The sequence below is a fragment of the Oncorhynchus keta genome, chromosome 22 (assembly GCF_023373465.1).
Source record: "Oncorhynchus keta strain PuntledgeMale-10-30-2019 chromosome 22, Oket_V2, whole genome shotgun sequence".
NCBI lineage: Eukaryota > Metazoa > Chordata > Actinopteri > Salmoniformes > Salmonidae > Oncorhynchus > Oncorhynchus keta.
The window spans coordinates 30,605,951-30,676,986 of record NC_068442.1 but is presented as its reverse complement, the minus strand read 5'-3'; the positions used below and the strand labels follow the sequence as shown (position 1 = coordinate 30,676,986).

The window sequence follows — 71,036 nt, the reverse complement described above, 5'->3', positions numbered from 1 at the left end:
AGCTGAACTGGTATGTGGGGTGTATCTGGAGGGACAGGGTGGAGGCCTCGGCAGGCTGAATGATACCTCTCATAGCATAGAATTAGGAATTACAATACAAATATATAATACTAATTTAATAGGATCTGTGTGTCATGGTGGGTCTATCTGACTGGTCCAGCAGACTCACCTGCAAGGACCCAGACCAAGTCCACCCGTCTGGGTCTTACTGGGACACCCTGTCACCTGGTCAACTCCATTGCCCCACTCCCACTGCTTTGAGCTGTAGAATAGAGCAGGTTTAGCACCGTCAGTGGGGGGCTGTATCCGTAAGGCAGATATACACACTCTTACACTCTCTCTCACACACACACACCCTGAAAGGAATAAAGTCTATTCTCTATTTAAGCTTCTCCTCAGATTTAGCAACCGCTTTTGCAAAAAAAAAAACAATGACTCAGCACTTTGTATAGATTAAAAGAACTTCCCCAGCAGGACCACAGGCAGGTAGTGATGTCATGTTCTCCTGAGGTGTGTTTGAGGACAGACATGTGAGGAAGTTTCTTCAGCACTGTCAGCAGCCAATAGTCAATTTTGCTTGTAGACTTGCTCTGTGCAGTACTCAGGAGGTGAGAACCATTAGTAAACCTTGTCATACGGTTAAACAACTTTACACTATAGACTGTCAGTTTATTCGCCTAGTGTCTAAATGTCAGTAGGTAAGGTAGACAGTTATTATGTCTCCTTTGTCCATCAATTAATCATCTTTACATTTCCCACCCACTCATTACAAAATGAACCTTCTCTTAATTGTGTCACTGAGTTGGGGTCAGAGTGGGGTTCAAGTAGGGGTCAGGGGAACAGCAGGTGCTGTTCAAGGTTAAAGTCATGGTTCTCTTTCTTCAGAGGAAGATCACTAAACTGACTCTATTGTCCTACTGCCCCTGTCTTGGCCACATCCTCTGCCCATGACAGATTTCTCCCAGCTCAGCAGTATTGTTGTTGGAGTGTCCTCTCCTATAGAGCCCCTCCTTCTGCGCTGAGATCAGGCTTTTCGCAGGTGGGGGGAGGATGAGGGAGTGAGGCTGGAATCACTTCACTCAAACGCATGTCCACTCCAGGCAGAATGTGTGTGTGTGTGTCTGGGCAGCCTGTGGAAGGCCTGTCTGCATGCTGCAGTGGTCAGGGCCCTAAATAAAGCTGCTGTGAGGGTTGGGGGTCTGTCAGCGAGGGCTGTGCACTGTAGACTCTGCTTCATGAATAAGCATCTCTGTCAGGCTGAGTAACAGGGATCCTTATTCAAGAGAGCCATGGCTCTCTGCTCTCTGCTACAGCCTAATCCCTCTCAGTCCATCGCAGCCTGCCGGAATGTGTGGGTGTGTCCATCCTTCCAATATGTAAATCGACCCGGTCCACTAGCGGTAACCACAGCACTGCGAACATTGGCAAGTTCACTGCTTCTGTATAGATCGGTTTCTGCCATTTCAGCCCCCATGAGTGTTTTTATCTGTGTGTGTGTGTGTGTTTTTCATCAGTTGAGCACCTGTCTGACGGCACTAATAAAGACAGGAGGAGGCAGAGGTGTGGCGAGCTGCTGAGGAGTGGCGAGCCCTGCTGCGACAAAGCCACACAGGTACATCAATACAGCAGATACAGTGGCTATACCTACACAGGTACTAGAACCAAATGGAAACACACATTTGAGCATTCACACACACACACACACACACATTTGTTGAACAGTCATAAGAAGAAAAACATTGGTATGTCCTCTTACAAAATGTAATCTAATGTAGTTGACATGTGAGTGGAGATGTGTGTCTTGGTGAACAGCACCGTGTTTACATGTGGAATACTAGAGCCAGCTGGAATGGAGAGACAAAGAAGAGTGGATCTGTAATGTCCTTCTCCCTTACTTTGAACACCAGTCTGAGAACCCCAGCATCGTTGATCCCAGAATACCTATCTCCGTGTTTCTCTCACTCACACAGCGTTTAATCCACACACCACACTTTACAGCATGTACTAGTGTACTACAGTACACCTCCCTGTATTCAACTGTTCTTATGTCATGTTCAGTTACAAATATAGAGTTACTGCCAAGACAGGATACTTTTTGTTGTATTGAAATAATGATTGACCTCAGATGTATTTCCGTGTGTGTACTGCACTCTGTGACCCTGAACTGGAGCAGGTACTGTACATCTGGTGCAGTAGTTTGCTGCAACACTCCGTAGGCGTGTCTGTTGGATGTGGTAGGTAGATAGGTATGTCACCTTGGTGCCAGAGCCACTGTGACTCACATTGGTGATTTCCTCTGCCCGACCCCACAAACTTGGTTGTTTAAAAGAGTCCGCAGCCTGCCTTTGGAGAGGCCATGCTAATACAGAACTGATGATTAATAGCCAGGGATTTTCCACATTGTGTGATGAGACTGGCCACTGTTAATAAGTTGCGTGGGAAAGTCTTCAGCTGGGGGCTTAAATTCAACGATAATTATGTCACCTCTCAATGTACCTTTCTACCCTCTGAGTTTGGCTCATGTCCAGTGCTGTATTGTAGTATTTATCTAGTAATGAATGCCAATTGCATAGTCGATTGTATTATTAGTTAAACCAGACCATTGACCCACTCTGAGGCTTTGCACAGAGGTGAAAAGACTAATGGGAAGTGACAGGCAATCCTGCTGGTCCTTTGATCCCTCATTAGCTGTTTCTCTGCAAGCCATGTGTGGATGTGAAGAGTGTTGATGTTGAGTTTTGTGGGTACTATTTAATGAAGCTGCCAGTTGAGAACTTATGATGCGTCTGTTTCTCAAACTCCAATGTACTTGTCCTCTTGCTCAGTTGTGCACCGGGGCCTCCCAATCCTCTTTCTAATCCAGTTAGAGCCAGTTTGCACTGTTCTGGGAAGGGAGTAGTACACAGCGTTGTACGAGATCTCCAGTTTCTTGGCAATTTCTCACATGGAATAGCCTTCATTTCTCAGAACAAGATTAGACTGACAAGTTTCAGAAGAAAATTATTTGTTTCCGGCCATTTTGAGCCTGTAATCGAACCCACAAATGATGATGCTCCAGGTACTCAACTAGTCTAAAGAAGGTCAGTTGTATTGCTTCTTTAATTAGGACAGCAGTTTTCAGCTGTGCTAACATAATTGCAAAAGGCTTTTCTAATGATCAATTAGCCTTTTAAAATTATAAACTTGGATTACCTTACACAACGTGCCATTGGAACACAGGAGTGATGGTTGCTGATAATGGGCCTCTGTACGCCTATGTAGATATTCCATACAAAAATCAGCTGTTTCCAGCTACAATAGTCATTTACAACATTAACTATGTCTATACTGTATTTCTGATCAATTTTATGTTATTTTAATGGACAGAAAATGTGCTTTTCTTTCCTTTTCTTTCAAAAACAAAGGACATTTCTGAGTAACCCCAAACTTTTGAACGGTAGTGTACATTAATTCTTTGTTTGATCGGGAGAGTAAACATGCATGCATAAAACTATGAAAGCATAGCCTAGCCCAAAGTCATATTCATGTTGAGTGGAGAGACAAGGGAATATAGCCTACATCTTTTAAAACCCCTAGAAACAATATAGTTAAGGAGTGTCCATCATGAAACATTTTTAAGATTTAGGCTATAAGGCCCATGCATCTTAAAGAGAGAGAAGAGAAATATTTTCGGACTGAACATTGCTGATTTGATGGAATTCTCCACTCTGTCTAGCCTACATTCCTCTCTTGCATACACTAGGCCTATATAACACAGACTATATAACACAGCCTATATAACACAGCCTATATACTGTAACACAGGCTTTGCACCACCTATTTTGACACCCACATTTTTAGGAATATATATATTTTTTTAATTGTGGGGGGTATGTTATGTATCTTATTTTGTCATTAATGCGTGTCACATATCAGTTTTCCAACAATGTAAAAATATATATTTATCATTGAGTTAATAAAGACGCATACAAACATGGTCTCTTTTATGTTTCCTTGAGTAAGGCAGCTCCAAAATGCAGATGTTTCAGCCTATCTCAGTGCTTTCTGTGGTGGTGGGGCAAGCCAGCAGAAAATAGGAGCATTGCGCCGTGATTGGCTCAGTATTCTGTCACTCATGGGACACTAGTAAGAGTAGACATCGAACATTTAAACCCTTTGGGTCCTGCCATAGAGTTACATTAGAAGTGCCCTTCCAAGAAGGCTCAAGGTCATTGGCCACAGATAAAATTACGTCAAATCATATTATATGTACAGTAGCTTTGATTGGACTGATCATGTCATCATCTTATTTTCAAAATCTTAGATAGCAGTCATCGTCATGAATCAAGTTGACAGTCTCCTGGCAAATCCTTTTTAATCCTTGTCGTATGGAAAGAAAATAATTAAGTGAAATTATAGATAAAATGTATCGGTGCACATCTTCCATTGGACATAAACATTCCACAACAAGTTGGAAATCACAAATTCAGCAATGAATGGTTTGGAAGGAATCAGTGGCTAACTGCAAGCATTGCAAAGCAATCAATAGCCTGCTATTCAGTGGAGTGGATGTGTTTTTTATCTGAGTTCCGACCAAAAATCCAGAGAATGCCAGACTTTGATGACAAAGTTTGATGACAAACTTTGCCCACAAAGGACCGCCGCGCCACCTTCCTGTTTAATTTGAGTCCAAACATGTCTTGTAACGTTATGCTGCTGCATAAATGGTGTAATATGCAAGGGAGATATGTATACTGTAGCTAAGAACGTAATACTAAGTGTATGTTGTTTAGTAAGCTGTTAGTAGCCCATGTGCCTCACCCTAATAATTTGGTTATCATTGAATATGTAAGAGCTTTCATTATCTGCTTATATGCCCCCTTTATTTATCATACGGTTCTGACTTGGTGTACAGGGAGTACACTGTAAGAACGTGCCCATGTTCTGAATTCCTTTGCTGCACATTTCAAAGTGCTGAACAAATAGCTCATTAACGTCTTAATCTAAATGACGGATTGCCTCTTATCCGCTTGTCGTCCCCTTATGCCATAGTTTGTACATCCTAATTCTCAGCAGAATCCACATTTGTTTATTAAGCAAGTCAGTCATATTAGCTATGTTTTTTTAAAAGGCAGTAAATGAGGCTGAATGAACTGTTTCGCTGCCAGACAAGACCCCACTGATAGCCTGGTGTACCAGTGGTAAGGTATTTGTATTTATTTAATTTAATTTAACCTTTATTTAACTAGGCAAGTCAGTTAAGAACACATTCTTATTTACAATGACGACTGCTGTTGGGACTCTGCTGTTGGGACAGCTTTATGTAGGCCCCGTTTGTCACCGTTATAGTGCAATTAATGTATTGTTTAGTATTGTGTAGTGTTTTTTTTGGCATGCCCCCCTATTTATTGAAATAGGAATAGGGAGATTACTTGAAGTGTCACTCATGTGCTGCCCTGCTGTGTGTTGCCAGACAGACTCCATTCTTTAGGCTACTGTGTTCAAATAGGTTAAACCATAGTCACATCACGATGTCCTTACCATCAACGATGGCTGTCAAACATCGTCGATAGACGATACTATCTTAATATCGCCCTAGTGTCAATAGACCCAAAGGCCAAAAGTTCAGAGATGCCATATAAAGAACATACAGTACATGTGTTTACACCAAATCTGGGCATCTCTGAAAACGATATAGGTTAGTAAAGGAACCCTATCTATGGAGGAAGGAGGGAATGTTCATATTGTCATCTCTGGTGCTCTACACTGGCCAGCCTACTGAAACACAAGTAGTGTGAACTGAAAACAACACTAACGGTATTCAACAATCTGTTCAGAGCCTGTTCTTTGAAACAATTGGTTCATTAATCTTGTTAGTGTCACGTTGCTCCACAGTGTGATTACAGGACTGCTAGGAGATTCTCACCAAGAACAGGAAGGAGACCTGGTAAAAACTTCCTGTTTTGGACTTGTACTTGCCCTGTAACAACCATGTTATCTGGGGAAATTCCATGTTCAACTTGGATAACATGCTCTGTCCAAACAGATAGTAAAAGAGCAGAATAGCGAACAAAGATCAGCGAACTGTTGTGGCTGTCTAGGACCTGGACTGGACACAGATGTGTTGCTAAGGGTCAACACAGTCTGGACCGAGGGCCAGTTAACTTTCACCCTCTTGATTGATAGATTGGTCATTGATTGGGATTGGATTTAGCAACCCCAGTTGGTTTCCTTCAAACAATGTCATGGTCATTCAAGAATGGGTCATGGTCCTTGCAGTGTAACCTATAGGTTACAAAAAAAAAATTATGATAAGTCCCTTTTAGTGTAAGAGCTGTTTGAAAAGACCACCTGAAAATTCTGCCTGTTTTGGTGGGATGTTTTGGTGGCCTGCCTTGTGACATCCCCAGGTGGTAAATTACTTAGGATGTGTTCATAAATTCACTCAGGAGTGCCAGAGTGCGCACAAAGTGTGCTCTGGGCGTTCGCACATTCAGAGCGTTGTCAGATTGTCCATTGGTAAAATGTTTCACTCTCGGAGAGTTCAGAGAGTACACAATGGATGCTCTGGCAGAGGAGTAGGGTTGATCTGCTAGCTACTTCCAGATACACTGGAAACTCACACTGGCAGAGGTGGTTAGGCTGTTTTCATATTATCTAGACTAGAGTGTTGGTGACTAACTGTGCTGCTGGAAATAATGGAAAAAAAATTGCCAAAGTGTATGGACACCAGTCATATTGAACGGGTGTTGCGCGTTTGTACATTTATCAATTATTCTGTGCTCTGGCACACTCAGACGAGAGTGCTCTGAAATCGGAGTAGATACCAAGACTGAATTTATGAACGCACCCTTATTAATAGACTTTTAAGAGTTTCAAACCTCTCTGCCAATAACAACTAGTTCAGTTTTCACCTCCCCACTCAGACCCCTCCCAGAGAGTCTGGCAAAATTCTTTCTTAAAAAATTGCTCTTTGCTAACAAACATTTTTTGTGTCTTTTTGACCATTTTAATTGACAACAATCACATTAAGGTACTTAATTGTTACCCAGAAATTCTTTGATTTAAAAAAAAAATGTAAACGGCTGTATTGGACCTTTTTAAGTTTCTCAGGCTTTTCTCAAGATCCTGTCATTTTGTTCATTGCTGTAGCTGTGTGCAGCTGCTGTGATGGTAATGACACACAGAGTCCATGTGAAATGTCAGGTAGGTAGACCAGACATGACCTCAAACCTGGTGTTAGAGGAGAAAAGGCTGATGACTGAAGACCTGTGTCTTCCTTCTGCTCCCAGGAGCAGTGGTCACCTACCTACACCACTCATTATGGTTCTATGAGATTACTCCTGTTCAGTTTTGCATACATCCCTCTAATATGTCTCTCTCGTGCCTTTCTCTCTCTCCTTATTTGTCTCTCTTTCCCCTATCGTTCTCCCTTGTTTCTCTTCTGTCTTTCCCAGGTCCTGAGGGATGTTCTGCTGGACCTGTACCGGGCCTTGAAGTGGGTGGTGCGGTCAGACACTGTCACAGTTCTCCATGCTCAGCTGGCTCTAGAGGAACTTGATGATGCCATGAGGAGGTTCATCTTCCCTGCGCAGAAGCTGGAAAAGAGGGTGGTTTTACAATGAGATTTCATGAACATGAACACAGCACACACACCAACCAACTAGTATTAGATCATCAAGGGGACCTTGGAAGTGTCTAGGAGTAAGGGATTGTTCAAACTGGGCACGACATTCCAGCCTTTGTTCAGCTATTATATGATATGACTGTGCGTGAAACATGACATTCTCAGCAAATTGGGCGCATCTCTTTCACCGTCTGTCTGAAGTGGTGACTGTTCACTTGGTCATTTTGTCAGTGTTTGCAGTACATGGAATTACCCCCAGCCAGCCTGTGTCATACTGTCTTTGTGACCAGAGGGGAAATTAAGAGTATTTTCAAACAATGACAGATCTAGGCCTTTGGCAGAGGCACCAAACTTTCCTTCTGGAAACAATACCTGCTTGTGCCTAGGAATCTTATAAACAGCATATTATTAGAGGTCAAAATGAGGTCAAAATGATTAGCTGATAACGTGTGTGCCTCTTAATAAAATCCCATTGCAGTGAAATAAAATGAAGGGATATGAGTTTATTTTTGGTATGAACTAATGCATGTTCTGTTGTTTTTAGCAGTGTTCTTTGCAGTGACCTCAGGCTATTGTAGTTTGTTTTCTAGGCAGATATCCAATAGAGTCCCAGCTAGAGCTGTTGCGATGACCGTATTACCTCCACACCGGGGGTCACGAGTCATATTCCATGTGACAGTTTAGTCACTGCTCTGATGCTGCTGCTGGTCTTTAGTAGCCTACCAAACTTGCTAACTGCCTGGTACTCAGCACTCTATTGTCCCTCTAATCACTCTGACATCAATGCAAATGTATTCGAAAACCTTATCAAAGACTTTATTAGAGCCCATGAGCTCATGTTGCGCAACATTTCTATAGGCTATGAATTTGCGGGAGAAAAACAAAGTGATGGCCGCTCATAAAAATATGAAGATCCCATCAGTTTCAAAAGGCCAGGCCTATGATATTTATTTATCAACTTTCCTTATATTAAGCACATTGCTTTTATTTACAACAGGAGTATAGCCTACCTGGTTGGCATGAAAATAAACCACAGGCCTTCGAGTCCTCCAATCACTATTTAAGTGCATAGATGACATGTCTTTTTTTCCTCTGCCCCTGTTTCCATACAAGTTGCTAGGTACTATATAAACAGAGTAAAAACCCACAGACCATTATAAACTCAAACCAAGTTTATTCACCCACTGGTTCACACAGCTGCATAAGACAGAATTGACCTCGGCCCAAATTGCTCACTTCTCCCCAACGCACAGCTGTTCTATTGACTTGTACCAGACTGTTGCCTTTCGCCTTTCCATAGGATACCTGATGTCTAACAATAGACAAGAGCGTTGTTCTGACAGAATGTAAATGTTCTGCATTCCATTCTCTCTCCCTCAGTGACATGAAGAAGGATATTTCATATAGGTTTTTAAGTCAGAACCCATCAAGGTGCATGATAATAGTCCATTCTAAATCAAAACAAATGTCACACACGGTATTTAGTATATGTAAAGACAATATTAAATCAAGAATAGTCTGATGGGTGACAATATTAGCCTATCACTTGTGAATGATATATTATCACTTGTGAATGATGCCCAGCGTATGAAACAATGCCTTTTTTTGCGACTTTTTCAGATCATAGTTGCACACCTCATGTAGCCTAGCCCATCAGCCTAATTTGTTTTAATAAGGTTTGTATCACAACAAAAGTGGCCAAATAACTATTCAAAAATTAAGCATATTAATCCACTTTACAAGGAGTGTAGAGCCTAACTGGCATACATACGCAGCGCGTCAGTTTCAAGTTTGGGGAGATAATTTTCACCATAAAAATGCACCTTTATAATCAAATCAAATGTATTTATTTATATAGCCCTTCGTACATCAGCTAATATCTCAAAGTGCTGTACAGAATCCCAGCCTAAAACCCCAAACAGCAAGCAATGCAGGTGTTGAAGCACGTTGGCTAGGAAAAACTCCCTAAAAAGGCCAAAGCCTAGGAAGAAACCTAGAGAGGAATCAGGCTATGGGGGGTGGCCAGTTCTCTTCTGTCTGTGCCGGGTGGAGATTATAACAGAACATGGCCAAGATGTTCAAATGTTCATAAATGACCAGCATGGTCAAATAATATTAAGGCAGAACAGTTGAAACTGGAGCAGCAGCACGGCCAGGTGGACTGGGGACAGCAAGGAGTCATCATGCCAGGTAGTCCTGAGGCATGGTGCTAGGGCTCAGGTCCTCCGAGAGAGAGAAAGAAAGAGAGAATTAGAGAGAGCATACTTACCCAGACAGGAAGATCACATCAGTGACTCAACCCACTCAAGTGACGCACCCCTCCTAGGGACGGCATGAAAGAGCACCAGTAAGCCAGTGACTCAGCCCCTGTAATAGGGTTAGAGGCAGAGAATCCCAGTGTGCTAATGCTAATAATAGCATTACATGCATAATTGCATTTGCGGTCACTTTTGATAATGGTGTTTTCCGCTAATGGAATTAATAACATGAAGAAATAGCCTAATAGTTTATCAACATTTTAAGGTAAATGTTCTGATCTGTGTCAGCCACAAGTTTTTTTGATGCTAGTGGTTGTATTAATTTGGGATCTATCGCATCCCACAACAGTCCCAGACTGTCAGTCCCAGTTCATCCAATATCTTCATTATTCACCTCGGAATTGGATAAGGACGCAAGCATTTGCGTTGTGTCGGTCTTAACTTGTACAGTCGTGGACAAAAGTTTTGAGAATGACACAAATATGAATTTTAACATAGTCTGCTGCCTCAGTTTGTATGATGGCAATTTGCATATACTCCAGAATGTTAAGAAGAGTGATCAGATGAATTGCAATTATTTGCAAAGTCCCTCTTTGCTATGCAAATGAACTTAATCCCCCAAAAACATTTCCACTGCATTTCAGCCCTGCCACAAAAGGACCAGCTGACATCATGTCAGTGATTCTCTCGTTAACCTCTCTTGGATCGTTCGGGACAGTAGTGTTCCACCTTGCCAACAGCCAGTGAAATTGCAGGGCGCCAAATTCAAAACAACAGAAATCTCATAATTACAATTCCTCAACCATACAAGTATTTTACACCATTTTAAAGATACACTTCTCGTTTTGTTCGATCAAGTTCATATTTATATCCAAAAAGTTTACATTGGCGCCATGTTCAGAAATGCCTACAAAACATCTGGAGAAATTGCAGAGAGCCACATCAAATAACATAAATACTCATCATAAACTTTGATGAAAGATACATGTTTTACATAGAATTAAAGATAATCTTGTTCTTAATGCAACCGCTGTGTCAGATTTCAAAAAAGCTTTACGGCAAATGCACAATATTCAATAATCTGAGAGCAGCGTTCAGCCACAAAAGCTAGCCATACAGTTACCCGCCAAATTGTGGAGTCAACAAAAGTCATAAATAGCATACATCTTAGCTTAGCTGATCTCTGTCAGAATGCACTCCCAGGACTCCCATTTCCACAATAAATGTTTGTTTTGTTCGATTACGTCCATATTTATATCCAAATACCTCCGTTAGTTTGTGTGTTTAGTTCACTATTCCAAAGGCACAATGCATGAGCGCAAAATCCAGACGAAAAGTCAAAAGAGTTCCCTTACAGTTTGTAGAAACATGTCAAATGATGTTTACAATCAATCCTTAGGGTCTTTTTATACTAAATCTTCAATAATATTCCAACCGGACAATAGCATATTCATTACAGAGGAAAAAGAAGGAACGACGCACCCGTGTGACCGCGCAGTAAACAACTGATTGGCTTCAGCCTATTCCACTTGTTGAAACAGCTCTTATTCGACACCCTTCCACAATATAAGCCTCAAACAACTTTCTAAAGACTATTGACATCTGCTGGAAGCCTTGGGAAGTGCAATCTGGCCCCATAGACACAGCATATTGGACAGGCAATCAACCTCTTCCCACTTCCTGGTTTGTTTTTGTCTCAGGTTTTCGCCTGCCATATGAGTTATGTTATACTCACAGACATCATTCAAACAGTTTTAGAAACTTCAGTGTGTTTTCTATCCAGTACTAATAATAATATGCATATATTAGCATTTGGGACAGAGTAGCAGGCAGTTTACTCTGGGAACCTTATTCATCCAAGCTACTCAATACTGCCCCCCTGTCAACAAGAAGTTAACACAGGTGTGAGTGTTGACGAGAACAAGGCTGGAGATCACTCTGTCATGCTGATTGAGTTCGAATAACAGACTGGAAGCTTCAAAAGGAGGGTGGTGCTTGGAATCATTGTTCTTCCTCTGTCAACCATGGTTACCTGCAAGGAAACACGTGCCGCCATCATTGCTTTGCACAAAAAGGGTTTCACAGGCAAGGATATTGCTGCCAGTAAGATTGCACCTAAATCAACCATTTATCGGATCACCAAGAACTTCAAGGAGAGCGGTTCAATTGTTGTGAAGAAGGCTTCAGGGCGCCCAAGAAAGTCCAGCAAGCTCCAGGACCTTCTCCTAAAGTTGATTCAGCTGTGGGATCGGGGCACCACCAGTACAGAGCTTGCTCAGGAATGGCAGCAGGCAGGTGTGAGTGCATATGCACACACAGTGAGGCGAATACTTTTGGAGGATGGCCATGTATCAAGAAGAGCAGCAAAGAAGCCACTTCTCTCCAGTAAAAACATCAGGGACAGACTGATATTCTGCAAAAGGTACATTTAACATTACATTTAAGTCATTTAGCAGACGCTCTTATCCAGAGCGACTTACAAATTGGTGCATTCACCTTATGACATCCAGTAGAACAGTCACTTTACAATAGTGCATCTAAATCTTAAAGGGGGGGGGGGGTGAGAAGGATTACTTATCCTATCCTAGGTATTCCTTAAAGAGGTGGGGTTTCAGGTGTCTCCGGAAGGTGGTGATTGACTCCGCTGTCCTGGCGTCGTGAGGGAGTTTGTTCCACCATTGGGGGGCCAGAGCAGCGAACAGTTTTGACTGGGCTGAGCGGGAACTGTACTTCCTCAGTGGTAGGGAGGCGAGCAGGCCAGAGGTGGATGAACGCAGTGCCCTTGTTTGGGTGTAGGGCCTGATCAGAGCCTGGAGGTACTGAGGTGCCGTTCCCCTCACAGCTCCGTAGGCAAGCACCATGGTCTTGTAGCGGATGCAAGCTTCAACTGGAAGCCAGTGGAGAGAGCGGAGGAGCGGGGTGACGTGAGAGAACTTGGGAAGGTTGAACACCAGACGGGCTGCGGCGTTCTGGATGAGTTGTAGGGGATTAATGGCACAGGCAGGGAGCCCAGCCAACAGCGAGTTGCAGTAATCCAGACGGGAGATGACAAGTGCCTGGATTAGGACCTGCGCTGCTTCCTGTGTGAGGCAGGTTCGTACTCTGCGGATGTTGTAGAGCATGAACCTACAGGAACGGGCCACCGCCTTGATGTTAGTTGAGAACGACAGGGTGTTGTCCAGGATCACGCCAAGGTTCTTAGCGCTCTGGGAGGAGGACACAATGGAGTTGTCAACCGTGATGGCGAGATCATGGAACGGGCAGTCCTTCCCCGTGAGGAAGAGCAGCTCCGTCTTGCCGAGGTTCAGCTTGAGGTGGTGATCCGTCATCCACACTGATATGTCTGCCAGACATGCAGAGATGCGATTCGCCACCTAGTCATCAGAAGGGGGAAAGTACAGGGATTGGACTGCTGAGGACTGGGGTAAAGTCCTTTTCTCTGAGGAATCCCCTTTCCGATTGTTTGGGGCATCCAGAAAAAATATTTTCCGGAGAAGACAAGGTGAGCACTACCATCAGTTCTGTGTCATGCCAATAGTAAAGCATCCTGAGACCTTTCATGTGTGGGGTTGCTTCTCAGCCAAGGGAGTGGGCTCACTCACAATTTTTCCTAAGAACACAGCCATGAATAAAGAATGGTACCAACACATCCTCCAAGAGCAACTTCTCCCAACCATCCAGGAACAGTTTGGTGACGAACAATGCCTTTTCCAGCGTGATGGAGCACCTTTCCATAAGGCAAAGGTGATAACTAATCCCATTGGGAATTTGTGGTCAATCCCCAAAAGGCGGGTGGACAAACAAAAACCCACAAATTATTATTATGCAAGAATGGGCTGCCATCAGTCAGGATGTGGCCTAGAAGTTCATTGACAGCATGCCAGGGCGGATTGCAGAGGTCAACACTGCAAATATTGACTCTTTGCATCAACTTCATGTAATTGTCAATAAAGGCCTTTGGCACTTATGAAATGCTTGTAATTATACTTCATTATTCCATATTAACATCTGACAAATATATCTAAAGACACTGAAGCAGCAGACTTTGTGAAAATGTACATTTGTGTCATTCTCAAAACTTTTGGCCATGACTGTAGCCTGTGAGAAAGACCCGATTACATGACAGAGAGTGATGTGAGTGAGAGACTCTTGTGCAGCAGACTCAGGGAGATGCAGCACAATGCAGCACTCCAGGCCGCAAAAGGCATGTATTTTTTCTGGGTGCATTATGACCACAAAGGGTTATGCCGTCATGAAATTTGAGGGATTATCAAGTGCTTGTCAAATTGTGAATGAGAGACTATTGGAGTATGTACAGCATGCTCAAAAAACAAAGCAGAGCTCATGTCTTTCAAGCGCCTTTCTTCAAATCATCATTAGAGTCTCATCATGCAGCCTTACAATGCATTAAAAAATCCAACCATATATACGGACGTTTGTAGATGTCATGCCCTGACATTAGGGAGACTTTTTATTTCTCTAATTGGTTAGGTCAGGGTGTGATTTGGGTGGGCATTCTAGTTTGTCTATTTCTTTGTTGGCCGGGTATGGTTTCCAGTCAGAGGCAGCTGTCTATCGTTGTCTCTGATTGGGGATCATACTTAGGCAGCTCTTTTTCCCACCTTCAGTTGTGGGATCTTGTTTGTGTGTAGGTGCTTTCTGCACTGCATATAGCGCTGTATTTCCACCACAGAAAGCACTGAGCTAGGCTGAAACACCTGCATTTTGGAGCTGCCAAAAACCATTGTTTGTATGAGGCTTTATTAACTCAATGATATATATTATTTTTTACATTGTTTACAAACTGATATGTGACATGTATTTATGCCAAAATAACATGCAAACCAGGCAAGCCCCCCCAAAAAAATATACATACATTTTCTTGTTATTCTTTTTTGCTAAAAATGTGGGGCTCAATGAGGGGCTCTGCCCCACCTGCCCTGAATGACAGGTCAACACTGGCCATTTGGCATAGCCATATCAGGACCTAACATAAGGACAACTCAGAGTATTTTATTATTTTCTTCTGAAATAGACGTTTTCTTCATATCATGATTCTTTAGACCTATATAAAATAAATTATGGATTTATTGTGAAGATGTAGAGGCTATATTACATGGATTTATTAGACTTTTTAAAATGGCTAGTAGGCTATGTATGGAAACCAGGTGATGCTAAATGTGTTAATGTTAAGTAATTACAGTGAAACCGACAGTTATTTGCTTGACAATCACCGGCTGACAAAATGTTGTGACCGCCGCAGCCCTAGTCCCAGCTGAAAATAGCTCTGAAGCAGGGATTCAGAGCCACAAGGGACTAACCATGAATTCACCAGCACAGCACTTTTTGCTTCCAGAAACTATCGCATAGGGAAGTAAAGTCACAATGTACTAACACATTCATGATCATACACAATGTCAGTTATTGTTGAACAATTTGCTAGTCATGCAATGCTTGCAGTTGTAAGTTCATTAAATTGAGGGCTAAACAGCAAATACTTTGGATATTGGCATGACATGGAGATTAATGTTTTTTTAATCTTTCATGTATACACTGACAGTCATATTGCCGTGAGGAATTTCATCAAAGGGCAAAATTGATCAAAATCAGATTTAGAAACCATAAAAATATACCTTATGGAACTGTGGGGATTGTGAAGAAAAAAAACACAGGCACAGACACACATGCACATAAGACATAAACTCTACACACACGTACATGTGTTGCATTGTAAATATGTGATAGTGGAGTAGTGGCCTAAGGGAACAAACTAAATGTTTTGGGTAAAGTGTAATGAAATGTATTGTCATGTAATATTTGAAATGGTACAGTTGGAAATTTACATACACCTTAATCAAATATATTTAAACTCAGTTTATCACAATTCCTGACATTTAATCCTAGTAAAAAATCCCTGTCTCAGGTCAGTTAGGATCACCACTTTATTTTAAGAATGTGAAATGTCAGAATAATAGTAGAGACAATTATTTCTTTCAGCTTTTATTTATTTCATCACATTCCCAATGGGTTAGAGGTTTACATACACTCAATTAGTATTTGGTAGCATTGCCTTTAAATTGTTTAACTTGGGTCAAACGTCAAAGCTTGTGTAGCCTTCCACAAGCTTCCCACAATAAGTTGGGTGAATTTTGGCCCATTCCTCCTGACAGAGCTGGTGTAACGGAGTCAGGTTTGAAGGCCTCCTTGCTCGCACACACTTTTTCAGTTCTGCCCAAAAATGTTCTATGGGATTGAGGTTAGGGCTTTGTGATGGCCACTCCAATACCTTGACTTTGTTGTCCTTAAGCCATTTTGCCACAACTTTGGAAGTATGCTTGGGGTCATTGTCCATTTGGAAGACCCATTTGCGACCAAGCTTTAACTTCCTGACTGATGTCTTGAGATGTTGCTTCAATATATCCACATAATTTTCCATCCTCATGATGCCATCTATTTTGTGAAGTGCACCAGTCCCTCCTGCAGCAAAGCACCCCCACAACATGATGCAGCCACCCCCGTGCTTCATGGTTGGGATGGTGTTCTTCGGCTTGCAAGCCTCCCCCATTTTCCTTCAAACATAACGATGGTCATTATGTCCAAACAGTTCTATTTTTGTTTCATCAGACCAGAGGACATTTTTCCAAAAAGTATGGTCTTTGTCCTCATGTGCAGTTGCAAACCATAGTCTGGCTTTTTTATGGCAGTTTTGGAGCAGTGGCTTCTTCCTTGCTGAGCAGCCTTTCAGGTTATGTCAATATAGGACTCGTTTTACTGTGGATATAGATACATTTGTAACTCTGTCCTCCAGCATCTTCACAAGGTCCTTTGCTGTTGTTCTGGGATTGATTTGCACTTTTCGCACCAAAGTATTTTATTCTCTAGGAGACAGAACGTGTCTCCTTCCTGAGCGGTATGGCGGCTGCGTGGTCCCAAGGTGTTTATATTTGCGTACTATTGTTTGTACAGATGAACGTGGTACCTTCAGGCATTTGGAAATTGCTCCGAAGGAGGAACCAATTTTTGGCTGATTTCTTTTGATTTTCCCATGATGTCAAGCAAAGAGGCACTGAGTTTGAAGGTAGGCCTTGAAATACATCCACAGGTACACCTCCAATTGACTCAAGTTATGTCAATTAGCCTATCAGAAGCTTCTAAAGCCATGACATCATTTTCGCGAATTTTCAAAGCTGTTTAAAGGCACAGTCAATTTACTGTCGGTAAACATCTGACCTACTGGAATTGTGATACAGTGAATTATAAATTAAATAATCTGTCTGTAAACAATTATTGGAAAAATTACTTGTGTCATGCACAAAGTAGATGTCCTAACCGACTTGCCAAAACTATAGTTTGTTAACAAGACATTTGTGGAGTGGTTGAAAAATGAGTTTTAATGACTTCAACCTAAGTGTATGTAAACTTCCGACTTCAACTGTATATAACTGCCTTAATGTTGCTGGACTGCAGGAAGCTGCCTTAGCAGCAGCTTATGGGGATCCTTAATATATACAAATTCTCGAATACTGTGATGCTATGCTCTGTTTCATCTTGGCTCACCACGTGACAGTTACCAACACTAACTGAAACCCACAGCCAGCAAAGTAGATGTCCTAACCGACTTGCCAAAACAATAGTCTGCTATCCATGAAATTGCTATCCATGAAATGGCTATTAATGTGTATGCTTGTGTGTGTATATATGTGTGTATATTCAGTGCATTCGGAAAGTATTCAGACCCCTTCCCCTTTCCCACATTTTATTACGTTACAGCCTTATTCTAAACTTGATTAAATCATTTTTCCCTCATCAATCTACACACAATACCCAGTAGTGACAAAGCGATAACAGGTTTCTAGAAAATACATGCTAATTTATACTTTCATATGTATCCAGACATTTTGCTATGATACTCAAAATTGAGCTTGGGTGCATTCTGTTTCCATTTATCATCCTTGAGATGTTTTTACAACTTGATTGGAGTCCACCTTTGATAAATTCAATTAATTGGATATGCGTTTGGAAAGGTACACATCTGTCTATATAAGGTCCCACAGTTGTCAGCGCAAATACCAAGCCATGAGGTCGAAGGAATTGTCCATAGAGCTCTGGGACAGAATTATGTTGAGGCAAATATCTGGGGAAAGGTACCAAAACATTTCTGCAGTTATTGAAGGTCCCCAAGAACACAGTGGCCTCCATCATTCTTGGAATCAATTTGGAACCATCAAGCGTAAAGGGTCTGAATAGTTACATGTATGTAAATGTGATATTAGCTAACATTTCTAAAATCTGCTTTTGCTTTGTCATGATGTAATATTGTGTGTAGATTGATGAGGGGGGAAAACGATGTAATCCATTTTAGAATAAGGCTGTAATGTAACAAAATGTGGAAAAAGTGAAGGGGTCTGAATGTTACGAATGTACTGTATGTATATATACAGTACCAGTCAAAAGTTTGGACACACCTACTCATTCTAGTTAATTTTTTATTTTTACTCTTTACTACATTGTAGAATAATAGTGCAGACATCAAAAGTAGCCACCCACAGCTTTGCACACACTTGACATTCTCTCAACCGGCTTCACTTGGAATGCTTTTCCAACTGTCTTGAAGGAGTTCCCACATATGCTGAGCAGTTGTTGGCTGCTTTTTCTTCCCTCTGCAGTCCAACTCATCCCAAACCATCTCAATTGGGTTGAGGTTGGGTGATTGTGGAGGCCAGGTCATCTGATGCAGCACTCCATCACTCTCCTTCTTGGTCAAATAGCCCTTACACAGCCCGGAGGTGTGTTGGGTCATTGTCCTGTTGAAAAACAAATTATAGTCCCACTAAGCTCAAACCAGATGGGATGGTGTATCGTTGCAGAATGCTGTGATAGCCATGCTGGTTAAGTGTTCCTTGAATTCTAAATGAATCACTGACAGTGTCACCAGCAAAGCACCACCACATCATCACACCTCATCCTCCACGCTTCAAGGTGGGAGCCACACATAGCGGAGATCATCCGTTCACCTACTCTGCGTCTTGGCCCAATCAAGTCTCTTCTTCTTATTGGTGTCCTTTAGTGGTGGTTTCTTTGCAGCAATTCAACCATAAAGGCCTGATTCACACAGTCTCCTCTGAACAGTTGATGTTGAGATGTGTCTGTTACTGTGTTATTTCATAGTTTTGATGTCTACATTATTATTCTACAATGTAGAAAATAGTAAAAATAAAGAAATGCCCTCAAATTAGTAGGTGTGTCCAAACCTTTGAGTAATACTGTTTATAAATATATAAATTATGTGTGTGTGTTATATGGTAATTGGTAACTTGTTGTTCAGGGTATGACTTGAGTAGTGTATTTGATTACAGCATGTATTGATTGTGTGTTAGAGCTTGCTGCAGTTTCTTTCTTTCACGACACTCTACCAGCCTGTGTTGGACCTGAAGACTGTCGGCAGCACCGGGAGAGGCGGGGTGGGTAAGTAAATAAGCCCATAAAGGATGCTTTGAGCCAGGCAGTGTGGAGGAGAGAAGAGGGGGTCTGTCTGAACAGTCCTGAGTCTTGTTGGAAGCTGGCTGCACTGCAGTGAGCTGGGACAGGGAGGGGGAGAGGACAGGAGAGGAGGGTGAGCTAGTGAGAGGGTAGAGGGGTCTTGAAGAGGAAAAGCAACGTCAGTCTGGGCAGCTATGTACCGAGCCAGGACAGTGTGACAGAGGAGAGGGGAGCAGGGATTTGGGCTGTGCTGCAGAGGGATGCAGAGAGGAGCTGCCACTGCAGTAGGAGAGAGAGACTGAGACAGAGAGGGGGACTGAAGGACGGGCACCAGCTAGGAGGCTACAGAGATCCATTCTTAGACATCCAACCTCTACCACATCGTGGCCTGGCTGCTTGCCCATGGGAGAGACCTGTGAGCAGGCATGGACTCCAGACCAGATGGGCAAGATTCTGCCAGGACCAGGGATGGGATCAGATCATCTGATATCCTCCTGTACATTTCTCCCTGCCTAACACCCTCAACTGCTGGCTGAGATACTGGGATCTGAGGGCCTTCATGCCCCAGGACAGTCCGGGTAGATAGAGGAGAGGGAGAGGAGGTGGGTCAGGGGAGACAGAGGATAAGGAGGAGTCGGTAGCTGTAGTTTTTTGATGAGGGACTCCTAATTTAAGTGAGTTGGAATAAAGATGTAGTGTGAGTGGGAAGCAGAACAAGGAGTGAGCTGTGCTGCAGAGTGTGGTGGAGTGGAGTGGGGCAGACCGGGAGCTGGGTGGACTGACGGACACACTGCCTGAGCTGCAAGGGTAACTCCAGAGGAGAGACGGAGCCCGAGTTGTACTCTGGGTCAGGAAGGTACGGGACAATATATACTGTGTTTTATATGTGTATGTGTGCGAGAGAACATAAAATAATTCTAAAGCATGTCTTGTGTGTAGTGTTATGTGGAGCAAATTTGTTTCCTCTCTGTGCCAATAGCCAAAACAGGATATTGGTAGTAACATTTGGCTAAAACAAACCTTCTCAGAATATATTCATGGTTATTGTATGTGAGTAGTAGAAATAGAGGGAGTATGTGGTGGGGTGAGAGTAAATCACATTCTGTTCATGGATAGATGAATGTGTCTATGTGAGTGTTGTGTGTCGGCTTGTGTCAGATTAGTACGTTAAGTGTGTGGTATAGGCTTCTGTATTTCATGGCAGAGCACAGTGGTTGGTTCCCTGAGGGTGGTGCAATGTTAGAAAGACAGACCGATAGGATCTAACGCCTCAGAATTCCATTTGAAAATGTGACCCGTGCAAGGAAAACGTTGCCTGTTTGACATTCCATGGGATCACTGGTTGACTCCAAATTTGAAGGCCCTGTTGGGTTTTGTCAGCAGACTAAAACAGGCCTTAGGGGAAGTGGTGCTACTCTAGCTGCTCATACATTCTATTTGACTAACAGTCAGCCCCAGAGTGTACAGTTACCAGCAACCTCAGTCTGCCAGAGAAGGGCTTTAGCTCTGCAACCACACACCTCTTTGTATTGGGGAATGAGAAAGATGGTCGGGGCTGTTTTTCATGATACGAGCTAGGCCACTTTGTTCCAGTGAAGATAAATTTTTTTATTTTACCCCTTTTTTCTCCCTAATTTCGTGATATCTAATTGGTAGTTACAGTCTTGTCCTATCGCTGCAACTCCCGTACGGACTCGGGAGAGGTGAAGGTCGAGACCCATGCGTCCTCTGAAACACAACCTCGCCAAGCCGCACTGCTTCTTGACACAATGCTCACTTAACCTGGAAGCTAGCCGCACCAATGTGTCAGAGGATACAACGTACAACTGGCGACCGTATCAGCGTGCATGTGCCCGGTCCGGAGGAGTCGCTAGAGCGCCATGGGAAAAGGATGACCCGGCCGGCCAAACCCTTTCCTAACCCGGATGTCGCTGGGCCAATTGTGCGCAACCTCATGGGTCTCCCAGTCGCGGCCGACTGCGACACAGCCTGTGATTGAACCAGGATTTGTTGTGACGCAGCTAGCACCGAGATGCAGTGCCTTAGACCGATACGCCACTCGGGAGGCCCATGAAGAGAAAGCTTAACGCTACAGCATACAATGACATTCTAGACGATTCTGTGCTTCCAACTTTGTGGCAACAGTTTGGGGAAGGCCCTTTCCTGTTTCAGCATGACAATGTCCCCGTGCACAAAGCCCACACAGAAGGTCCACACAGGATATTTGTTGAGATGGGTGTGAAAGAACTTGACTGGTCTATATAGAACCCTGACCTCAACCCCACCGAACACCTTTGGGTGTTCCTAATGCTCTTGTGGCTGAATGGAAGCAAGTCCCCACAGCAATGTTCCAACATCTAGTGGAAAACCTTCCCAGATGTGTGGAGGCTGTTATAACAGCAAAGGGGGGACCAACTCCGTATTAATGCCCATGATTTTGGAATGAGATTTTCTACGAGTAGGTGTCCACATACCTTTGGTCATGTATATGTTGTGAGATTGAAAGAGAGCCCTCTAGTGGGGAGTAGATGTGAATTGTTATACTGAAGATTACATAATATAATATTCTTAGTCCTGGTGACAATGTTTATATAGACATACTGTAAGCAGCTGATTATTTTTTGCATGGGAAGCAGAAAGATCTCTGGCCCACTGAGTTTATCATTGTAATTTGCAGACACTGTGCCCTGGCTCCAGAGCTTTGATTCACAGGCTTGGTGGAAAACTATGACTCTTTAAAGAAAGGCTGTGGAAGTTACAGTTAGATTGATAAATTATCAAGTTTAAACCCAGCCAGCAGGAGATTCCACACACTTGCCCCATCGCTCTCTCCCTTCACACGGTCATCCACTCCCCCTCCTTTCCTCTTTGGTTTCTCACCCCTCCCTTCCTCCCTCCTTCCCTTCTTCTGTAGTCACTGTAAAAGTGCCTGTCCCACAGCCAAAATGCTCATTCAGTCTGCACCAGCCTGCCATTACACCTGAGAATACAGTCCATTCAGTCTGCTGGAGGGAGGCATTACACCTGAGAATACCTGCCTGGGACCCACCTGGGAATAGCTACCTGTGCCTGAGCTTGGATCTCGCCTGAAAATACCTGCCAGCCTTTCCTCTGTGAATGCTGACCTGCAGCTCGCCCGAGAGCCGCTGAATTGCAAAGCAGATTCTTAATGTGAATGGGAAATCCAAGCCAGAGGAGATACATGTACTACACCAGGATATGTATGTTTAAGTCGCAGGGACAAAGCCTTGATCATGAGATGATACCCTAATCCTCCAGGTGTGAGCCAGCTATCACCTCTACCACCACAGTGAGTACTGGGCTTTGACCATTCACTACCATGGAGACTGACTACAGTATTGTTCAGATATAGCCTTAAGTGGTGATGAAGGGTTACAGTCTGTGTTGGTTAGTGCATTGTATAGTAGTGGAATGGTCTCTCTCTCTCTCTTTCTTTTTGGGGAGATGTTAATTAGAGGGTTTAGTGCAGAAAGTTATGGTGGTTATAGAATTGATTTTGTGATTGTTTTGGCGATGTGACATTTCAGAGGCTGGAATTCTATGGGTTTCTGCATCAGTGATCTATGACACTGTTCATCTTCATGATTCCTTAAAAACAGCAACAACTAACGTTACTCTTCATTTGATTTATTTATTGTTTATTCATTGGCTGTGCAGTTCAACTTGGAAGTCCTAGTTTCTACCTGAAACATGATATTTAGTCCATAGTGTTTCACATGGAGCCCCCTCTCTATTCTTTTCTTATCCTGGCTGCTAACAGCCCCCCAATGAATGTGGCTCTCTAATTAGGGTCAAACAGAGCCTGTCCCTGTCTGTCTACTTGCCTGTCATCTTCTCTATGCCCAGGGGGCATTTAGAGCATGCTGGCTGCCTCGCCCCTCATATTGCCCCCCATGGTCCATGGATCATAGACTGGCCTTCAGAGGGGAATAGTTATGTGTTGTCAGTTGACACTGAATTAATCTGCACTCACTTTCCAAAAACAATTCTAGATACAATACCATGCATGGTGGAATACATTTGGAATAATGTGATATCCTGGAAATTGAGTTTGGGTAGTGTACTACTTATTCTGGTGGAGTACCATATTTACCCTAATTACAAGTTGCTTAAATAAAATAAAATCTACATGTTATTCGTCACATACACAGTTTACAGTAGGTATAAAAGGTGCAGTGAAATGCTTATGTGCTAGCTCCCTCAATACAGTACATTAATCAGTATAAATAACCATAAAAGAGTCAAGTCAAAAATAACAAGTATTAGGAGAGGTAGTATGCATTGTAATGATTGACTTTATTTACACTGTATCTACAAATATAAAGTGGGTAGTGACTTGGTCACGCAGTAGAATAAATAATATATACACCAGGGTTGACTGTGTGTGTGTGTTACAAGTTCCTTAGTGTATTATAACATTGGAAGCGGGTCTCATAGAAACATGATGGGAGAATGTACTGTATGTGTGACAGTGCCAGGATGTAAATCCACTTGGTGAGTAGTTATTTACATTTCTGCCAGTGTTTTCCAAAGAAGTGTATGTTATGATATGAGGGCTGTGAATGAGGGCCGTCTTTCTCCAGCCGAACCGAGAGGGGTGCACAGGGAGGTAATTTAATCAATGAAAGGGGGGGAATTGTTCTCCATTCTGGCCACTCCTGAGTGTCTGCCAAGCCCTGCCTCGCCTTTAATTAAAGTCATTAATCTGGGAGGAGAGAGAGAGTCTGACTGAGTCTGAATAAGGTGAATGCACCAATTTGTAAGTCGTTCTGGATAAGAGCGTCTGCTAAATGACTTAAATGTAAATGTAAATGTAAGACTGCTGGAGATGCCAGACAGAAGTTACTCTAGCCAGTTGTTTCTGTCTGTCAGGAAAATGAAGGCCAACTGATGAACTAGGCATCATTTCCAGAGATTGTTATAAGGTTGTAAATGGCTATGCTGTTTCTCCGTGTTTATTCTACATTTTTTAGGTGAGGTCTTTCACATTCTTTCATTTGGAAAAATGTGGGTATTGCTTGAATCTTAATCTTTACTTTTTGACGTAGCCAAAAATCCCATTATTTAGTGTAATGAAGAGTGGATAGCCTGGTTAATGTATGTTTCAGAAGAGTACTGGTCGTTAAGGGTGTGACAGAAAAGACAGGAAATTACAATTACATTTACCGAAATAAGGGGGCAAATAAACATGTCTAATATGTAAACCTGTGAACTCATCATCTGCCTGTAGTTCCTAGGAGCTTATCAGGGCAAGCCTGTGTGAGCTATCCCTTGGTGTTCTCTATCACTGTATAGACAACTACTGATGTGGGCAATATAAAATAAATTCACCACTAATCAAACCCAACCACATGTATTTATACATTCAAGGCCTGGCTAAAAATGGTATTTGATAAATTCATATAAGGCATCTCAAAGTGTATTACCTGCTTTGGATTTTCTTAAACACATGTGGTTTCTTGTCTGCCTCCATCCAAACCCAGCCTGAGCTCTGTCTGTCCTCCAACATTTCTGTCTGTTCACATTCTGACTCCTTCCCCTCTCCTTTCCCCCCCAGATGCCCTCTCGCTGTAGGACTGTGCTGCATATCGTAACCACCACCCTCTTCGCCACGGTGGTCCTGTTTGGGATCCTGCTGGCCTATGTGACTGGCTATCAGTTCATCCACACAGAGCAGCACCACCTGTCCTTCGGCCTGTACGGAGCCATCCTGTCCCTGCATCTTTTCCTTCAGAGCCTGTTTGCCTTCCTGGAGCACAGACACATGCGCAGCCCCGCCCGGCCCCAGTACCTGCGGCGCTCTGTGGCCCTGTGCATCGCAGCCTACCAGGAGGACCCAGACTACCTGAGGAAGTGCCTCTGCAGCGTGCGCCGCATCTCCTTCCCCAGCCTGAAGGTGGTGCTGGTGGTGGACGGGAACAGACCGGAGGACCACTACATGATGGACATCTTCCAGGAGGTGATGGGTGGAGTGGACCAGGCTGGCAGCGTGGTGTGGAAGGGGAACTACCACAGTGACGGGGGTGGAGGGGTGGGCAGAGGGGGGACTGGAGCAGCGTCCCTGCATGCGCAGGAGGCTGCACGTGTGACCAGGCTAGTGAGAGGCTGTCGCTACTCCTGTATCATGCAGGAGTGGGGAGGGAAGAGAGAGGTGATGTACACAGCCTTCAAAGCCCTGGGAGACTCTGTGGACTATATGCAGGTAAGTCTCTTTGTGTTTAAATTTTGCATCTCTCAACGGGTCCTCTGTTCTGCTTGATATAAATAGGTAACCTTATCTCCTTGTGACTGAGTCTCCACAGACTTTGGCACAAGGCCTTGTATCGATGCTCTTCCATTACAGAGCAATATCTCAAAGCTGCGAAAACACACACACGCGCACGCACACACACATACGCACACAGAGGTAATCCCATTACTCAAAGGCCAGTCACGAACAGCATTTCCCCCCCTCCCAAGTGAGTTTTATACACTCTCAAGTGTTACATATTATAGCAACTGATTGAAATGTCTGCATTTCTCCTGGGCTTGCATTCTGTATACATAGAGCAATAATACAGTATATTACTGCATTGCCAGGGTCAAAGTTCAGTTGTTCAGCTGGATCTCTTCTGTATACTTCTTGAACAGCTGTGTGCTGTCAGGAGTCTCTAATTTCTTTCAGCTAACTTGAGTGGCACCTGATGAAACACAGGGGACCTGAATCACCTGCTGTGTCCCTAAGCCTTCATTCTTGGGTCTTTTGCAATCATTTATAAACACTTAACCACTCATTTATTAATGTAGACCACATCAGTGTGTATTGCACACATATCAACACTACAGCAATCGTAGTAAGATCAATAGATCAATGATTGTGTGATGGGATAAGCAAATTAGATTAATCCACTGTCAAAGCCAATCCCATTACCACCAACTTGGCTCCATGTCAGTTATATTATAAGGATGGAAATAATACACCTGTGTATGTGTGGCTTTGCAGGTGTGTGATTCAGACACAGTTCTGGATCCAGCGTGCACCATAGAGATGCTGAAGATTCTAGAAGAGGATGCAAAGGTCGGCGGAGTAGGTGGAGATGTTCAGGTGAGAGAATTCTTTCTCTAAGAAGACCCTTCACATTGTTGTTATTGTCATCCTTTCTAAATGTATTTACTAGTTCTACTGAATCACCAGTAACAGTTTCTCCTCACTTGTCTCTGTTTCCCTTCAGATCCTGAATAAGTATGACTCGTGGATCTCCTTCCTGAGCAGTGTTCGTTACTGGATGGCCTTCAATGTGGAGCGGGCCTGCCAGTCCTACTTTGGCTGTGTGCAGTGTATCAGTGGTCCCCTGGGCATGTACCGCAACTCCCTGCTGCAGCAGTTCCTAGAGCCCTGGTATCACCAGACCTTCCTGGGCAGCAAGTGCAGCTTTGGTGACGACCGCCACCTCACCAACCGCGTGCTGAGCTTCGGTTACAAGACCAAGTTCACAGCCCGCTCCAAGTGCCAGACTGAAACGCCAACGCGCTACCTCCGCTGGCTCAACCAGCAGACCCGCTGGAGTAAGTCCTACTTCAGAGAGTGGCTGTACAACGCCCTCTGGTTCCACAAGCACAGCCTTTGGATGACATACGAGTCTGTGGTGACGGGTTTCTTTCCCTTCTTCCTTGTTGCCACAGTGATCCACCTGTTCTACCGTGGGCGCCTGTGGAACATCCTTCTCTTCCTGTTGACAGTGCAGCTGGTTGGCATGGTGAAGGCTACCTACGCCTGCTTCCTGAGGGGCAGTCTGGTCATGATCTTCATGTCACTCTACTCCCTCCTCTACATGTCCAGCCTGCTACCAGCCAAGATCTTTGCCCTGCTCACTATCAATAAGGCTGGCTGGGGCACGTCAGGGCGGAGGAAGATTGTGGTGAACTTCATAGGGGCGGTGCCTGTTACAGTGTGGGGGGTTGTGCTGCTGGGTGGGGTTGCCTACACCATCTACTGTGAGACCCAGGAGCCCTTCAGTGAAACCGAGAAAGCGCTTCTCATCGCTGGGGTCATCCTGTACGCCTGCTACTGGCTCATTCTGCTGGTTCTTTACCTGGCGATAGTGGCCAAGCGCTGCACCAAGAGGGAGGAGCAGTACCACCTGCCGTACGCAGAGGCATAAGACATAGATCCTTGTTCAGTCCCTTGTGGTGCTGCTAGAACAACTGAGCCAGTCTGTGGCCCCACCACTCTGTCTCCATGGTGCTAAACCTCTGGGACCTATGGGGCATGAATGTGTTGTAGAATGACAATGGACGGACAGTTCTCACATTAACCTGGGAGACTTGGTTAAGTAGGTTACAAACCTTTTCTACAGCACAGAGTCGTCTACCAGTGGCCATGGTCCTTACCATGGATATAAAGCACATTATCACACATCCCGTTTGGCCATGGTGGGACAAGGTGTGGCCGGGATATACCAGAGATCATAAGAGTTATGACACGGTGTGTGTCAGTATGAAGCAATGTTGATATGTTACTTGATGCACTGAGCTGAGGGCCTTCTCTGCCGCAATCAGGAGACACAATGATCTACAGTTGTATTTTTGTCATACAAAAAGTGATAGACAATCTAACATTAATACAAACATAACTTACAAATACATTTGGTGCTGATGAACAGGCCCAGGGTAAACTTTTAGCTCGTAAGCTAATGGCTTGCAAGAGTATTGGATGAGTCAGTGAGTTTCAGTGGCCATTTTGTTCTATGGGTGCCAAATTGTATTCACATTATACTGCAGTGTTCATTACAGGATGTACTTTTCCAAGTGAGGATAATCCCACATTAATTCCATCATGTAGACTATGACCAAAGAGCACTTGTTTTTTGACATGTTGTACCATTTATACAACACAAGTACTAACTCCATTGCTGTTATTAGATGTAAATCCATAATGAGAAAATAAAAACATGATCCCATTTTATCAAGGTCAGGTGGTATTAGTGTAGGTGCTACCATGTCTAAGTTGACATGTGTTTTTTGTTGTTGGAGAATGGAGATAATGTCGTGGAAGTTTCCACTTGTGTGCTATTTAAGTTGTGTTCATATGATTTTATTAAATGAGGATTGCATAACTTGCAACTTGAAAGTGCAAACAAGACAAATGAAACAATGTTTGTTTACAGACTTGCTCAGCCTCTATCTACCAATGGTGCAGTAGGTCAATTTGAAGGTACAGTACATTTCCAGAGGTGATATAGATGTTCAAGTACAAACTGTGTGGGCCACCAGGAATATGTGTTCAGTGTTGTCTTGGCTATGAATTAGAGTTTGCTGTTGTTGGGGCTAAAAACTGCAACCTCCACATCAGTTTCACAAGGCACAAAATTGTTTGCAATTCCTTCAAGTATTGGTGGCCATGAATTGTGACCACAATATTTTGGAGTTTTTTTATACTGAAATTGGGGTTAAACAGATAAAGAGCCCCCACGAAAATGTAGTACTTTGAAGTTATTTCCTGAGTGCAATGCCAACATAAAGTTAACACCAACATAAAGTGTCTTAATAGGGCGTTGGGCCACCACGAGCCAGAAAAGCTTCAATGCACCTTGGCATAGTTTCTACAATTGTCTGGAACTCTACTGGAGGGATATGACACCATTCTTCCACGAGAAATTCCATAATTTGGTGTTTTGTTGATGGTGGTGGAAAACGCTGTCTCAGACGCAGCTCCAGAATCTCCCATAAGTGTTCAATTGAGTTGAGATCTGGTGACTGAGATGGCCATGGCATACGGATTACATCGTTTTCATGCACAACCACTCATACCCTGTCAATGGGGGGCATTACATTTAACATTTACATTTAAGTCATTTAGCAGACGCTCTTATCCAGAGTGACTTACAAATTGGTGCATTCACCTTATGACATCCAGTGGAACAGCCACTTTACAATAGTGCATCTAAATCTTTTGGGGGGGGGGATTACTTATCCTATCCTAGGTATTCCTTAAAGAGGTGGGGTTTCAGGTGTCTCCGGAAGGTGGTGATTGACTCCGCTGTCCTGGCTTCGTGAGGGAGTTTGTTCCACCATTGGGGGGCCAGAGCAGCGAACAGTTTTGACTGGGCTGAGCGGGAACTGTACTTCCTCAGTGGTAGGGAGGCGAGCAGGCCAGAGGTGGATGAACGCAGTGCCCTTGTTTGGGTGTAGGGCCTGATCAGAGCCTGGAGGTACTGAGGTGCCGTTCCCCTCACAGCTCCGTAGGCAAGCACCATGGTCTTGTAGCGGATGCGAGCTTCAACTGGAAGCCAGTGGAGAGAGCGGAGGAGCGGGGTGACGTGAGAGAACTTGGGAAGGTTGAACACCAGACGGGCTGCGGCGTTCTGGATGAGTTGTAGGGGTTTAATGGCACAGGCAGGGAGCCCAGCCAACAGCGAGTTGCAGTAATCCAGACGGGAGATGACAAGTGCCTGGATTAGGACCTGCGCCGCTTCCTGTGTGAGGCAGGGTCGTACTCTGCGGATGTTGTAGAGCATGAACCTACAGGAATGGGCCACCGCCTTGATGTTAGTTGAGAACGACAGGGTGTTGTCCAGGATCACGCCAAGGTTCTTAGCGCTCTGGGAGGAGGACACAATGGAGTTGTCAACCGTGATGGCGAGATCATGGAACGGGCAGTCCTTCCCCGGGAGGAAGCGCAGCTCCGTCTTGCCGAGGTTCAGCTTGAGGTGGTGATCCGTCATCCACACTGATATGTCTGCCAGACATGCAGAGATGCGATTCGCCACCTGGTCATCAGAAGGGGGAAAGGAGAAGATGAATTGTGTGTTGTCTGCATAGCAATGATAGGAGAGACCATGTGAGGTTATGACAGAGCCAAGTGACTTGGTGTATAGCGAGAATAGGAGAGGGCCTAGAACAGAGCCCTGGAGGACACCAGTGGTGAGAGCGCGTGGTGAGGAGACAGATTCTCGCCACGCCACCTGGTAGGAGCGACCTGTCAGGTAGGACGCAATCCAAGCGTGGGCCGCGCCGGAGATGCCCAACTCGGAGAGGGTGGAGAGGAGGATCTGATGGTTCACAGTATCGAAGGCAGCCGATAGGTCTAGAAGGATGAGAGCAGAGGAGAGAGAGTTAGCTTTAGCAGTGCGGAGCGCCTCCGTGATACAGAGAAGAGCAGTCTCAGTTGAATGACTAGTCTTGAAACCTGACTGATTTGGATCAAGAAGGTCATTCTGAGAGAGATAGCGGGAGAGCTGGCCAAGGACTGCACATTCAAGAGTTTTGGAGAGAAAAGAAAGAAGGGATACTGGTCTGTAGTTGTTGACATCGGAGGGATCGAGTGTAGGTTTTTTCAGAAGGGGTGCCACTCTCGCTCTCTTGAAGACGGAAGGGACGTAGCCAGCGGTCAGGGATGAGTTGATGAGCGAGGTGAGGTAAGGGAGAAGGTCTCCGGAAATGGTCTGGAGAAGAGAGGAGGGGATAGGGTCAAGCGGGCAGGTTGTTGGGCGGCCGGCCGTCACAAGACGCGAGATTTCATCTGGAGAGAGAGGGGAGAAAGAGGTCAGAGCACAGGGTAGGGCAGTGTGAGCAGAACCAGCGGTGTCGTTTGACTTAGCAAACGAGGATCGGATGTCGTCGACCTTCTTTTCAAAATGGTTGACGAAGTCATCTGCAGAGAGGGAGGAGGGGGAGGGGGAGGAGGATTCAGGAGGGAGGAGAAGGTGGCAAAGAGCTTCCTAGGGTTAGAGGCAGATGCTTGGAATTTAGAGTGGTAGAAAGTGGCTTTAGCAGCAGAGACAGAGGAGGAAAATGTAGAGAGGAGGGAGTGAAAGGATGCCAGGTGCGCAGGGAGGCGAGTTTTCCTCCATTTCCGCTCGGCTGCCCGGAGCCCTGTTCTGTGAGCTCGCAATGAGTCGTCGAGCCACGGAGCGGGAGGGGAGGACCGAGCCGGCCTGGAGGATAGGGGACATAGAGAGTCAAAGGATGCAGAAAGGGAGGAGAGGAGGGTTGAGGAGGCAGAATCAGGAGATAGGTTGGAGAAGGTTTGAGCAGAGGGAAGAGATGATAGGATGGAAGAGGAGAGAGTAGCGGGGGAGAGAGAGCGAAGGTTGGGACGGCGCGATACCATCCGAGTAGGGGCAGTGTGGGAAGTGTTGGATGAGAGCGAGAGGGAAAAGGATACAAGGTAGTGGTCGGAGACTTGGAGGGGAGTTGCAATGAGGTTAGTGGAAGAACAGCATCTAGTAAAGATGAGGTCGAGCGTATTGCCTGCCTTGTGAGTAGGGGGAAGGTGAGAGGGTGAGGTCAAAAGAGGAGAGGAGTGGAAAGAAGGAGGCAGAGAGGTCTGAGTCAAAGGTAGACGTGGGGAGGTTAAAGTCGCCCAGAACTGTGAGAGGTGAACCGTCCTCAGGAAAGGAGCTTATCAAGGCATCAAGCTCATTGATGAACTCTCCGAGGGAACCTGGAGGGCGATAAATGATAAGGATGTTAAGCTTGAAAGGGCTGGTAACTGTGACAGCATGGAATTCAAAGGAGGCGATAGACAGATGGGTAAGGGGAGAAAGAGAGAATGACCACTTGGGAGAGATGAGGATCCCGGTGCCACCACCCCGCTGACCAGAAGCTCTCGGGGTGTGCGAGAACACGTGGGCGGACGAAGAGAGAGCAGTAGGAGTAGCAGTGTTATCTGTGGTGATCCATGTTTCCGTCAGTGCCAAGAAGTCGAGGGACTGGAGGGAGGCATAGGCTGAGATGAACTCTGCCTTGTTGGCCGCAGATCGGCAGTTCCAGAGGCTACCGGAGACCTGGAACTCCACGTGGGTCGTGCGCGCTGGGACCACCAGATTAGGTGTCCGCAGCCACGCGGTGTGGAGCGTTTGTATGGTCTGTGCAGAGAGGAGAGAACAGGGATAGACAGACACATAGTTGACAGGCTACAGAAGAGGCTACGCTAATGCAAGGAGATTGGAATGACAAGTGGACTACACGTCTCGAATGTTCAGAAAGTTAAGCTTACGTAGCAAGAATCTTATTGACTAAAATGATTAAAATGATACAGTACTGCTGAAGTAGGCTAGCTGGCAGTGGCTGCGTTGTTGACACTACACTAATCAAGTCATTCCGTTGAGTGTAATAGTTTCTACAGTGCAGCTATTCGGGGGCTAGCTGGCTAGCTAGCAGTGTTGATTACGTTACGTTGCGTTAAAAGAACGACAATAGCTGGCTAGCTAACCTAGAAAATCGCTCTAGACTACACAATTATCTTTGATACAAAGACGGCTATGTAGCTAGCTATGTAGCTAGCTACGATCAAACAAATCAAACCGTTGTGCTGTAATGAAATGAAATGAAAATGTGATACTACCTGTGGAGCGAAGCGGAATGCGACCGGGTTGTTGAGTGGGAAGTTATATTCGGTAGACGTTGGCTAGCTGTTGGCTAGCTAGCAGTGTCTCCTATGTTAAGGACGACAAACAGCTGGCTAGCTAACCTCAGTAAATTAAGATAATCACTCTAAGACTACACACTCTAAACTACACAATTATCTTGGATACGAAGACAGCAAAGACAACTATGTAGCTAGCTAACACTACACTAATCAAGTCGTTCAGTTGAGTGTAATAGTTTCTACAGTGCTGCTATTCGGTAGATGGTGGACGTTAGCTAGCTGGCTAGCTGCTGGGCAGTAGACTACGTTAGGACGACGAAATACGATAATTACGAAATTATCCCCTATGGGGGCCAGTGGTGGAAAAAGTACCCAACTGTCATACTTGAGTAAAAGTAAAGATACTTAATAGAAAATGACTCAAGTAAAAGTGAGTCACCCAGTAAAATACTACTTGAGTAAAAGTCTAAAAGTATTTAGATTTAAATATACTTTAGTATCAAATGTAAATGCAATCGCTAAAATATACTTAAGTATCAAAAGAAAAAGTAGAAGTATAAACCAGACGGCACCATTGTCTTGTTTTTATTTATTTATGGTTAGCCAGGGGCACACTCCAACATGTAGACATAATTTACAAAGGAAATGTGTGTTTAATGAGTCCGCCAGATCAGAGGCAGTAGGGATGACCAGCGATGTTCTCTTGATTATTGCATGAATTGGACTATTTTCCTTTCCTTCTTAAGTACTTTACACCACTGATGGTAGCCAAAATATTAGCCTGCCCTGCATGATGGCCCTAAGCATGATGGGATGTTAATTGTTAATTAACTCAGGAACCACACCTGCGTGGAAGCACCTGCTTTCAATATACTTTGCATCCCTCATTTACACAAGTGTTTCATTCAGTTACTTGTGGTCATTAATGGGGTTGGTTTTAGGCAGTACATTGGAAAACATGTTGGAGTCACAAGGCCATTAAGAGACGCCAGCCAGCCAGAGAGATTGTGTGTAGTGTGGGGTGGGGTGGCCAGGCACAGAGGGGGAAATGTTGTACTGTGTGGCTGGATGAATTGGTCCCTTCAGCCAACATGGAGCAAAAATGGTGGACATCTATGGTTACACTTATATGTGCATGCCAAGAAGGGACCTCCCCCCTTTCCCCTAACACACACATAAACAGCCACTAGGAGGCTAGGGATGCTTGCAACCCCTTTGGTCCTCTTTAAGGAATATCCTGAATGCTGGAACACTGAACTTAGTGTTTAGAATTGTGTACAGACAAACTAATCTCTATTATTCATCTGTCTTAACATGTAGATGTGACCGACCTTTCCCTTTCTACTCCTGAGGGTGTATGTCAGGTGACTGTGTAATAAGACTCTCTATGCACATTTATGATGTGTGTAAACTAGCAGCACCATATCAGCAAGTAAAATTATGAGTATGTGTACATTTATTTGGCGAATAAAGGTGATTTTGATTCTTCTGATTTTGACATATTTGGATTATGTGAAGAAATGAGGCAAGGATACCATAGAGACGACTATGACAGTGTTGTCTGACATTCGTTTGTGTGGAGATGTCAAATACAATCTTTGTTATAGCCTATCTATCAGGCTGAACATCTGCTTTCAGTCTACAATATTGTCAGCAATTTTTGATTTCCTTGATACAGCCTGCCACTGTTTGACAACAAATCAATTGGTCTCATAATGCTGAGTGACTTTAGATGTCCAGCCATATGATGTAAGCATATCTGACATGAAAAAACCCAGTCTTATAATTGTTTTGAATATAATGATGTAACTATTCAATACGTCTGTGACTGAAAATCTATGCCAGACTTTTCTAAGGTGTCTCAATGCCGCAGAACAACTGTTGAGCCTATCGAACAAACCATGGTATCTCAGCTCATACAACATTCAATGTTACATAAAGGCAATGTTTCACAGTATATTGCAAAGTAATATATTTTGTGTATTGTATATATTCAAAGATATTTTGAAGATGTACAAGAATTATGGGTTTAAGAATAGACCTATATTTAAAAGGAACTATTGGATTTGTACATTTCCTGAAACAATAGCGTTTTACATTATTTTTACAATGTGATGTAGTTAGCACAATCTGTTATTCAGTGTAGTTTGGTCTCTAGTGTTCAACATTGCCACACTTGTCTTTTTGTAGTTTCATGGACGAGAAATCACTCATATCACCATTATCCCTATTATGATTTAGGGATGATGCTTCATGTAGATTTAGAACAGGCAGTTATAAGTGTCATGTAAAAGTAGTAAACCAAGATAGCATTTCTAATACAGTAGTAGGGTACAAAGAAAATCAGAATCATGCACCAGCATATGGCTATTGAAACATAAAATACCCATTTTATTGGTATGTAATAGCTGAAAATAAAGTATTGTAACCACCTATGTATTTCATTATGTTTAAATATAGAAGGCAAGACATGTTGTTGGAAAAAGGTTTTGTATTTCAAATCAAAACAGTTATTTTTCCGACTTGTACAGCAGTTGAAAAAAAAATGTGTTTTTTATCTGAATAAAAAAAAGATTCTCATTCGACTGTTGTGGTGATTTCTTCCCCATCTGAAAGTAATCACTGTACAAATGACTAAATCCTGTCATCTGATAAGTGCAATAATAAAGATATTTTAATAATACACCACAGCGTTAAGCAAATTCCAGCAGTGTAAAACCACTGACATAACAAAACAAATATGCACACAGCCTAGTTTCAGATGTCCCATAACCTCAACCCAGAGGAGTGTGTCCCAAGTAGTCTTGCAATGGGTGCTCCATACTTGTAGGTCTGGCGTCATTAAGAGTGCGGCATGTCCTTTACTCCCATTGAGGTGACCAGGATCAAGGTCGTTAGGTACAAAACGGAAGAAAACAGACTGCAACAGGCACAAAACGGAAGAAAACAGACTGCAACAGGCACAAAACGGAAGAAAACAGACTGCAACAGGCACAAAACGGAAGAAAACAGACTGCAACAGGGACTATCTGAACTTGTCCATTTTTTTCCAGTTAAAAGTGTTTTGCGACAGTGAGCCCTATAATGCATATGACCAAGTACTTCACTACAGTTTCTTGGGCACATTAGTGATGATGGGCTTTGGGCGAGTATTGAAGATGAGCTTCTTCTTGATGAGGGGGGAAATAGAGTAGGTGGTGGGGTTCTGCTGGTTGATTTCCATGGGAACCTTCTCCCCCTGTGGGAGGCCAGAGTGTTTCATCAGGACAGCGAAGGGCTTCTCCAGTTTGACCACCTTCCCATAGAGGATGTGGTGTCCCACAATGAGCACAGGTACACCCTGGGGAGGGGGACACAGGTGAGCACAGTAAAGACAAGACACAACATCTCTGAGTGGAAAGAGGTAACAGAAGAGTGTACTAGCACTGCATTATAGCCTCTGTCCCGGCGCCGACAGAGATGGCCGCCTCGCTTCGCGTTCCTAGGAAACTATGCAGTTTTTTGTTTTTTTACGTGTTATTTCTTACATTAGTACCCCGGGTCATCTTAGGTTTCATTATATACAGTCGAGAAGAACTACTGAATATAAGATCAGCGTCAACTCACCATCAGTACGACCAAGAATATGTTTTTCGCGACGCGGATCCTGTGTTCTGCCTTTCAAACAGGACAACGGAATGGATCCCATGCAGCGACCCAAAAAAACGACTCCGAAAAAGAGGTAAACGAGGCGGTCTGCTGGTCAGACTCCGGAGACGGGCACATCGTGCACCACTCCCTAGCATTCTTCTCGCCAATGTCCAGTCTCTTGACAACAAGGTTGATGAAATCCGAGCAAGGGTAGCATTCCAGAGGGACATCAGAGACTGTAACGTTCTTTGCTTCACGGAAACATGGCTCACTGGAGAGACGCTATCCGAGGCGGTGCAGCCAGCGGGTTTCTCCACGCATCGCGCCGACAGAAACAAACATCTTTCTGGTAAGAAGAGGGGCGGGGGGCGTATGCCTTATGGCTAACGAGACATGGTGTGATGAAAGTACAGTCTTGTAGTGGAGAGGGTAGCAAGTTTTAAGTTCCTCGGCATACACATCACAGACAAACTGAATTGGTCCACTCACACTGACAGCGTCGTGAAGAAGGCGCAGCAGCGCCTCTTCAACCTCAGGAGGCTGAAGAAATTCGGATTGTCACCAAAAGCACTCACAAACTTCTACAGATGCACAATCGAGAGCATCCTGGCGGGCTGTATCACCGCTTGGTACGGCAACTGCTCCGCCCTCAACCGTAAGGCTCTCCAGAGGGTAGTGAGGTCTGCACAACGCATCACCGGGGGCAAACTACCTGCCCTCCAGGACACCTACACCACCCGATGTTACAGGAAGGCCATAAAGATCATCAAGGACATCAACCACCCGAACCACTGCCTGTTCACCCCGCTATCATCCAGAAGGCGAGGTCAGTACAGGTGCATCAAAGCTGGGACCGAGAGACTGAAAAACAGCTTCTATCTCAAGGCCATCAGACTGTTAAACAGCCACCACTAACATTGAGTGGCTGCTGCCAACACACTGTCATTGACACTGACCCAACTCCAGCCACTTTAATAATGGGAATTGATGGGAAATGATGTAAATATATCACTAGCCACTTTAAACAATGCTACCTTATATAATGTTACTTACCCTACATTATTCATCTCATATGCATACGTATATACTGTACATCATCGACTGCATCCTTATGTAATACATGTATCACTAGCCACTTTAACTATGCCACTTTGTTTACTTTGTCTACATACTCATCTCATATGTATATACTGTACTCGATACCATCTACTGTATGCTGCTCTGTACCATCACTCATTCATATATCCTTATGTACATATTCTTTATCCCCTTACACTGTGTATAAGACAGTAGTTTTGGAATTGTTAGTTAGATTACTTGTTGGTTATCACTGCATTGTCGGAACTAGAAGCACAAGCATTTCGCTACACTCGCATTAACATCTGCTAACCATGTTAATGTGACAAATAAAATTTGATTTGATTTGAAACATACAGGAACTCAAATCCTTCTGTTCACCTGATTTAGAATTCCTCACAATCAAATGTAGACCGCATTATCTACCAAGAGAATTCTCTTCGATTATAATCACAGCCGTATATACCCCCCCCGCCCCAAGCAGACACATCGATGGCTCTGAACAAACTTTATTTGACTCTTTGCAAACTGGAATCCATTTATCCGGAGGCTGCATTCATTGTATCTGAAAACAAGACTCCCTAAATTTTATCAGCATATCGATTGCGCAACCAGGGGTGGAAAAACCTTGGATCATTGTTACTCTAACTTCCGCGACGCATATAAGGCCCTGCCCCCCTTTCGGAAAAGCTGACCACGACTCCATTTTGTTGATCCCTGCCTACAGACAGAAACTAAAACAAGAGGCTCCCACGCTGAGGTCTGTCCAACGCTGGTCCGACCAAGCTGACTCCACACTCCAAGACTGCTTCCATCACGTGGACTGGGATATGTTTCGTATTGCGTCAGATAACAATATTGACGAATACGCTGATTCGGTGTGTGAGTTCATTAGAACGTGCGTTGAAGATGTCGTTCCCATAGCAACGATCAAAACATTCCCTAACCAGAAACCGTGGATTGATGGCAGCATTCGCGTGAAACTGAAAGCGCGAACCACTGCTTTTAATCAGGGCAAGGTGACTGGTAACATGACCGAATACAAACAGTGCAGCTATTCCCTCCGCAAGGCTATCAAACAAGCTAAGCGTCAGTACAGAGACAAAGTAGAATCTCAATTCAACGGCTCAGACACAAGAGGCATGTGGCAGGGTCTACAGTCAATCACGGACTACAAGAAGAAATCCAGCCCAGTCACGGACCAGGATGTCTTGCTCCCAGGCAGACTAAATAACATTTTTGCCCGCTTTGAGGACAATACAGTGCCACTGACACGGCCTGCAACGAAAACATGCGGACTCTCCTTCACTGCAGCCGAGGTGAGTAAGACATTTAAACGTGTTAACTCTCGCAAGGCTGCAGGCCCAGACGGCATCCCCAGCCGCGCCCTCAGAGCATGCGCAGACCAGCTGGCCGGTGTGTTTACGGACATATTCAATCAATCCCTATACCAGTCTGCTGTCCCCACATGCTTCAAGAGGGCCACCATTGTTCCTGTTCCCAAGAAAGCTAAGGTAACTGAGCTAAACGACTACCGCCCCGTAGCACTCACTTCCGTCATCATGAAGTGCTTTGAGAGACTAGTCAAGGACCATATCACCTCCACCCTACCTGACACCCTAGACCCACTCCAATTTGCTTACCGCCCAAATAGGTCCACAGACGATGCAATCTCAACCACACTGCACACTGCCCTAACCCATCTGGACAAGAGGAATACCTATGTGAGAATGCTGTTCATCGACTACAGCTCGGCATTCAACACCATAGTACCCTCCAAGCTCGTCATCAAGCTCGAGACCCTGGGTCTCGACCCCGCCCTGTGCAACTGGGTACTGGACTTCCTGACGGGCCGCCCCCAGGTGGTGAGGGTAGGCAACAACATCTCCTCCCCGCTGATCCTCAACACTGGGGCCCCACAAGGGTGCGTTCTGAGCCCTCTCCTGTACTCCTTGTTCACCCACGACTGTGTGGCCACGCACGCCTCCAACTCAATCATCAAGTTTGCGGACGACACATCAGTGGTAGGCTTGATTACCAACAACGACGAGACGGCCTACAGGGAGGAGGTGAGGGCCCTCGGAGTGTGGTGTCAGGAAAATAACCTCACACTCAATGTCAACAAAACTAAGGAGATGATTGTGGACTTCAGGAAACAGCAGAGGGAACACCCCCCTATCCACATCGATGGAACAGTAGTGGAGAGGGTAGCAAGTTTTAAGTTCCTCGGCATAAACATCACAGACAAACTGAATTGGTCCACTCACAGACAGCATCGTGAAGAAGGCGCAGCAGCGCCTCTTCAACCTCAGGAGGCTGAAGAAATTTGGCTTGTCACCAAAAGCACTCAAACTTCTACAGATGCACAATCGAGAGCATCCTGGCGGGCTGTATCACCGCCTGGTACAGCAACTGCTCCGCCCTCAACCGTAAGGCTCTCCAGAGGGTAGTGAGGTCTGCACAACGCATCACCGGGGGCAAACTACCTGCCCTCCAGGACACCTACACCACCCGATGTTACAGGAAGGCCATAAAGATCATCAAGGACATCAACCACCCGAGCCACTGCCTGTTCACCCCGCTATCATCCAGAAGGCGAGGTCAGTACAGGTGCATCAAAGCTGGAACCGAGAGACTGAAAAACAGCTTCTATCTCTCAAGGCCATCAGACTGTTAAACAGCCACCACTAACATTGAGTGGCTGCTGCCAACACACTGACACTGACTCAACTCCAGCCACTTTAATAATGGGAATTGATGGGAAATTATGTAAATATATCACTAGCCACTTTAAACAATGCTACCTTATATAATGTTACTTACCCTACATTATTAATCTCATATGCATACGTATATACTGTATTCTATATCATCGACTGCATCCTTATGTAATACATGTATCACTAGCCACTTTAACTATGCCACCTTGTTTACATACTCATCTCATATGTATATACTGTACTCGATACCATCTACTGTATTTTGCCTATTCTGCTCTGTACCATCACTCATTCATATATCTTTATGTACATATTCTTTATCCCCTTACACTGTGTATAAGACAGTAGTTTTGGAATTGTTAGTTAGATTACTTGTTGGTTATTACTGCATTGTCTGAACTGGAAGCACAAGCATTTCACTACACTCGCATTAACATCTGCTAACCATGTGTATGTGACAAATAAAATTTGATTTGATTTGATCTCTGGTGTAGAGCAGATATCCCATCAGGTTCCCAGCCAATCCAGAGTTCTGCCTGGACATCATTTCCCCCTGGAGTTCAACCAGCAGCCACTCAGTAGGACCAGGTCCATTCACACTGGACAGGGATGGATAGGGGAGTAGAAACAGATGCTCTCACCAAATACATAGACATCAAACATTGTCACTAAACATGATGAAATTCCTCATTCATACACTAACAACTGACTGATTGCGAGTGTCAATGCTGTCTGTCTCTCAACATATCGAACTCTGTTTATAACCATCTGACGAAATGAAATAGTTCGCTAGCTAGGGAATTATACTATCCTGAATGTTTTCATACTCTGCGACGAGACAGACAAAACTTCTCTGAATTGACCATGTATAAGAATTCAGTTGATTGAGAAGTCTTACCTTGAAGTTTTAACAATTTGAACCATTGTGCTGCTCGCAGAAAGGTAACTGAAACACTCTCCAGGGGAGGTAAATATAATGACGCATTAACGCTAATTCTGTCGCTGACAAGTCCTGTTTGTTTTAAGATGAAACATTTTTATGTAATTCATTTCATTATTCTTTTGGCCAAATTTCATATACACAAATGTCAATTTACAAACAAATTTTCTTACCCTACAAAAATAAATTGAACTGTATTTTAAGACAATTAAATACTCTACTAACAAAAAAGCTGCTAGAATTATAAGTGTATGTAAGTTAAGTGCCTTAAGGTCCTTGTGTAATTGTAATGTGATATTGCACCCCCTAGGTCGATTGTCCATGGTATATAATCTATATATACTTGTGTTCCCTCCTGTACCTTCTGTATTGATTTGTTGTTAATAAAAAATATAAAAAATATTTTTAAAAGTCCTGTTTGTTTTCATGTTTTTCCCGCCACGAAGATGGTACATCTTCATCCGGCGCACATTCGCGTCACTTGCATGTAGTGGTTTTCGTTTCCAGTTCAAAGGTGTCCAACGTGGTGTCTGCTGTAATTCGACGTGTGGACATAGGAATTAATGTTTGGGAAAAGTGAAGAAAACACTAAAGAAAGGGACGATAAAAGTAAGCGTTTTCTTTAAGTGTTTGTATGTGCATTGTAAATTGTTACATGTCAACAATATAATGATTTGCGCATAGGTAAGCGGTGTTTTTTCAGTGTCAAACGAACAGCTAGTTTACCAGCCAAATTGTGTGCTAGCTAACGTACCGTTAGCTATCCAAGTAACGTAGCTAGTTATTTAGCTAACTAACGAGAACTTATTAGCGTGCTATTTTGTTTTTAGTTGCTAGATAGCCATTTTGTTGCTTACATGTTTCAAATTATGACTTGCATCACATTATGACAGTTTAGTCGGTAGTTAACAAATGGCACGAGGCTAGCTAACTGCATAACAATAATGACTTCCATGCAAAACTCTTAATCCTCTTAATTTTAGCATCCAACTGTTTTCTTAGATTAGCGACAATGGGGGAGTTTAAAGTGCACCGGGTTCGATTTTTCGACTACATGCCAACTGCCATCAGAGCTATGGCATTCAATGCCCACACAGAGAGATTGGCCCTGGGACGAATGGATGGGAGTGTGGAGATTTTCAACTTCGCAGACCACTATTTCCAGGAAAAGGTTAGTAACTCGTTGTTTACATGTATGGCCTATTCAGAATTAAAATAAACATTATGCTTGATCCTTAGTCTACATTATAGCACACTTAAAAGGCTTTACACCTCCCTCCTTAGGACATTGTTGATGCTTATTGTTGATTAACATTGTCGACAGAAATCCACCCACGGCTGGTTGTCACACTTGCCATTAATTAATACTCGTTTTGGAATCTGCAGGTTATTCCAGGGAAGGACTCCCGGTCAATCGAGGCCCTGTGTTGGGTTGGAGGACGCCTGTTCAGTGCTGGCCTAAATGGAGAGATCACAGAATATGATCTGGAAAACCTGAGACCCAAGTACTCCCTGGAGGCATACGGGGGCCCCATTTGGACCATCACCAGCAATTCTCAGGGGGCACACTTAGCAGTCAGTCACATCTCTCTAATAGTGTCCTTTCAAACATATTGGAATTTGTTTTTCATGCTGACTTTAGATGGAATTTAATAATGTTTTTTTATCTAATGTTAGATTGGATGTGAAGATGGGACAGTGAAGTTGTTTGAGGTACTAGAAGAGAGCATTCAGTTTGAGCGCAATCTGGACAGACAGAAAGGTGAGTGGAACAGAGTATTGATTCACTTGTCTAAACATTTGTTCCTTCCTTACATTACAACCTTTCTTGATATGTTTTGTCATCCTTGCTGTCAATGGGGTTGCAGCTGTGTTGACAACTGACCTCTTCTAGTGCAGCTTAAACTGTGTAATCCTGTCTTTCAGGTCGCATCATATCCCTCTCCTGGCACCCCTCTGGCACACAGATTGCTGCTGGCATGATGGACATGATCCGTGTCTTTGATGTCCCGACAGGTGAGTTAGGAACAGCCATGTGAAAATATTGTCAGGCAGTTAGTATGCTAACCACAGTGCATTTTTGATAGGTTTCCAATTTTTGACTTGTTTGATCTTGACCTCCAGTGTTTGCTGTTTCAGGTCGTGCTGTACAGAGGCTCCTGGTGGACCGGGGCTTTGGAGGCTCTAAGAGTCGGGAGACTGTAGTCTGGAGTGTAGTCTTCCTGTCAGACTGTACTATCATCAGTGGTGACTCTGCTGGGAAGGTCCAAGTCTGGGACGGACACACCGGTACGCTCGTCAAAACACACCTGGTGACCAAGTGGGATGTGCTGGCACTGTCTGTCTCCAAGGTGAGAGGGTGTTCAATGTGATGGACACTTGCCCTTTACCAATATTTTATCCCTCCTTCCAGACTGTTGCCCTCTGTTTATTAGGAGGTGCAAGAGAATATAGATGTCTCTTTGATTGTCTGAATCCATATGTTGCAGGTGAACATGATTTGTTTGACCCAACTAATGTGAATTCGTAGGCTTGACTAGAGTGGAGGTTCCTTGTAGACTGGTTTGTGTGTGATTGACAGGATGAGAGCAGCGTGGTGGTGGGGACGTCAGAGGGTACTGTGATCCAGTTCCAGTTCATTGCTCCTACTCTGCAGCAGCAGCAAGACAAGGAGTGGGTCAGAACCAGGACCTTCAAGAACCACACGCATGATGTCAGAGCCCTGGCTGAGATCGAGACCGCCATCGTCTCTGGAGGTCAGTGCTAATGTTCAAATGGATAAGGGGGAAATGCTACTGTAGTACAACAAATGCTGCTCCATATTGACTGCATTACTAATTCTGGATACATTCTCTTCTCAGGTATGGATACCCAGCTTGTAGTGAGACCCCTCTTGGAGAAGTTTGATGAGAGGTCACATGCTTCGGCACTTCGCAAGATCCACTTTCCCCATGTGAGTACAGAACTAGTAGAAATTACTCTGGTATCAGAGCTGTTGCAAATAATGTTAATTGCATAGATTGTGAATGGTGAATTCAACAGAATGTTCATATTAACGTTGAACAGATTGTTATAGAATTGCACAAAAAATCTTGATTTCATCCTGTTTTTTACCGCTCTTTTCAGCGGAATCTAGTATTTTGTGCAAAGAAGGCAGGGCTACTGCTCTTCCAGTTCCCTGGCCAGCTGGAGCTGTGGAGACTGGGAGAGAGTGATGGACATGGTGAGAATCTCACTCACTCACATGATTGGAAAATACAGTCAATATCATGCACATTATTGTAGCAACTTTTCAAACAAAGGGGAATGATTATCACACTTGTCTAATGGGTATAGTTATTGTGTGCTGTATTTGACAACACATCTCTCTAACTTTCAGGGAAGCCAGGAGACAGTTTGCCTCTGAAGAGGAAACCTGAGAAACTCCTCCATCTCAAGAGAAAGGTAGGCATTTCTCCTGCATACAACTGTTTATCACCTCAGTCTGTAGAACTATCCAAAATCACCTCACCTTTGGGATTTTCATTTTAACTGATCTAATGACAGTATGCATTGAATTTGAGTTGCATAGTCTGAGTTTATGTAATGCTGAAGAAACCCTCCAACTGTAGTTTTGTTTTTCTGTGATATTTGCCTTCAGGGTGAGGATCATATCTGCTGCAGTGCTCTGTCCCCCTGCGGAGGATGGCTAGCCTACTCCACCATGTCCAGTGTACGTCTCTACAGGCTGCAGACGGACAATAATGACATCAGTATAACCAAGGTATAAACAAGTCTTGATTGTGGTCTCCATTATGTTACATACACAATCAGCCTCCTCACCTACTTTATCATTTTTGCTAAAGTGGTTTGCTGATCTGCTACATAAATCCCATTTTATTGATTGACTAATTCATAAAATCCTGTTTGTTCTAGTTGAATGTCATTTGAGTTTGTTGAATCTGAAAATAGATTGTGTGCTTTCACTCTCCCAAGGGACAGTCAAATTTATAATCATTCAAATAGTCCAGCTTTGACTGGGCAATAATTTCACTCTAATATTTAGACTAAGCATCCAGTAGATGGCACCATTTGTCAGCGTTTTAAAATATCAGTTTAAAATGCTAACATTGCTGGTTGAGCCCAGTCTTGTTCTCCTCATACGCTGTTCAGTAAGATAAGTAAAACATATCTGTCGCTCCCCAGGTACCCAAGCTTCCAAAGATCCTGCGCTCTGCACACCAGCTGTGTTTCTCTTCAGACTCCTCCAAACTGTTTGCTGCTTCCAGCCAATCATCAGTCCTCGTTATTGCCCTTAGCCAATCTGAGTGCAAGTATGTGCACACCCTCAAGCCTAAGTCAGGTCAGTGGATCATCAGCAATATTGGTTATCTGACCTGTCAACTGGCACACTGCTTGCTGAAACTGCAATGTTGGTGTTCACTTAAAAACCAAAGCTTTGTGCTGGATAACCTAATCCTAATTCCTTCTCCAGGATCCAGACAGCCCATTCACTTAATGACTAACAGTGTGGATGGGAAGTGGCTGGCGACAGCAAATAGTGACTGTGAGATTCACGTCTACAATGTACAGAAACTAAAGGTGATTGGGTTTTCCACTGATCCATTCAAGCTCTACAGCTGTTCTTCTGTAAGACTAAACATATCGTAATCTGTTTCCAATGACAGCCTCACATGACCCTGTTCTTGTGTTCCAGCTCCACTGTATAGTACCTGTGTATGGTTCCTGTCCCAGTGCCATGGGGATCCACCCCACCACCAACAACCTGACCATGGTGCACGCTGACCAACAGGTAAACACCATGCCATCTCTCATACTGCCACTGCAGATATTAGTATCTCTCAAGTATACTTTTAACAGGAGTAATCTTGTTGAAACTTGTGATTTCTGCTGTAGTTTTATGATTTAGTACTCTGACACGTGTAGATATGCTGACAGTTCTTTGGTTCATGTCTATAGATATTTGAGTACTCCATAGTGGAGAAGCAGTACACAGACTGGAGCCGAAAGCTTCAGAAGCAGGGGCTTCACAACTTGTGGTTGGACCGGGACACTCCCGTCACCCACGTGACCTTCAACCCTAAAAATCCTGAACAGATCCTCTTGCACGACATGCACATGTTCTGCATCATCGACCAAAGTCTGGTAAGAAACCTGCATCTCTCTTACAGATATCCTTTTTTGTTTTTCTTTAAAGTGTTTATCCATCAATGTCCTTGTCATAATGGCCTTTAGCAGTCCTTCTCGGTTGAGCCTTTTCATCTATTAAAGGAACAGTGTTGGTTAAGTGGCCTGTTATGGGTCATATTGACTATCATTAGAATACACCTGCTTTTACTGGCCTGTGAGGTTAACACTGTCACCCTCTTCCCTTTCAGCCCCTCCCTGACCAGAAGAACCAGTTCTACAATCAGATGACCCTCAGAAACCTATCAGAGCAGGAGAGGCCCAGTCATCTCCATGCTTTCAAAATATGTAAAACCTTCCAGGTGAGTGTCTGTTTGGCCAGGTAGAACCCAAACTGGGACAATATCAGGATTCTGTTGGATATATCTTATATACAGAAGGATTGTAACAGTACACATATTCGTACCAAACTGTTCGATGGGGTCCTTGGTTCAGTCTCTGTGAACCCAAATTAATACATACAAATAAAAACACTGCCTATTGTTTCAACAGAATAGCCTGAAACAATTTTTCAGCTCAGATTTACTTGAGGCATGGGTCTACAACAATAGCGTTGTAAATCTAAGCTGAATTTTTTTTCAGGCTATTCTGTTGAAACAACAAGAGCCTATGCATAATCAAAATTCTAATCTTAATTGGCATGTTTCAAACTGTCCTTTTGTGAGGTGCAGCCGGGAACTAATGTAGCTCTGTACGGTGGTGGGGGTGGTAAACCAGGAGGAAGATTCTCCAGTTTGGGAACATTTAGACTTCCTAGTGGATTACAAGGATGATTGACAGAGAGTTGTGGATAAAATGTTAACAGTATGTCTCCACGCTCAACAAGAATAACCTATGCCGCTGCCAACACCTCAAATATGTTGACACATTGACATCGCCCCAGTCTTCCAGAGCAAGGAAACGCAAAGAAACAACACATTGTCTCCCCTCTGCATTCAAGCAGTTGATTTTGACCGTTCCAAAGAAATTACAAGATCGATAGGTAGGCTATATTTAAGCAATAAGGCACGAGGGGTGTGGTATATGGCCAATTTACCACGCGTAAAGGCTGTTCTTATGCATGACGCAACGCCGAGTGCCTGGATACAGCCCATAGCCATATACCTCAAAACCCCGAGGTGCCTTATTGCTATTATAAACTGGTTACCAATGTAATTAGAGCAGTAAAAATACATGTTTTGTCATACTCGTGGTATACAGTCTGATATACCACAGCTGTCAGCCAATCAGCATTCACTGCTCGAACCACCCAGTTTATAATTATATATTTTTTTTACAGTCTTTGGTTTATAGCCACAGATATGTGCCTCTTCTCTGTGGTTAAGAATAGGGGTTTCAGCACCTTGTAAAAGTGCTGAAGCCACGTTACCAGCTTCCCCCTTGCACCAAATTCTGCAGAGGAGAAGAGGCAGTGTCATAGTGTGTTTGTAACCAAGTGGGAATTTATCACATACGATTGGGAAAAATCCACTTTGAACGTCTCTCCAACTGGTAATTCTAAGTAGAGAAACTTGTTTATCATGCTGAGCACCCACTTCTCCCACATGGTGACCTCTGATGTCACCTACTAAGGAAATTGCCTCGTAACAGCATTTTCGGCTGTTAAATGCAACAACAAAACACTATTTATAAAAGGCTATTTGTTTTTTGAACTCTTTAATTTGTTTACAAGCATGAAGCTCTACTTTTAGTTTATGGTTGATGCAGCTGATTGGCCATTAGCCAATCAGTGTTTCTCAATGAGTTCAAATCACGTGAATGCATCCAACTGGTATTTACGACTTCACAACTAGTAAATTCCCACCTGGTTGAAAATTGGTGGTTTACCGATTATGATTTTTCAACGCTGATACCCGATTATTGGAGGACCAAAATAAGCCGATACCGATTAATCGCACGATTTGTAATAATTCCAATTACAACAATACTGAATGAACACTTATTTTAACTTGATATAATACATCAATAAAATCTATTTAGTCTCAAATAAATAATGAAACATGTTCAATTGGTTTAAATAATGCAAAAACAAAGTGTTGGAGAAGAAAGTAAAAGTGCAATATGTGCTATGTAAAAAGCTACCGTTTCAGTTCCTTGCTCAGAACATATGAAAGCTGGTGTTTTCTTTTTAACATGAGTCTTGAATATTCCCAGGTAAGAAGTTTTAGGTTGTAGTTATTATAGGACTATTTCTCTCTCTACCATTTGTATTTCATATACCTTTGACTATTGATTGTTCTAATAGGTACTTTAGTATTGCCAGCCTCATCTCGGGAGTTGATAGGCTTGAAGTCATAAACAGCGCAATGCTTGAAGCATTGTGAAGAGCTGCTGACAAACGCAAGAATGTGCTGTTACGAGCCTGCTGCTGCCTACCACCGCTCATACAGACTGCTCTATCAAATCATAGACTTAATATTAGTAACACACAGAAATATGAGCCTTAGGTCATTAATATGGTCAACCCCCGGAAACCATCATTTTGAAAACAAAACGTTTATTCTTTCAGTGAAATACGGAACCGTTCCGTATTTTAACTAACGGCTGGCATCCTTAAGTCTGAACATTGCTGTTACGTTGCACAACCTTCGACGTTATGTCATAATTACGCACAATTCTGGCAAATTAGTTTGCAATGAGTCAGGCGGCCCAAACTGTTGCATATACCCTGACTCTGCGTGCAAGGAACACGAGAAGTGACACAATTTCCCTAGTTTAATATTGCCTGCTAACATGAATTTCTTAACTAAATATGCAGGTTAAAAAAATATATACTTCTGTGTATTGATTTTAAGAAAGGCATCGATGTTTATGGTTAGGTACACATTGGTGCAACGACAGTGCTTTTTTTCGCGAATGCGCTTGTTATATCACCCGTTTGGCGAAGTAGACTGTGATTCAATGATAAATTAACAGGCATCGCATCGATTATATGCAACGCCGGACAAGCTAGATTAACTAGTAATGTCATCAACCATGTGTAGTTAACTAGTGATTATGTTAAGATTGATTTGTTTTTTATGAGATGCGTTTAATGCTAGCTAGCACTTTACCTTGGCTCCTGGCTTCACTCGCATAACAGGTAGTCAGCCTGCCACGCAGTCTCCTCGTGGAGTGCAATGTAGTCCACCACGATCGGTGTCCAAAAATGCTGATTACCGATTGTTATGAAAACGCGAGCGATATCGGCCCTAATTAATCGGCCTTCCGATTAATCGGTCGACCTCTGTTACAAATGCAGCTTCAGAGTGGACACTTACAACATACCAGTCCTGTCACAACAGACAATACCAGGAATATTGTGAATGCTGAACAATGTGAATGGCATTTAATTTTCCTGCTGTACCGAAACCGAACCAGGACACCAAAACCGCAATACGTACCGAACCGTGGGTTTGGTGAACCGTTAGACCCCTAAAATACAACAATGAGATGTTTATATTCTATAAATGTGATAATGAGTAAAATCAGTTTCTTTATCCTCTGTTTCCTGTGTAGGACTTACTGTCTGTGAGTCTGCTGGATGACCAGTCTCTGGTGATGGTGGAGCGCCCCCTCCTGGCCATCACATCCCAGCTACCTGCTCCCGTCAGACAGAAAAAGTTTGCCACATAAACAATAGGGAGAGGTGTGTTTTTTGTTTGTTTGTGGCTGCCCTTCGATTCTCTATCCTTCTCCCCGAAGTGGGCACACATTCATTGCATTTTAAAAGATTGCGACTGCTGTGACCAGTTGCACATTTCAGGAGCAGGGAAGGGCATTGGAGCACAGCCTGTCTCTACACCCCTGACCCATGCTTTGTAAAGACTGTTTGATACAGTAATAAATAAAATATTTACTGTAATGTACAGACTTTTGTCATTTTTTGCAAAGACAGTCAATCATGCATGGTTAGGTTTCAGTGTAAAGTTTTTCTTGGGTTTAAGTCTACAATAATGTAAATAACAGATCATTCCTCAAACATACAGTTTATTTGTAATACACAAAGCAACATTACAGCACCAGTTTGACATTTGGATATTACTGTCTCCCTCATAGAAAATGGTTACATGTTGTTCATACCTCTAGCTTATTAGTTGTGGAATTCAGTCGTGTAGACCAGCTTATTGTTCTGTTAGAAGATACAGCCTTAGAACCGAGCACCATTTGATGTACTAAAATCCAGATATGGATATTCCTAACCACTCACACCCGTCTTTCTGTCATACTAATGTTCATTTTTGGACCGACTGAGGGAATATACTGAATGGAATATGTCCTATTTCATGTACAGTCGATACAAACACTTTGAACAACTCCTGTGTGTTGATGATGGGGTCATACTGGTATAAGGCCCAGCTTGCTCTCCCACCATGATTGACATGCTTTGACATGTAAGCAGAGTGTATGGATTGTGTTGGTGGTTCTGGGTCTGTTCCTCGTCTGTGTGTTTATGGGATCTTCATCCTGCTGGCCTGAAGGGTGAGAGGGCCAACAGCAGCACATAGTCCTTATTTTCTCTTCTATGAGATACGTGTGTGTCTGGTTGTGGGGGGTTTCAGTGCATCTACTTTGATATTGTGTATAGAAAAAAGGCTGTTATTTTTGTGGTTTGAGACCGATCAAGAAAGGGGCTTTGTGTCTTGTTCATTTCTCCTTTTCAATCATAACACCATTACATCTTGCCCATGACTAAACCAAAGCATGTTTCTGTGTGTGTGTAAATCTGTCAAAGTATTGTTTAAAACCCTGCCTGCACCATTATTACAACCAAAGGAGTGTGCCAGTTTGAGAGAGGTAGGAACTGAAGGCTTGGTACCCTCCTTTCCCCAGGCCAGACATGGGAAGTGTAAAGCACCGTAGGGTTGTCTGGTTGTTCCGTTGTCAAGAGAGGTATGATATGTGGGCTCTGATAGCTGAGGTTCTGTGTTGCGGTATCTGAAGATCTGAGGAGAGACGGCTTTGAAGAGACTACCAACTTTTTACGATCTGTCAGATACAAATGGTTATTATAGATTGTTATATTGACCTTTATCTCCGTCATAGCAAACAATATAGGCTTTATTCTGTCCTCTTATTTTCCTAAATGGCATCCCAACAACACCTACCTCATCCCATGTGTTTGGTGTTTCTCATAGGCCACTGCATTATTAGAGCTGCTTCCAATTCCTATAGTGGAATAATGACAGGCATGTTCATGTAAAAGAGACCCTAGCAGTATAATTATGGAGTATACAGGACAGTTGATCACCACACTTACCCAAGTAATCCTTATAGTCCTTGTAGGACTTTTGCCTCATGGGACGTCCATCTAGATGAGAAATAGCACCTCCTAGTTCGTGATTATGCCCGTTTTTAGAACTACATTAAATGTCTGACTGAATCGGACCTTACCAGAGTTGCCACGAGACTTGATGCACTGTCCCCGATTGGGGATGCCAGCGGCGGGGTTTCCTTGGTTGATGATGTGGCACTCATAGCCTGTGGGACAGTGCAGGGGCTCGTCACCATCCTCTGTGGTGCTGCAGGCCTCCGCTGGAGAGCAGGGGACACAGGTCAGAGGTAAACTAAACACACACTGATGGTGTTGCTTTCAGGTCTGTTTTAATGGTGATGTTCCAGGCTACTCACCCTGCAGTACCTCATCTGGACCGTCTAGAAGCCAGCCGTTCCCTCCCAGCCACCGAGGCTTGGGTTGAACCAGCCAGTCCAGCACTGGTCAACACAAACACACATCATTGGTAAGTTTGAAGCTAATGATATCAGTATTTTACTGCACCAATCGTGCAGAACTATGCCCACGCTAAGTATGACCATGCGTGCTGTCATATGGGTCGATAAGTGTGGTTTTGTGTACTGTCACCTAGATCACTTGCGCTTACCTGGTGGTGGCTGCACTGACTCCAGACAGGCATAGATGCAGCCGTTATAGCAGCATCGCTTGTGGCGCTCACACTCTGAGTCAGAGCGGCAGCCGGGCACCTCGCAAGCCCGCTCCGGCAGCATCTGAGGAGGGGGTGGGCAGCGGTCATTCTTCTGGTGCTGCGTGGATTGGGACTGCTGATTTGGATACTCATAGTCCTTAGAGGAGAGAACAGAATTACTTTGTTTGAACAGAAATGTGCAGTCTACTATCCTGAGGCTGAAACAGAGAGACCTGGTCATTTTCGACAGTGGGTGATTGCTGGAATCTTTGTGTACATACAGTAGGCCTACAAAGATGAATTGTGACGTGCGCTTGTCCTAACACCTTTGACCAGCAGGTGGCGGTAATGGATTTTTGTAACATACTTGTTGCAACATTTTCCATCAGCTTCTGTTTGTTATATTTTCTGTGTTAAGCTATCATGCCTGTTAGTAAACACCTTGACCTTCACTCTAAACACGTAGAGCGATGAAGAACTGATGGCTAAGAATTTGTTCTTAACTGCCTTGCTAGTTAAATAAATCAAATTAAAAATTAAAAGTCAAGGGGTCAACATTTTAATTTTTTTTAGCTTTATTTAACTAGGCAATTCAGTTGAGAATATATTCTTATTTTCAATGATGGCCTAGGAACAGAATGTGAATGTGATACAGGAAAATATGATTATGTCAAACACACATTCTCCACCTCACCTGAACAGTGGTGGTCTGTGATTTTTCTCTAAAGGAGCTTGTGAAACACTTACATAATCAGTTCTGTAATACAGCCATGGCTGTACTTACTGCTTTGCTCGGTTCAATAAACTTGAACTATTTCCTTTCACCTATGGTGTGAACTACTTCTTGGAGGATTTCATACGTCAAACACTGTTTTATTCAGGTTTGTTATCACTGTATATGATGTGCTTATAACCATAGAGCTAAGGAGGTAGCTTTTGTGGGTCTTTCCTAATATTTTCCAAGTGCTATTCCTGCTCTGGCACAGCAACGGATCCAGTGAGGTCTGGTTTCCAGTTGCAGTTGAGCTAGCCTACTGTCCAGCCACACAGTCTCATTCTGAGGGGCTCACTCTGACTGCCAACACTAATCAGGATGCAAATGTTCCATTTAGTCTGGCCAATGTTAACCAAAGCCCATCTTTATCATGGAGCTCCAGACCAGACACTGTAATTTCAAGTGCACATCCTGCTGCTCTCGACGTGGATGCCCTGCCGGCCCGGGTAAGGTGTCCCTGTCCCTTTACCCCTGACAGAGAGACTGTGCCAGGGGCCCTCAGAGTTCCCCCCCCCCCTCTCTCACTAATGAGATAATGGGCTTGCCGACTGCACGTGATCGTTAAAACTGCACTGTTTATTTGGCAGGCTAAGCAACTGCTCTTCCAAACCAACCATAAAAACGAAAGTAACTGTTTGGCGCTGGTGTTTGACACAGAATGCATGTTTGTAATAAACACACATATAATTTGCTCTGTCAACTGCCAGCATGGTGGGTGGGGTGCCAGGTCTTACCATGGCTCAGTGACTGGATCAACATCTAGCGTGTGGCAACACACAAGTGCACTACTTTCTTTCCTTCCATGTCAGTGTGACTGCAGTAAAAGTAACACAGTGCTGACTTGGTTAGGTTATTGATCCTGATTTTACGCTAATTGACCATGTCTTAGTAACACTTCCAGATGTTTTATGCCCTTTACAGTGATTCTCCTTCCTCAAAATGAACCTTTAGAGCTTTTTGACCTGATCAGAGCTTGATAGAGCAACAGAGTTAAATTCAGGATGAGTTATCAGGCAACATCAGTGCTCTCTTCATTCAAAGAATTTGTGCTTTTAGCAGCTGTGGTCCACATTGGCCAGATTGGATCCATCATCTGTCATATCTTCTGACTGTCTCCTGAGTGTTTCTAGGCCGAGCTATATTAGCCTGTCCTACAGTATGTCAAAGAGAAGCCAATCACACGTCACAATGCTGTTGGGTCTACAAAAGGATTCTAATCATGTTTACAACTTTACAGGTAATGATGATTATTTACAGGTAAAGATCACTTTCATCCTCATGTCACCCTGTATCTTTACAAATGCAGTTCAGACAACTCCAGGTTTAAAGTACAAGAGTGAGGTTGATTATCCATGTGTTTGGACAACGTGAGCTACAGTGACCATGGTTCATTATCTGCCCAGTTCCCATGGTTTCTCCTCAGATCTCAGTAGCAGAGGAAGTAGAATATCCGGTTCCTGTCTATCAGTCTGAATGCCAAGCTGCCCTACCATGTCCTGTACTGTGCCGTGCTGCATGTGTCTGTTTGATGTTCAGTCCCACATTGTTTATTTACAGTCATTGGTCTCTTCCTGCTGGGCCACAGAGATGCCGGCAGACCTGTTATATTGATTACTTGCAGGGCAGTGTTTTCAAAGCTGAGCGATTCAGCAGAGTGGGCTAAAGCCATCAGAGACCTTATTTGGCTGCAGACTGTGATGTAAACTGTAATCAGGCCATTGACGTCTGTACTTTATCTAGTCCTTAGATCACACATCCTGATTCCTAGAACTCCAGGAAGCACACCACTCAGCTTCTCCAGTGAAACTATGTGCAATGTGATAGTCGTACACCCCCAAATAGATGTATGGATTGCACTGATTATTTAATGATAGTCATACTTAAGCATTGACCATGTTATTTAGATCCGTATCTCTTTCTTCTGTAATACAACAGCATCCATTCTCCACCCTCCTTCACATTCTGAGATCCCCTGTGCTTGGAAAGTTTTACAGACCAGCCTTGCTCTAGCACCAGTTCATGTTGCAAGGGTAGAGCTAAAGGGTAGAGCTGCCACGTTCAAGGTGCTCTAACCCGGAAGCTTACAAGAAATCCTGCTATGCCCTGCGACAAACCATCAAACATGCAAAGCGTCAATAGAGGCCTAAGATTGAATCATACTACACCGGCTCTGACACTCGTCTTATCTGGCGCTCGACTTACAAACTATTACAGACTACAAAGGGAAGCAAGGCTGCGGGGCCAGACTGATTACCAGGACGGACGTGTGCTCCGGGCATGTGCTGACCAACTGGCAGGTGTCTTCACTGACATTTTCAACATGTCCCTGATTGAGTCGGTAATACCAACATGTTTCAAGCAGACCACCATAGTCCCTGTGCCCAAGAACACAAAGGCAACCTGCCTAAATGACTACAGACCCGTAGCACTCATGTCCATAGGCATGGAGTGCTTTTAAAGGTTGGTAATGGCTCACATCAACACCATTATCCCAGAAACCCTAGAACCACTCCAATTTGCATACCGCCCAAACAGATCCACAGATGATGCAATCTCTATTGCACTCCACACTTCCCTTTCCCACCTGGACAAAAGGAACAATTATGTGAGAATGTTATTTATTCCCCCTCAGGAAACTAAAAAGATTTGGCATGGGTCCTGAGATCCTCAAAAGGTTCTACAGCTGCAACATCGTTGCATCACTGCCTGGTACGGCAATTGCTTGGCCTCTGATCGCAAGGCACTACAGAGGGTAGAGCGTACGGCCCACTACATCCCTGGGGCTAAGCTGCCTGCCATCCAGGACCTCTACACCAGGCGGTGTCAGAGGAAGGCCCTAAAAATTGTCAAAGACCCCAGCCACCCCAGTGATAGACTGTTCTCTCTATTACCGCATGGCAAGCGGTACCGGAGTGCCAAGTCTAGAACAAAAAGGCTTCTCAACAGTTTTTACCCCCAAGCCATAAGACTCCTGAACAGGTAATCAAATGGTTACCCAGAGTATTTGCATTGTGTTCCCCCACAACCCCTCTTTTTACGCTGCTGCTACTCTCTGTTTATCATATATGCATAGTCACTTTAACTATACATTCATGTACATACTACCTCAATTGGGCCGAACAACCAGTGCTCCCACACATTGGCTAACCGGGCTATCTGCATTGTGTCACACCCACCATCCGCCAACCCCTCTTTCAGGCTTCTGCTACTCTCTGTTCATCATATATGCATAGTCACTTTAACCATATCTACATGTACATACTACCTCAAGCAGCCTGACTAACCCGGTATCTGTATGTAGCCTGTCTTTTTTTACTGTTTTATTTCTTTACCTACCTATTGTTAATTAACCTAATACCTTTTTTGCACTATTGGTTAGAGCCTGTAAGTAAGCATTTCACTGTAAGGTCTACAGTTGTATTGTACTGTTGTATTCAGCGCACGTGACAAACTTTGATTTGATTTCCTGCCATGACATTGACCGACTGGCTGAGAGGCTGACTGAGTCACTGGCTGGCTGACTGACTAACTAATTGACTGACAGCTGGTGAGTTTTGACCTTAAATGTATAAAAGGATGGAATGTAGCCAGACATGCTATTTTTTAATAGTTAAACTGAGACATATCACCCATGCAGGTGACTGCCTGCCTCTGCACTAACTGTTTTACCATGGTGTTTTATCATGATGGATGTTTGGACTATCACATGTTTATTATATCACCAGAGAACAGTGGGGGTGCTTCTCCAGTCTGCTCTCAGCGGGGAGTTGATCATCCTGTGGGTGTGTACAGTAATGTCCAGACCATCCTCACATGATATCATCTGACTGGGATTAATGTTCATAACTCCTATCGAAGGCTAAGTGTATTAACTCTGACCTACATTGAAGTTTACTCAAACCAAGTATGAAACAGACTTTACCAGCTGTGGATTTCTTCCAGACTATTTTTTTACTGTATGCCAAGGCTATATTATGTTTTGTATTTGTTATGCATATTTGTATTTTTTTAATCCTATTTATATAGAGAGTGGTATTTACTGGCTATGCTAGAGGGATTGTAACCTATATTGAGTGCAGCCATCTTGGAATAGCCTTGTAAATGAATTTGGCTGACATACTGGAATGAGCAAAATTAGGATGCCTCTTCCAGTCTTGTTTGTTCTGTCGTCTCAGCACACAAACAGCCCAATCCCATGGGATTAATGTCCTTTTTGCTACCATTGATATGGAGCTGTAGCAATTAGATGGTAAATATAGATGTGAGAATCACCTGGGGAGGACATACAAGTCCTGAGAGGCTGTGGCAGATGGCCCAGAAACAGAACAGGAATGCCTCCTTGAGAATGTTGTTCATTTACAGCTCAGCGTTCAACACCACTATGTTCGGGACCCTGGTAGTGAACGCCTCCCTCTGCAACTGGATCCTGGGCAATAAAGATAAAACACCAGATGTCATTTTAGATTCTGAGCTCAATTTCAATTCACATATTAGGAATGTGATCAAAGTAACTTTTTACCACAGAAAGGCCCATTCATGCTTTTATTACAAGCAGTCTTGACTACTGTAATGCTCTCCTGTCATTGCTAAACTACAAAAAAAAAACAGAATGCTGCATCACGGGTACTGACCAAGACCAGATGGAGAGCACACATTACACCGGATTTAACGTCTCTGCACTGGCTGCCTGCCTTCTTCTATTGGTTTTTAAATCAATCCACTATTGTGCACCAACACATGCCAGACATGCTTTTAAGTTATGTACCCAGTAGGTCCCTCAGGTCCTCTGGCACTGTCCAATTAACTATCCAAAAGCCTAGGACCAAGAAGTATGGAGAGGCAGCCTTTAGTAATTTTGCCCCCAGCCTCTGGAATAGCCTGGGGGCTGAAACTGGTCATATTTAAAAGATCTTAATTAAAACACCTTTTTAGCTTTGCTTTTCCTTAGGGTGCTTTTTTCAGTTTTTGTTATTCTTTAGTTTTTTTATTCCCTTGTTTGTTGTATAGTAAATATTACTCTTTTTCTTTATTATTATTATTTTGCGAAGCGCATTGCAATCATGTCTGAAATGTGCTATATAATTACATTTGTTTTGATGATTCGGACATCCTGACGGGCTGCCCCCAGGGGGTGAGGGTAGGCAAAAACACATCTGCCACGCTGACCCTCAACACGGGGGCACTTCAGGGGTGCATGCTTAGTCCCCTCCTGTACTCCGTTCACCCACAACTGCGTGGCGGCGCACGACTCCAACACCATCATTGCGTTTTCTGATGACACAACAGTGTTAGGCCTAATCACCGATGATGAGACAGCCTATAGGGAGGATGTCAGTGACTTGGCTGTGTGGTGTCAGGACACCAATCTTTCCCTCAATGTCAGCAAGACAAAGGAGCTGATCGTGGACTACAGGAAACGGAGGGCCGAGCATGCCACCATCCACATCGACGGGGCTGTAGTGGAGCGAGTCGAGAGCTTCAAGTTTCTCGTCCACATCTCTAAGGAATTTTTTTATAAATTTGAATTTTTATAATTTTTTTATTTTATTAGGCAAGTCAGTTAAGAACAAATTCTTAATTACAATGACGGCCTACCAAAAGGCCTCCTGCAGGGGAAGGGGCTGGGATTAAAAATATAGGACAAAACACACATCACGACAAGAAACACAACACCACATAAAGAGAGACCAAAGACAACAGCATGGCAGCAATACATGACAACACAGCATGGTAGCATCACAACATGACAACAACATGGTAGCAGTACAAAACAGGGTACAAACATTATTGGGCACGGACAACAGCACAAAGGGCAAGAAGGTAGAGACAGCAATACATCACGCAAAGCAGCCACAACTGTCAGTAAGTGTCCATGATTGAGTCTTTGAATGAAGAGATTGAGATACACTCAAACTGGACTTTTTTATGTTGGAGCTCGTTCCAGTCGCGATCTGCAGCGAACTGAAAAGACGAGCGACCCGATGTGTGTGCTTTAGGGACCTTAAACAGAATGTGACTGGCAGAACGGGTGTTGTATGTGAAGGATGATGGCTGCAATATATATCTCAGATATGGAGGAGTGAGGCCTAAGAGGGTTTTATAAATAAGCATCAACCAGTGGGTCTTGCAACGGGTATACAGAGATGACCAGTTTAAAGAGGAGTATACAATGCAGCGATGTGTCCTGTAAGGAGCATTGGTGGCAATCTGATAGCCGAATGGTAAAGAACATCTAGCCGCTCGAGAGCACCCTTACCTGCCAATCTATAAATTACGTCTCTGTAATTTAGCATGGGTACGATGGTCATCTGAATCAGGGTTAGTTTGGCAGCTGGGGTGAAAGAGGAGCGATTACAATAGAGGAAACCAAGTCTAGATTTAACTTTAGCCTGCAGATTTGATATGTGCTGAGAGAAGGACATTGTACCGTCTAGCCATACTCCAAAGTATTTGTATGAGGTGACTACCTCAAGCTCTAAACCCTCAAAGGTAGTAATCACACCTGTGGGGAGAGGGGCATTCTTCTTACCAAACCACATGACCTTTGTTTTGAAGGTGTTCAGAACAAGGTTCAGGGCAGAGAGCTTGTTGGACACTAAGAAAGGTTGTAGAGAGTTTAACACAAAGTCCGGGGAGGGGCCAGCTGAGTATAAGACTGTATCATCAGCATATACATGGATAAGAGAGCTACATACTGCCTGAGCTATGTTGTTGATGTCATTTGAGAAGAGCGTGGTTCCTAGGATTGAGCCTTGGGGTACACCCTTGGTGACGGGCAGTGGCTGAGACAGCAGATGTTCTGCAGTGACTTTATACACCCCACTCATTGAGAGAGGTAGTTAGCAAACCAGGCCAAAGACCCCTCAGAGACACCAACACTCCTTAGCCGGCCCACAAGAATGGAATGGTCTACCATATCAAAAGCTTTGGCCAAGTCAATAAAAATAGCAGCACAACATGGCTAAGAATCAAGAATCAATTAACATGGTCCACACACACCAACAGTTGTGAAAAGGCACTACAACGCCTCTTCCCCCCTCAGAACTTCAACAATTTCTACAGCTGCACAATTGAGATCATCTTCACTGGCTGCATCACTGGTTGGTACCGCAAGGCGCTACAGAGGGTAGTGCCTATGGCCCAGTACATCACTGGGGCTGAGCTCCCTAACATCCAGGACCTCTTTACCAGGCGGTGTAAAAATGGTCAAAAACGGTTCTCTCTGCTACCGCATGGCAAGTGGTACCGATGCACCAAGTCAAGGAACCAACAGGAACCTGTGAACAGCTTCTACCCCCAAGCCATAAGACTGCTAAATAGTTAATCAAATAGTCTCTGTAGCTATCTGCATTGACCCCCCTTTGCACTAACTCTTTTGACTCATCACAAACGCTCTTGCTACTGCTTATTATATATCCTGTCGCCTTATCACTTTACCCCTACCTATACCATATCACTTTACCCCTACTGTACCTTTACCCCTACCACTTTACCCCTACCTAAGCTTTTCACTGTTAGCCTACACCTTTTGTTTACAAAGCATGTGACAAATAAAATTAGATTTGATGTCCAGACACATGTCAGGATCAGAGAATATCCCCCTAGATGTGATACAAAAACAGGTGTGTGTTACTAAGCAGTGGAAGCTGTGGTTATTGTAATGTTCTCCCCATGCTAGCAGATTGTTGGCATGTTTTTGGCTGTGCTGGCCAGCTGCTCATTCTGCTTTGCTGCTCTGGAGGGAAAAAGAGAGCTCCATCCTGTGTGCCTCTACATCCCCTCTCTCTGCCTCCCATCTCTCTCTCCACTGCTGTCTCTGTCTGCTGCTCTTACTACAGAAACCCCTCTGTGACAATGGCCATGCTCTGTTTCTCTGTGTTCAGTCTTCTGCATGACCGTCTGTCACTACTCCACTCCTCACACAGCCAGGACAGAGTGGGGAGGACAATACACAGGGGACTACACAGCATTCATGAAACCATGGTGCTGCTATTGCTAAAACCTCCAAACTACACCCCTCTGCCAGCCTGCTAAAACAGTGTATGTACTGTATGTACACACACACACACACACACACACACACACACACACACACACACACACACACACACACACACACACACACACACACACACACACACACACACAGTATTGCTGCAGTGAAGGTACTCATATCAGGTCTAAACCCCACCTTTTGGTTAAGCCCTCTCTTTCTGATCCGCCGGGCACCTCCTGACCCACAGGACAGCACCAGCATGCAGAGCACCAACATCAGGGGTGTCCGGATGTGACAGCCAGGCATGGTCCTAACACTTCACTCCTCCTGCCCTCCTCACTCTGTTTCTTCTCTCTTCTTCTGTCACTCTCTGTACTCCTTACTGTATCCTTCTTCCTTGAAGTTTAGAAAATGTTCTCTCCTTTTCTTCAACACTGTGGTGTTCAGTCCAGTTCTTGGTATTCCGTATTGGGCCGGTGTTGAGGCAGTGGCTCCCGTGCTTGTGAAGCCAGCGATTACACAAGCTCTGCTATAGGACAATTATTTTGATCTGTCTGCGCAGGGGAAACTGCAAAGGAAATAAGAAGAGAGGAAAGGAAAGGAGGAGAAAGAATTAATAGAGCCACTGTGGAGGGAAAAGAAAGTGGGAGATAGTTAGGGGAGTCAAGGAGAGAAAGCCAGCTGTCTGAGCATTGGTCTGCTGGCACGGCAAGCACATGTCTGCCTTTCACTGAGAGAGAGGGAAGGAGAAAGCGAGCGGGAGAAGGAGGAGGGAGCTCAAAGGAGGGAGGGGAAGAGAGAGAGAGATTTTCAGTATACTGTAAAGGGGTTACTGAATTTAGTCAGATCTGTATTTCATATTACAGTATTAACTATGTATGCATACATTTTACACAATGACTAACTTGTGGGAATAGGAAATGCATGATATACTGTAAGAAAGTCACTGGAAGTGCCATGACTATGCATTCCTGAATAGGCTGTATGTTGAGAGGATAATGTAGGCATTCAACCAGAAAGAATAAAAGCATGTTTCGTGATCCAGAGTAGGGGCCACTCATCTGTGAAATAGCATGTTCCCTCTCAAACTAGGACATATCCCCTCACCCTTCTCACTCCCTAAATCCCCTCTACCCCCTGGCCCCCTCATTCCCATATCCTGCATTGAAAGGGGGAAAGAATGCTAAGCCTGTACAAATCTTTGTCATTATTAGTTTTACAGGAGCAAGGCTTATGTCACAATGGGGCCCTAGCTATAGTAACACAAAAGAGAGAGAGAGAGAGAGTAGAGCAAGGGAGAGACATGCCTGTCTGTCCCCAGCGGAGCCTGGATGAGGTAAAAGTTGGGAAAAGTTGCTTAAAGACATGTCTACAATCACCCCTGATGATGGAATGATGTGATGTTTCCTGCCAGGAATTGGGTACTGCATTGGCTCGATAGCACAGCTAATGTGATACAGTAGCTACAGTAATAACAGCAGAAACCAAAGACTATGGAGCTATGAACTACAACTATGGTAACATAACTCAGAGAGGCATAATGCATGCACAATTTGGAGCTCAGATCAGCACGTGATGAAACTCTTTAGAGCACATGTGTCAAACTCATTCCATGGAGGGCCAAGTGTCTGCGGGTTATCGTTCCTCCCTTGTACTTGATTGATGAATTAAGGTCATTAATTAGTAAGAAACTCCCCTCAGGTCTTAATTGAAAGAAAAAAACAAAAACCAGCAGACACTATGCCCTCCATGGAATGAGTTTGACACCCCTGCTTTAGGGAATGGTTGTGTTATGTTGGTTGTTGGTATATGGCCATTATTACATCCCCATAATACAGCACGGGTAGAGTTGTTGAGTGGTGTTTATAGAACTGTTGATTATAGCCGGTCTATATACAGCTCAGTATTAGACGTGGCTGTGCTCCATGCAGACAGCAATCAGTCTAATTTCTACACCGTGGGGTTAGGGGGTCACCCATCACTGTCACTGCGACCCCAGACTGCCCCACCTTCCCCACACACCCTCTCCCCCCGTGGGACAGCTGCAGCCCCCTGCACGCCTGGATGCCTGGCACTCCCTCCCCTGGAGCCAACAGCTGCATGGAGCTACACAACACACATCCCTGTGTCCAGTCCACCCACCAGCCTAAACCCCAGTACACCAACACAACACTTTGTCATGATCCTCCCATTCTACAGCAAGGACACTGAGGAACTTGACTCAGAGAAGCTTGACACGAAGCCTGGGTGCCTCTTCACATGAAACAGGACCTGACTATGTTGTGTGTCTCTGTGTTTGTTACAACAAGCTCTCACCGAATGATTATGGTTTGGGATAGGCTTAGAACAAAAATCTAAAGAACAACTTCCTATCACTGGATTTGAACATTCAACCTTTGGGACCAGAGCTAGATGCTTACACCCATCTACCATCAGTGGTGTAAAGTAGAGGAGTAAAAATACTTTAAAGCACTACTTCAGTAGTTTTTTGGGGTATCTGTACTTCACTTTACTATTAATATTTTTGACAACTTGTCCTTTTTACTCCATACATTTGACACTCAAAAGTAGTTGTTACATTTTGAATGCTTAGCAGGACAGAAAATGGACCAATTCACACACTTATCAGGATAACATCCCTGGTCATCCCCACTGCCTCTCATCTGTCACTGTTAGACTCACTAAACACAAATGCTTTGTTTGTAAATTATGTCTGAGTGTTGGAGTGTGCCCCTGGCTATCCTTAAATACAAAATAAAAATAAAATTGTGCCATCTGGTTTTCTCAATATAAGGATTTGTTTTATTACTGTACTTTTACTTTTGATACTTCAGTATATTTAAAACCAAATCATTTTAGACAAGTAGTATTTTACTGGGTGGCTTTCACTTTTACTTGAGTCATTTTCTACTTTTACTTAAGTAAGACAATAGAGTACTTTTTCCACCACTGGCTACCATCCCTGTCAACAACACCCTAACAAAACAGAAACCTACTTGAAGGTAACAGCACTCACTGTTGCCCCTGGTGTCCGGTTTCCATGTCATCTCCCGACATCCTCAGACATGAACGACAAATACGGACTTGTATCACAGTGACCTGGCTGATTGTTATAAATTCTTATAGTATCTTGTTGCACACTATGATTGTAGCCTATATGTCCTTTAGGGCAGTAGGCTGTTTGAATGTAGTGTGACCATATTGGGTTTCCTAACACAAGTCTTTCTCACGCAGTGTAGAGAGATACTGCAAACAGATTCGGTCACACACACACACACACACACACACACACACACACACACACACACACACACACACACACACACACACACACACACACACACACACACACACACACACACACACACACACACACCTGACCTGTACCTTCTATTTTCGAGTCTGGTGAGAGTTTTTATAAAATCCAAGCATCACATTCCTTTGATCTGAGGCAGTGTTCTCTGGAGATTGGGAAGTTTCTGTTAGAGGAGAGAGGGCTTTCTGCACACATCACATGCTTCTTTCCAACCATGGTGGATAGCAGATTTCAGCTGCTCTAATGCAGGCCAGCTGGACAGTGGAGGCTCCTCAGAGGAGGAAAGGGAGGACCACCATTTTTTAGATAAAACTCTACTAAATATATTCATGTTACCAAATAATTGATTAAAACACTGTTTTGCAATGAAGGTCTACAGTAGCCTCAGTAGCACTCTGTAGGGTAGCACCATGGTGTAGCTGTAGGACAGATAGCTTCTGTCCTCCTCTGCTACATTGACTTCAGTACAAAACCTAGGAGGTTCATGGTTCTCACCCCCTTCCATAGACTTACACAGTAATTATGACAACTTCAGTGGACTTCCTCCAACCTATCAGAGCTCTTGCAGCATGAACTGACATGTTGTCCACCCAATCAAAGGATCAGAGAATTAATCTAGTACTGAAAGCATAAGATACAGCTAGCTAGCACTGCAGTGAATAAAATGTGGTGAGTAGTTGACTCAAAGAGAGAGAAAGACAATAGTTGAACAATTTTTCCATTATTAAAGTGGCTAGAGTTGAGTCAGTATGTTGGCAGCAGCCACTCAATGTTAATGATGGCTGTTTAACAGTTTGATGGCCTTGAGATAGAAGCTATTTTTCAGTCTCTGTCCCCGCTCTGATGCACCTGTACCGACCTCGCCTTCTGGATGATAGCAGGGTGAACATGCAGTGGCTCGGGTGGTTGTTGTCCTTAATGATTTTTTTGGTCTTCCTGTGTGTTACGGATACAGGTATCCTGTGTGTGTGTGTATGTATGTATCTTGTGTTCTTTTCTCTCCTTCTCCCCTCACAGGTGAAAATCATCACTCCCCAATCAGTCACCAATCAATCATCAATCAGAAGACACACCTCCTGTTTCCTACCCAATCACAGTTTCTTTCCCTTGGTTTAAAAACCCTGTCAGTTGTTTTCTCTTGAGCTCACTCTCTCTGTAAATGCCATATGTCTGTAGAGCTATATGGTTCACTCTCGCCTACTGTGTCTCTATCGCTCTTTATGTATTGAGCTATCTTTTGTTTGAGTACCTCCAAACCACCATATCACTTTGTCCTCACCTGTGAGTATTGTTTTTGGTTATGGTGTTTGAGTGTTTGTTTGCTGGTGGGAAAAGGGGAACCAAGACAAGTCGCCCATGGGCATACACTACCCGTGGGTAAACTTAGTTAAATACACTACTTAGACCTGTGCGGACCACCCACTGTATTTTTGGTTAGTTAGTTAGCTGTTGTTGAACTCGGCTAGTCTAGCTTAGGGGTGTTTTTGGATGCTTATTGTTTCTTTCCTTGGGTCCAGCTCAGCCCCTTTTTAGGGGGCTGCTCCCGCTGCTGTGTCCTGAAGTCCACGATCATCTCCTTTGTTTTGTTGACATTGAGTGTGAAGTTATTTTCCTGACACCACACTCCGAGGGCCCTCACCACCTCCCAGTAGGCCGTCTCGTTGTTGGTAATCATGCCTACCACTATAGTGTCGTCTGCAAACTTGATGATTGAGTTGGAGGCGTGCATGGCCATGCAGTCATGGGTGAACAGGGAGTACAGGAGAGGGCTGAGAACACACCCTTGTGGGGCTCCAGTTTTGAGGATCAGCGGGTTGGAGAAGTTGTTACCTACCCTCACCACCTGGGGGGGGTGGCCCATCAGGAAGTCCAGGACCCAGTTGCACAGGTCGGGGTCGAGACCTAGGGTTTCCTGGGGTAAAAATAACACACACATAAAAAATAAAAAAAATACTGCATAGTTTCTTAGGAACGCGAAGCGAGGCGGCCATCTGTCGGCGCCGGAATGTTTATGATGAAGGGAGGATGTTAAATCAGACCCTAGTGCATTTACCCGAGGGCATTTGCCCACCAGAGCAACATTTCATCACATAATACCATCTGGGAAAGACTGGATTCAATGTGTGGGACATGTGTGCTTGTGTGTGTATTTTGCCTGTTTGGCAAGATGTGTATGTTTTTTCACTTAATGTGTAACATCAGCCAGGTCTGGCATGCTGTGACCCTCCATGTTGTCAGTGGGGCAGCAGGGGGCAGGAAGTAGTCTCATTAATGTTCCCCAAATTGGAGACCCAATCAGGGCCGTCCTCACTGGCTCAGAGATCAGCAATGACAAACTGGTAAACCAATCAGCTTCCATTACAGTCCCTTACATTAACTATATTGTTTTCACATGGGCTTTTAAGTTGGTAATGGAAAAATGATTTGTGCACAAATCTCTTACACTCCTCCAGATATTTGGCTACCAAGTGGCACAGTGGTCTAAGGCACTGCATCTCAGTGCTAGAGGCGTTAATTCAGACTGGTTTGATTCCAGGCTGTATACCTACCGGCCATGATTGGGAGTCCCATAGGCCGGCGCACAATTGGCCCAGTGTCATCCGGGTTAGGGTTTGGCTGGGGTAGGCTGTCATTGTAAATAAGAATTTTTTTCTTAACTGACTTGACTTTTTAAATAAAAATACAGATGCGTGGTTTATAGTATACTTTATTGTGTGCTTATGTTAAAGGTTATGTGCATACACAAGTGTTTGTTTGTCTAAGGATGTTTTAATTTCTGTGGATGTGTGTGGGGATGGTATATACATGTGACTGTGTGCGTGGGGGGTGGTCTCGGAAACACAAAAGCACTGATGAGCCTGAGTAGTGCAGCTGTTTGAAGCTGCAGACTGGCACTGGCTGAGAGAAAGGAAGGTGCAGATTAGTGAGATAGGAGGGGAGGGAGGCAGGTGTGGACAGACAAGGTGTGTCGCTCAGACTAAACACATCTGTTTGGCTCCTGTCTCACTGCAATCACTGCTTCAAGAGGTAGCTTGAGATTTTCCAGATAGACAAAACACTGAACCTGGGAGAATGTTCCAAAGCCAAGCAACTATCCTGCACCATTCCCGGAAAGTTGTGCGAAGGTTGTATGAAAAATTGCCATGGGACAACCACACACTCATCCAGGTTCTCGGTTGTGCTAGTTGGGAAATCTCAGGCTGCGTCTTGAAGCCGGGCTTGCAGCGAGACGACCACTCCTTGTCTGTCCACACCTGCCCCAATCCCTTTCCATCTCACTAATTTGCACCTTTCTCTCAGCCTGTGCCAGGGTCACCCAGAACAGGCAAAATGTTCACTTCCGTTCTCAGAATGTTGAAAAAAAACGTTCAGTTTTACTGCTCAGGACGAATGGGAAACCTAAAAGGTGAGTTCCAACAACTTCCAAGAAACAAAATGTGCTACCTGGGTTTGAACTTGAGCTAGAATAAATATATATTCCACTGAAACAATGATTTACGGACTGGAGTGGTTGTACAACATCATGGGTAAACTCAAATAACTCAACTTGAAAGATATGCTTTCGGTTGGCCAAGAACTTGGCTTTAAAGATTGTTTTCAGTCTTTATTCACTTTGAGTCTAGGATTTTGAACTTGTACACTTTTGAGTTTTACTTTTGATTTTAAATTTAATAAAATTACAATCATGTTCACTTCACACTTTCCCTCCCATTTAGAACTTTTCCCCCAAGTTCACTAATGAAAGACGCTATATCAAATGTATTTATATAGCCCTTCGTACATCAGCTGATATCTCAAAGTGCTGTACAGAACCAGCCTAAAACCTCAAACAGCAAGCAATGCAGGTGTAGAAGCACGGTGGCTAAGAAACTCCTTAGAAAAGCTGAAACCTAGAGAGGAACCAGGCTATGAGGGGTGGCCAGTCCCCTTCTGGCGGTGCCGGGTGGAGATTAAAACCTGCTATAGCAGGTTGTTCTGTTTTAAACTGCTCATCTGGGAGGCTCTTCGTGCTTGAAGCTGCTCATTATCCTAACCCCCTGCAGCTGGCCCAATCACAACTCATTAAGGTAATTTTTCCCTGATCTCCCCCAATCAGTGCCGCTCTGCCACTCCTAGGAACTAGAGGGAGCCATCCACACTGGGCTGGGGAATTATCCTGTCCCCCCTTTAACCTAGACCTCTATCTACCGTTTTCACCCTCCACCTCCCTTTCTGCCCCCCTATTTCCCTCCATTTCCCCCTTTTCTCTCGTCTCCCTCTTACCAACTTCTCTCTGACTTTACTTCTGTCTGTTCCTTACTTTTCCATCAAGCCTCACTTGGACCCTCCTTTTCCTTCCGTCTCTCTCTCTGTCTCCAGCTGTCCCTCTCTCCACTTACGCATATAGCCGGGGGCCCTTTGAACTCAGGTAGCTGCCTGGAATTCTACAAGGTGACCCCTGAAAGCAAGGTCAAAGCAAACATTTAAACCCGCCGTTAGTATAGTGACCATCTGCCCAGGTGTCCAACAGTGAGGTCAAAGTGAAGGGGGGTTGGGTTGGGGGTGTGGTAGGGACTGAGGGAGAACGTGTGGGAGGTGGATCTGGAAGTTTTTTAGGACATCAAAGGATTTCCTGTCTTCCTGCTTTATAAGAGTTTAAGTCTGAGGTCACATGTCCCACTTTCCCAACATATTATTATCTCCTGTCTCTCTGTAAAGACGTCTTGTAGGTGAGAACTTTATTTTCCTACTTTTTACTGTCCCTGCATTGTAACTTGAAGCATATGTGCTACGCTATGTCTTTCAGTGGCTGTATACACTCAAGCGAGATTCCCACAGTTATCTTAATTTTCCGTATACTTCACCATTTGTTCCAGTATAGCACTGAAGGCTTGTGTATTTGAATGGAGGAAATATGATGCTCAGAAAGGTTTTAACATGTGGGACCTTGAATGTTAGCCAAATATCAACATGTATTTTTTTTTTTTTTTACAATAAATACAATATGCTCAAACAAGTAAGAGATGTGGGTTTAGATCAAAAGATGAAACATCCACTTACAACAGAGAATAGTTTTAGTTCCATTGGACGGAAATCCTGTGGTAATTTGTTTCTTTGATCTGGTAGTTAACAGGTGGGCTCTTCCCTTGGGAGCCAACCATCTTACACAGACGGGGCTCTCAGTGTGTGTGTGCACTCATGCATGTGTGTGCGCACGTGGGTGTGTTTGTGTGGGCCAGTGTTTATGGAACAGATTACTTTGGCTGTACCTCAGTTTATAGTTTATCATTCCAGATCTATGGAAGGTCACATGTTTATTAATGCTTATTTGTGTTATTATTTTTATCAGGCCACTTGTTATTTCAGGTCTGTAGAGTTTGATTATCTTTGATGCATATTTTGCACAACACATTCCAGAGCTGAGAAAACAGACCCCTTTTTTCTCTCTGGAATTCCCAATGATCAAGAACAATTTCATTTCTTACCTTTTGTGAGCAATTTTTCACAGTAGCCTACACAATCTAATTTCCCCTTATGATGGCAGTGAGTTAATGTGTATTTGTTCAACTGTAGCTTTTACTACTGCAAAGGTTATTCCCTCTATTACTACTGATCCACAAAATGATTTACAACTGATAAACTCATTATATAAATCATGTGCCAGCTCCAGCAATAAATATATTCTGACATGATTCCACTGAGTTTAGCCATAGACTCTGTTTTAAAATACCTCTAAATTCCACTAGAGGGAGTAAGTGTTGGCATTATCAATCCTGTCCCAGCTATTTGAATGTGTGGGTATCAGATGCACTGCACATGTCCTTCAAAGCATTATTGTGGAGGAATTAACCTTTAGTCATTATCCCATTCTATTTTTAGGAGTGAATCAAAAGTGAATCACTGCATAGTTGTTGTGATACTTCAAGCCACCTGGAAGAGTTTAGGGGCTATTTCCTTATTAGTGCATTTAAACTCTGGGCAGAACAGAGGTGACTGCCAGTGCTGTAAGGCAGAAACTGTTTTAGAACATACATCTTGAATGTGATTGTCACTATTCTGTTGAGGTTCTTGACTGGTGAGGCCTCTCCTGTCTCTTCAGCACTTTTGGGCTCAGGAAGTTCCTTAGGACTTAGCCCCACCTGTTTCCTCTCCATCTCATTTTTCCACCTGCAGTTACACATTTTCTAGGGTTTTCTCGTTTGGGCAAAAGTCCGTCCTCATCCTCTTTTCTCTCTGCCCTCTCTTCTCCGTGACCCGAAAATCGATAAGTGGTGGAGTGTGTCAATTCATTAGTAGGCAAACAGAAGATTGTTGTCCCCTCCTTGATAGCCACCTTTCATCAAGGATACTCATGCATCCTACCGCAGAAGAGTTTGAAATCTGCCACACCGATGAATCAGCATTTGTTTTCTCAGAGGAGAAATACATGTATACGTTTTAAAAACAACATACTACTTACTGTTTTTTCTATAAATGTCTTTCACAACTAACATAATTTATTTGGACCACTTTACACATTTCTTTTGGGATCCACCCTGAAAACATAATTTGCCTAATGACGCATGAGCGGAGAAAAACCGTCTCATTCCAAGCAAGCACATTTCACTCTCCTTGCTGACTCTCCTCGATTGACTTTGACCTTTTTCAAAAGGAGATGAGAGAGGGCGCAGGAGGTGAACAAATCTAACAGTTATTTTCACAATTTATGTAATCTACGCATTTTGTTCCCCTCACTCCAAGGATTGCCTACTATTTCCAGACACTAAGCTGTTTAAGAACAACACAAGCCAACCCAT

General features: G+C 43.9%; 4 protein-coding genes across 8 annotated transcripts; 2 read left to right on the top strand and 2 right to left on the bottom strand.

Annotated features, from left to right (window-relative positions):
• The first annotated feature begins 22,558 nt into the window (after positions 1-22,558).
• LOC118400766 (hyaluronan synthase 3-like) lies at positions 22,559-28,297 on the top strand. Its single transcript, XM_035797772.1, has 4 exons — positions 22,559-22,654; positions 24,923-25,567; positions 26,348-26,449; positions 26,577-28,297. The coding sequence occupies exons 2-4, from the start codon at positions 24,923-24,925 to the stop codon at positions 27,504-27,506; spliced, it is 1,677 nt and encodes a 558-aa protein (XP_035653665.1). The 5' UTR covers positions 22,559-22,654; the 3' UTR covers positions 27,507-28,297.
• Positions 28,298-35,608: 7,311 nt separating this feature from the next.
• LOC118401308 (chromosome transmission fidelity protein 8 homolog) lies at positions 35,609-41,522 on the bottom strand. Of its 2 annotated transcripts, none has more exons than XM_035798698.2 (4): positions 41,445-41,522; positions 41,042-41,155; positions 40,589-40,742; positions 35,609-36,056 (listed from the first exon to the last, which is right to left on the bottom strand). In XM_035798698.2, the coding sequence occupies exons 2-4, from the start codon at positions 41,065-41,067 to the stop codon at positions 35,823-35,825; spliced, it is 414 nt and encodes a 137-aa protein (XP_035654591.1). In that variant the 5' UTR covers positions 41,068-41,155; positions 41,445-41,522; the 3' UTR covers positions 35,609-35,822. The 2 variants fall into 2 exon arrangements, with proteins under 2 accessions (XP_035654591.1, XP_035654592.1); XM_035798699.2 differs by having other exon boundaries at positions 41,042-41,099; positions 41,445-41,521.
• An 11-nt stretch (positions 41,523-41,533) lies between these two features.
• On the top strand, positions 41,534-50,118 carry LOC118401307 (U3 small nucleolar RNA-associated protein 4 homolog). Of its 2 annotated transcripts, none has more exons than XM_035798697.2 (17): positions 41,534-41,692; positions 42,086-42,254; positions 42,470-42,658; positions 42,761-42,845; positions 43,010-43,099; positions 43,223-43,434; positions 43,665-43,839; positions 43,945-44,036; positions 44,210-44,306; positions 44,463-44,527; positions 44,724-44,846; positions 45,269-45,425; positions 45,558-45,664; positions 45,780-45,875; positions 46,043-46,228; positions 46,462-46,572; positions 49,769-50,118. In XM_035798697.2, exons 2-17 carry the CDS (start codon positions 42,096-42,098, stop codon positions 49,883-49,885), a joined length of 2,061 nt encoding a protein of 686 aa, XP_035654590.2. In that variant the 5' UTR covers positions 41,534-41,692; positions 42,086-42,095; the 3' UTR covers positions 49,886-50,118. The 2 variants fall into 2 exon arrangements, with proteins under 2 accessions (XP_035654590.2, XP_035654588.2); XM_035798695.2 differs by having other exon boundaries at positions 42,067-42,254.
• Positions 50,119-50,222: 104 nt separating this feature from the next.
• LOC118401306 (WAP four-disulfide core domain protein 1-like) lies at positions 50,223-61,679 on the bottom strand. Of its 3 annotated transcripts, XM_035798693.1 has the most exons (8): positions 61,140-61,679; positions 57,221-57,374; positions 52,132-52,330; positions 51,881-51,964; positions 51,644-51,784; positions 51,510-51,560; positions 51,358-51,418; positions 50,223-51,195 (listed from the first exon to the last, which is right to left on the bottom strand). In XM_035798693.1, the coding sequence occupies exons 2-8, from the start codon at positions 57,302-57,304 to the stop codon at positions 50,991-50,993; spliced, it is 825 nt and encodes a 274-aa protein (XP_035654586.1). In that variant the 5' UTR covers positions 57,305-57,374; positions 61,140-61,679; the 3' UTR covers positions 50,223-50,990. The 3 variants fall into 3 exon arrangements, with proteins under 3 accessions (XP_035654586.1, XP_035654585.1, XP_035654587.1); XM_035798692.1 differs by lacking the exon at positions 57,221-57,374; XM_035798694.2 differs by lacking the exon at positions 57,221-57,374 and having other exon boundaries at positions 51,056-51,238.
• Positions 61,680-71,036: the final 9,357 nt, after the last annotated feature.

Bases quoted from the DNA above. Each gene is read 5' to 3' on its own strand.
- LOC118401307 (XM_035798695.2), top strand. From the start codon at position 41,647: ATGTTTGGGAAAAGTGAAGAAAACACTAAAGAAAGGGACGATAAAA. The intron at 44,307-44,462 runs GTGAGAATCTCA...TCTAACTTTCAG, and splicing joins GGGAGAGAGTGATGGACATG to GGAAGCCAGGAGACAGTTTG. The intron at 45,876-46,042 runs GTAAACACCATG...TCATGTCTATAG, and splicing joins TGGTGCACGCTGACCAACAG to ATATTTGAGTACTCCATAGT.
- LOC118400766 (XM_035797772.1), top strand. From the start codon at position 24,923: ATGCCCTCTCGCTGTAGGACTGTGCTGCATATCGTAACCACCACCCTC. The intron at 25,568-26,347 runs GTAAGTCTCTTT...GTGGCTTTGCAG, and splicing joins ACTCTGTGGACTATATGCAG to GTGTGTGATTCAGACACAGT. The intron at 26,450-26,576 runs GTGAGAGAATTC...GTTTCCCTTCAG, and splicing joins GAGTAGGTGGAGATGTTCAG to ATCCTGAATAAGTATGACTC.
- LOC118401308 (XM_035798698.2), bottom strand. From the start codon at position 41,067: ATGGTTCAAATTGTTAAAACTTCAAG. The intron at 40,743-41,041 runs GTAAGACTTCTC...ATCCCTGTCCAG, and splicing joins CAAATTGTTAAAACTTCAAG to TGTGAATGGACCTGGTCCTA. The intron at 36,057-40,588 runs GTTAGCAGATGT...CCCCCTCCCCAG, and splicing joins TTATTTGTCACATACACATG to GGTGTACCTGTGCTCATTGT.
- LOC118401306 (XM_035798692.1), bottom strand. From the start codon at position 61,250: ATGCCTGGCTGTCACATCCGGACACCCCTGATGTTGGTGCTCTGCATG. The intron at 52,331-61,139 runs GTGGGGTTTAGA...CTCTCCTCTAAG, and splicing joins AGAGAGGGCTTAACCAAAAG to GACTATGAGTATCCAAATCA. The intron at 51,561-51,643 runs GTAAGGTCCGAT...TTTCTCATCTAG, and splicing joins CAAGTCTCGTGGCAACTCTG to ATGGACGTCCCATGAGGCAA.